At 51.1% G+C, this 60,948-nt stretch overlaps 1 protein-coding gene and 1 pseudogene across 1 annotated transcript; both read left to right on the top strand.

Moving 5' to 3' along the window:
• Positions 1–45,727: 45,727 nt before the first annotated feature.
• LOC125353908 lies at positions 45,728–47,557 on the top strand (annotated as a pseudogene).
• Positions 47,558–53,537: 5,980 nt separating this feature from the next.
• Positions 53,538–59,924, top strand: Fam210b (family with sequence similarity 210 member B). Its single transcript, XM_048349649.1, has 3 exons — positions 53,538–53,753; positions 59,201–59,376; positions 59,566–59,924. The coding sequence occupies exons 1-3, from the start codon at positions 53,568–53,570 to the stop codon at positions 59,780–59,782; spliced, it is 579 nt and encodes a 192-aa protein (XP_048205606.1). The 5' UTR covers positions 53,538–53,567; the 3' UTR covers positions 59,783–59,924.
• The last annotated feature ends 1,024 nt before the right edge of the window (positions 59,925–60,948 follow it).

Raw genomic sequence — 60,948 nt, forward strand, 5'->3', positions numbered from 1 at the left:
TTTCCCCAGTGTTTCTTTGCTCCTTCTGAAACAAGCGAATGGAAGCAGGAAATGAACGGAGATTGCCCAAGAAATTGCTTCAGACATTTAGGTAGCCCGAGACACTGTGGAAGAACTGTGTGGCTTTCTTGGGGGTTTTGGTTTTTTTTTTTTTAATAAGAATGCTGGGTCTGTCAAAAGATTAATTTACCATTGTGGAGAGGAGAGGAGAGGAGAGGAGAGGAGAGGAGAGGAGAGGATGCCTTTTGGGTCCCCGCTCCTCTGGCTCACAGTGATGCTGAAGCCGGAAGACGGGGTATGATCACCAGGGCTTCATCAGGTAGAGCCAGGCACTCCGGTGAGCCCGGGGGCACAGGTGTTGTCTGTGGAGTTCTGCTCGCAGGTGGCATCTGCCAAACGCTTTTCTTGCCACAGATAACGTGGCCTGTGCCCTCCCCCTTTCCCACCTCCTGAATTCCTACATGATGCTGTGTCTTTGGTGTGCGATTGTGTTTTCCTGTTCTGGAATGGGGCGGGGGGGAGTTGTTCTGGTTTGTTTTGGTATTATTTTTTTTTTAACATGAAGGTATTCTGTGAATGTAAGTGAAGTCATTCCCTGCTTGCTTTGGCCATGCTATTTGGAATAATAATAAAAGGCTTCTGTGGCTGCCCTGTGTCACCGTGTGCCCCCCTCACTCCCCCCTCGCCCCCCCCCATCGGGTCTCCTGCTCTCGGCCAGGGGGAGGCCCCGGCCTGCAGCCCGTGGAAAAGCCCCATGGATCAGAAGCCAGTCTTTCCCAGGGCAGTGCCTTGCAGCCCAACCACAAACTCTGCACTGCATTTCCGAAAATACCATGCTGGAGGTTCCTGAGTGTGTCACCCCATTATTCCAATCAAGATAAGAGGCTCATCCATGGCCACTCCGCAGTAGAGGTGGAAAACTAACAGCCATGGGAATGCCGAGGCTCTGTTTCTATATCAACAAGACAAAAACAACTTACTTCTCCTCCTTGCTGGCTTCTGTCCTGTCACAGGGTCACAGAAGGAATTCTCCAGAGTTTTATGACCACATATCCTGGCACCATGCCCCCCTTTTTATTTGTGCCAGTCCTGGGGCTTGAACTTAGGGCCTGAGCACTGTCCCTGGCTTCCTTTTGCTCAAGGCTAGCACTCTACCTCTTGAGCCACAGCGCCACTTCTGGCTTTTTCTGTGTATGTGGTGCTGAGGAATCGAACCCAGGGCTCCATGCATGGTAGGCAAGTGCTCTACCGCTAAGCCACAGTCCCAGCCCAACCTGTGCCCTTTTAATGCCCCACCTGAGGGGTCAACAGGTGTCAGTAACCAACCAGACCCCATGCACTAGTTCCCAGGGGTACTGCCACACAGGAGGACCCCCCCCCCCCAAGAGTCACTTGGGCTGTGGGAAGTGGATTCTGCATTTCTGACTCTGAGGAGCGAGCCCCGGACATGTGGGAAGGGACTGCTGGGCGGGGGGGTGTTCTGATGGGTGGCGGCCTAGAGGGCTTTCACCCAGCCTCATGCTCGGAATCACCCCTCCCCCCCGGAGGGCGGGGCCATTCCAGGACTCAGGGGAGCACCAGGCAGGCCCCGCCCCCTGAACCCCAGAGGCAGGAGCCCCACGGTCCCTGCTAGAGGTGAGGCGTCTGTTATCTGTCACAGACGGTCCCGTTTCCATGTGGGAATTCCGAGGTTCAGTGGGGAGGTGGAGGCTCAGATCAACGGCTCAGCCCACACCGGCCGCCCAGCCCCTCCGACGAGCGTGCATGCTCAGCAGAACACCCTGCGTGTGTGTGTCCTGCCCCGCCTCCATCACCCCGTTCTCCCAGCTCCATGAGAACCCACCGCACACATGCATCAGCCGGGAAAGAGGTGAGGCCGTTCTCCCGAGCTGATCAGAGAGGGCTTGCCAGCTCCCGTCCAATCTCTCTCAACACCTCTCCCTCTCAACATCCGTCTCCGAATCTCTCCCACACACCCAATAAAAGGTGGGTCAGGCACTCTACGCCCCAGCCCGGCCTTGCTGCCACCCCCGCCCTTGTCTCTCAGGAATAACTTTCCTTGTCCTCTCCCTGGGACACCCACACTGCACCCAAGCCACCGAGATGGGAGGGGGGACAGAGAAATTCCTGCAAGATGGGAGGGGGGCTGCTTCCAAAATGACGTCTTCCTACCATTCTCTCTGTACCCTAGAACTTTCCAGAAACTTCTTCTGCAGGCTTGATTTGCACAATCCTGATTTGTTTAATCCTCAACAATGCCCCGATCCTCATTCAGAACGTCCAGCTGCGATCACCCGAGGAGACTGCCCACTCCCAACCAGCCATCATCCACAAGCGCTTGTGAGGTTCGCGCTTCCCCCCTCCTCCCTGAGCAGGGTTTGTTTCTCCTCCCTGACTTTGTCCTTGGCTCCCCACAACATCTCTCTGTACCCAGCGCTCCCCAGAGCCGATCAGCGCCACGCAAGTTCATAATACCCTCTTAAAACGGTTGCATAAAGAAAAACATAAACCAACCATTATCGCTTCCCTCAAACTCTCTTCACACTCCAACTCACAGAGAGAGAGAGAGAGAAGAATATAAATCACATCCTTCATGTGCCTGCAAATGTGCACATAGAATATTTATGTTCGTCTCTGCAAACGGCAGAAACCCCAGACATCCATCAACAAGGTAGACAAAGTGAAGCGCATCAAAAATGTCATCCAGCTATAGGAGGGATCGAGCTGACCGTGCCGTTAGACCTCAAATGCAATATGCTAAGTGCAAAGCGTCAGACACAAGCTTTGTACCCACCTGTCCCTGGGAAGGCCAATGTCACAGAGACGGGGAGTAGAGTAGCCACAACCTGGGATGGGGCGGGAGTGAAAGTTAGGGGTGAACAGGCACCAGGCACCTTACTGGGGTGACAAAACTATCCTAAAACAAGACAGTGCCAATGGTGATGGCCCCGCTTGGGAAAACTAGTCAAAATCATGACTCGAACAGTTACCATAGTAAATTTAATGATGATAAATTATACCTCAAGCTGCGTGGGGTGGCTCAAACCTGTAATCCCAGCTACTGAGGAGGCGGAGATAGGGCAATATGGAGTTTGAAACCAGTCCAGGTAGAAAAGCTCCTGAGACTTCATCTCAACCAGTAACTAGACAAGGTGCACACATGGTTACTCAGGAACCCTAGTGCCCCAACAGGACACCCCCCCCCCAATCCCAAAGGGGCCCAGATTCCTAATAAGCTATGGGCCAGGCCCTGCAACTTGAGTTACAGTGCTCCAACCCACACCTCCCTCCGCTCAGTCTGCTTTTCAGCCCATGTCAGACCAAGCCCGCGCCTGCTCCGCGGGCCCTCCGCAAGTTGCCAGATGACAGACAGAAGGCCCGGGAAGATCGGAATTGCACACGACAGCTCAATTTTCTGTATAAGAGTATTTCAAGTCTTTGCTGGGAATATGGCCTAGTGGTAACATTCTCGCCTGGTATACATGAAGCCCTGGATTCGATTCCTCAGCACCACATATATAGAAAAAAAGCCGGAAGTGGCGCTGTGGCTCAAGAGGTAGAGTGCTAGCTTTGAGCAAAAAGAAGCCAGGGACAGGGCTCAGGCCCTGAGTCCAAGGCCCAGGACTGGCAACAAAAACAAAACAACAACAAAAAAGAATATTTCAAGTCTTGAACAGGATATACTTACATTAAAAACTATTCATTTATTATGTCACTTGGCAACCCTACAACACATAAGCTGAATTCCAGGGATTCATCACTGAATGAAGAAAATCATTCACATGAGATATATTTTTGTGTGTGTTGAATCTGAAAACCCTACCATCACGGCTATTTTTATTTCCTGGAACACTTTCCCGTCGCTTCTTCTGGATCTTGCTGGGAGCTTCAATCCCCCCACCCCCAAACATGTTGGTACCTACCAATAATCTCAGCACTAGGGAGGCGAAGGAGGGAGAATGATCACTTCAGGGTGAGCCTTTGCTGTACAGAAAGAGCCTACCTCCAAAAAAAAAAAAAAAAAGGAAAAGAAGAGCAAGGCCAGAAGAAAAGCAATTTTTATCCAATTTTCTCTTCCAGAAGATTCCACTGCTTCTCTGCCTTCCAGAAGTAATCCAGCAAAAGCTGGATTTCCTCTGTCTCCCTTGCCTGAGGGACTCCTCCTTACCAAACCTCAGTAGAGAGCTAGGAGGAACTTCAAAGAGCAAAGAAAGCACAGCTGTCTGGCCACATTTTTGCTGGAGAAGCAAATCCTGTTTCATGTCCTCCGTCTTTGCTCCAGAGCCCCTGGCTGCGGTTAGTACTGACCGCACGCAAGGCCCCAGCGGCAGCATGCAAGGCCCCAGCGGCGGCACGCAGGGCCCGGGATCTGAGATTCCCGCTGTGCAGAGGGGAAAGCGAGGCTCAGGAGACCACAGACCTGCACTGTGTGGCTCAACGAGAGCCCTCCGCACACCGTCTTGGGGTCTGCACTGAGGACAGGAACCATTCTAAGCAGTGAGGACATGGTGACCCAGAGAACTAACAACCACTGAGGGCTTCATGTGGCCCCAGAGGGAATCCACCTGCTTTCAAAGGACCAGTGCTTCAGTTCACACTTGTCTAAGTCCTCCTCATGCCCCATGACCTGGGAAGTCTTTACTAGCTCCCCCCCTTTTGTTTTTAGTGGTGGTGGTGGTGTTAATTCCAGTACTGGCCCTTGCACTAGGTGCCTTACACTTTTCTTCGCTTAGCTTTTTCACTCAAGGCCAGCTCTCCATCAACTGAGCCATGTCTCCACTTCCAGTTTTACTGGTTAATTAAAGATAAGAGTCCCACAGCCTTTTCTACTAGGCTGGCCTTGAACTGTGTTCCTAGGATCTGAGCTTCTTGAGTAGCTAGGATGACAGACTTGTGCCACCAGTTTGCTGCGCTGTACAAGGAGGATGCCTGCACTGTCTACACCTTCAGGCTATTGGAAGGGCTTAAGAGAGGAGTTGGCATCCAGCAGCCATCACCGATAAAGCAGTGTTTATCCAAGCTCTCCCTCTGGCTCTGAGCTTTATCTCTAGCAAAGTCCTAGAATGCAGTGATGTGAACTCCCAATTCCAAGTGCTAAGAGCTGAGTTGGAATTGTCCTGGGAAATGCCAGACGCCATATCAGAGAAAGACCTTGAGCGGGACCTCTCGGGGCCGCTAGTGGACTGTGTGGGGACTGAGTCAGGAGGAGAGAGTGCGAGGATGCGCCGTGCTCCCTGGAGCACTCCGCCTTGAATCCCCCCCTTCTCCTATGCCCTGCCCCGCTCCCACGGGTAGTGTGGAGTGGCTGGGAGAAGATGCCGACTCTCCACACCATCCACCGAAGCTCTGTGGGCCCCAGCACCCCAGGACCAAAGCCTCGTCCAGTCATGAGGTCATGCGCCCCTCCCCCGCTCCGTCCTCACACTTAGCAACCAATAAGTTTCCCTGATTTCTGCTGATGAAAGGACAGAGGTCTTGTCCTGTGTCGCGCTGTGCTGGCGACAGCCATGGCTGCGACCGGAGCAGCTCAGCCTTGCGTCTTTCTACATGTGGCTAACGTGCCAGAGAGGGAGCCGCTCCAGGAGTAAATGAAATGCTGTGTCTTCCCACTGTGGAGGCCACGGGATGGTGTTTCAGCTTCTGACAGCCTCAGTGCACCTGAAAGGTGGGCACGGGGGGGCTTTTCACTCCCATAGGAAAACAGACTCCCGCCAGGGCTGTGCGCGGTCTCTAGCCCCACGCTGCTCCTGGACCCTGCACGAGAGGCAAGGAGCCCCTTGGCTCTCCTTGCCGTATGCTGCTCCGGGGTGCTGTACTGAGAGCCAGGCCCACCCGGAACCTCAGCAGGAGGCCTCATGGAAGATGGGATTGTGCGAGGAACCTCAGCCTGGATCGGGAGGAATCCTAAATCCAGTGAGTGATGTCTACTGAGAGAAGAGACGGCCACAAACACCCACAGGGAAGACAGGGACAGGCCGGGGACTGCAGGAGGGCCTGGAGGGGGCAGGAGGAAGTCTCCTCTAGATCTTCTGGGGAGGGCAGCCATGCTGTCCCTTCAACTTCACCCTTCCACCTCCAGAACTTCCAGAACAAACTGCTGTTGCTTTAGGCCACCGTCCTCCCCAGCAGTGGCTGGCCCTAAGGGGGTTCCCCAAGGGTTGCCAGAATTCCAGTCACGTGGGAAAACATCATGGAGACTTGGAGGGTCATTTCATTTTCTCTCAAAGCCTCACCACCATCACCCTGGATGGTACGTTAGCCACAACTAGAAAGAGGCAAAGCCGAGCTGCTCCAGTGTCAGCCACGCCTGGCGCCAGCACAGCACCGCACAGGACAAGATCTCTCCAGAAATAAATTGCTGGAGTACGTGAAAGGTCAAGGAAAACTTTGTGTGTGTTCAGGAAGGGAAAGTGCCAGACACCCAGGAGTAGCTTGATGCGATGAGCACGCCCCTTTAATGGGCGAACCTGAACTTCCAAAGACAGAAGGCAAATCCGTCCGGCTTTCCCTTTCCATGACTAGATAATGACTCAATGTTCAGAACACCAAAAATACAATAATAATAATTTAATTTAATAGAACAAGAAGTGATTGCTGCTGCCTGGGGGGGGGGAAATCTTAATAATTATAGAGTGTCAAAACTGAAAGGTCAGACTGTCCCACCCCACCGAGACTGTCACACGAGCCATTACCCATGGAAGCCGGTAGAGTTCTGTCCTTGTGTTCTGATGGACGGTGAAGGCTGCCCTGGGCCCCATGCCGTCCTCTTCCACACCCGCATGAGGAGATGGCACAAACCCACGCCAGCTGCGCTGCAGGAGCAGAGCCGCCACCTCTGAGACAGGCTGTGCTTTGCCACTTGGGGTTGTAGCTCCACTCTGATAAGCGTCCAGGGACACTTGCCTGCCAGAGGCCACATTGACCCAAGAGAGTGGCGGCCACTCCCGGGACCAGCAACCGCCTGTGTGGGTGCCCTGGGCCCTCAGGCAAGGCTGGCCATGCACACACCCTGCCCCACGTCACCACGACGAGGAAGACACACCCAGCACCCACGTGGTCCTTGCTGCGTGTCAGCCTCCTCTCCAAGTGACCCCTCAAGAGTGGCTCTGTGTAACCAGGGAGAACTGATGGCCAAAGAGGTGACTGAGCCAGTGGGCAAGGTGGGAGGCAGGACCGGTTCCCGGGCCGGCACAAGGCCAGCTGTAAGCTGCTCCTAGACAAGGCCCCAGCCCTCCTGACACAGCCGAGTGGAAAACATTTTTAAACCACACTGAAGCACCATTCTTCCACCCATCAGATCGGAACAGGTTCAAAATATGGAACACTTCCCCTCGGATAGCACAGGTGGGTGGCGGGATCGGGTCTCCTGTGCACAGGGTGTGACCCGGTAAGAGCCCCCGGGAGGAGAGTTCCGCTCTACCCGGATACAATTTAAGGATGGCATAACTAATCATGTAACTGTCCTTGAGAAATACCCGTGGAGGTGTGGAAAGCCACTTGGGGGAGGGGGCGGTTGTGGTGGGGGGAGGTTGGTAGTGTTTTTAGAAGTTATCTTTCAGTAGTTGTCCAAAGAAGTTGCCATTTAATGAATAATAATGCATCTTAATCAATGTCACTTCTTTCAACATCTCACCCACCCCTCCCCCAGCCCCTCTTCCTTCACGCTTCCTAATTTTGTAGGATGTATGTTGAATTCTCGTCTGCATTTTCCCCATTTTCTCTTCTTCATTCATCTTCCCCTTGGCCCCACCCACCCCTTTTTAGTTACCACTTCTTGTTATTTTATTCTGCTGAACTTTGATTTCCCTTTCTAAGGAATTACACTGTTTGAGATCGCCCTTAAGTCCATCATATTTCAGTTAATACATTTGTATACACTTGCATACCGCCCACGTAATTACTTGTAACTTTATCATTTAAATGAGGGGCCATTGGTGAGAAAGTGCAAGGCTCACTTCAATGAGAATTCAGAAACAAACAGGAACAGCCAAGGAGGGCTCAAGTAAACACACAATCACACCAGTGTCCTTCATGCTGCTTTACTGGTTGGAGGAGAGATCTGAGTGAAAAAGGTTACAGTGCAAATAAAAGATGCAGTGTTGCCACACAACGTACACAAAGAAAAACCAAACATCTTTGTACATTTTTGTGAGTATAAAAGTTAATAGGAAGGCTTATAAAGAGATATACACTGTTTTGATTGCTAACCACTGATGTGGGCAAAAAGGAGACTCCTACTTTGTGGGGACTGCTTTCTCTGCTCCGGCTCAAATGCTTATTTTCTCTCTTATTGCCCTCGTATCGCCTTCTCCCCCAACCCTCGGCCTGCAGGTCTGTCGGGGTGAGACGTAGGGGCGTCTCCATCCTGGCGGGCGCGCGACCCGCGTGGCAATGTGACCGTTTTCCTACCCACGGACATAGACTACGGAGTCAGCTTCTGAGAGCGAACTGACTTTATTGAGAAAGGGACAAGGGTAGATGATCCGGGGGAAGGGGGTTGGCCAGGATTCCCATAGGCCAAAAGGCTGTCACTTGACCTCCAAGGGGCTGGTCACTTGACCTCCAAGGGGCTACGTCACTCTGAGCGCGCCAAACCAGGGCGGGGCTGGTAGGCGCCAGGCTGGCTGCCAGCTAAGTCGGGGGTCTCTGCCCGACCGGTTTCTCCGGATTCCAATGTGGAGAGGATGGAAAGGCTGCATTCCCCAGCTGGGGGAGGTGCCTCAGGCCCCTTCCATCTAGGGGGGAAGATGGACCCCAACATCTGCCTCTTTTATATTTTTTTTTCGAACAGCAGGAGGCGCCCTACTCGAGAGCGCGCCATGTCTTAGGTTTCCCCCCCCGCAAGGGGAGTCTTACCCGTCTTGGGCTAACGCCCTAGCTCTTCAGGCTGACCTTCCTGCCGGGCTGGCGGGCCCGATGAGAGGCCTTGGGGAGAGTGGGATTGGCACTCGAAAGAGAGCCTGATAATTTTTTCCGGTGCCGGCGGACCTTACTGAGCAGCAGGTCCTAGGGTTTGAGTGACGAGCCTCTTGGGGTTCTTATATGTCTAAAAGGCTAAAGGCCACTTGGTACCTAGACAGCTCTGGCCCATCGCTTACAACAAGAGACTCAATGTAAACATAAGGTAAATGGGAGCATAAAGCAGACATGAGCATAAGCAATCGTAATACAAGGCAAATGCAAACATGAGCAACTGTAACACATGAGTAATTACAACAAGGCACAAGGCAATGGAGGGTCTCTTATCGGGGTCAGTCCACGGAAAACAGGAATTCTGGTCCAGTCTTGTGTCGCTCAAGGTAGCACAGATGGCTCGTCCTTCCCTCGATGGTGAGGTAGAGGGGCAGGTTCAGGTCCTGGTGATGTGGCAGCCAGGATGCTGGTAACTTAACAACTGAGGTTAGTAAAACACTTCACAGTAAATATTACAGCAAGGTGCCAATACCTTACTTATTATAAACATTTATAATAAAACATTAAAGTGTCCAAGTCCTTTAGCTCCTATTTCCCTCCAATGGGGACCCCCGAGATAAGCAGCAAAGGGGGGAGCGAAAGAGGGGGACAACCGTGCAAAATTTCCCTTTGGTCCTTGTGCAAGGCTGTGGGCCACGCTGCCACAGCAAACGTTACTCCAAAGGGCGTCAGGCAGGGTCCAGGGAAGAAACAGGGCCGACACTGGGTCCAGGTCCATTGCTGGTGCAGGCAGGCTTTCCCGTTTCTCCTTAGAAAATTCCACCTCGGTCTTTGCTTTCCTGAGAGGAAACAAGGGGAGACATCCCTCAAGGGCAGGTGCCCTTGGGTGGTCATTCTGTTGGACAATATTTTACATCTCTAGCTGGTATCCAGATTGGATTCGGTTCCCCAGTAGGGAAGAAGCAGGCGAATCCCCTTCCTGCGCTGATAATTGGGTCGGGTCCACGCCACGCCCCTGTCAGAGAATCCTTCCACCGGGCCTCCACTTTTAAGTAGGGTGTTTGGCTTGACCAGTGTCTCTGGAAAGCCGACAGAGGTTGGTCCTTAGAGAAATTTAAAATGTTCAATGTAAACATCGCTGTCCTCAGCTGGTCCTGGGGGCTTCCCCCCCTTTTTGTTTTAATAATTGATCCTTCAGGGGCCTATTATGCCTCTCAATTACGGCTTGACCCTTTGGGTTATAAGGTATTCCAGTGGTATGTTTAATATTCCACATTTGGAAAAATGCCTGTAAAGGCTTACTGGTGAAACAAGGTCCATTATCTGTTTTAACCTGTAAAGGCAGTCCTAGGATAGCAAAACATTGTAAGAAGTGGCTTTCAGCATGCCGTGCTCTTTCACCGGTATGCAGAGAGGCCCAACATGCACCGGAGCAGGTGTCAATGGACATAAATATATATTTTAGCCTTCCAAAGGGGGCGTAATGGGTCACATCAGTTTGCCAAATTAAATTGGGTCTTAAACCTCTTAAATTCACACCTGGAGATTGCAAGGGAGGGACTTGCACGAAAGGCATACATGATTTGCAAGTCCTTATAATCTTTTTTAAGTCTTTTATAGGAATTGAAGGAAATCTCTGATGTAACCCTCTCCAATTTAAGTGAGTACGCTCATGAAGCCCTTTGGCCATTTGGAGGTTTTGAGGTTGTACAATGGCTAGCGCTATGATGGTTCCATCAGTGGCCAGCTGGTCGGCCCTACGATTACCTTGTGCCAGGTCCCCAGGCAGTCCTTGGTGTCCACGAAGGTGCTGTAAAAAAATAGGCTCACTCCGCTCTTTTAACAGAGACCTGACTTGGATCATCAGAGGAGTGATTGGGTTTCCATCCAACTTGATATGTGAACATACCAGGTTGGGTAGCAAATTAACCACATATAGACTATTAGAGAACAAGTTCATTGGCTGTTTAACATGGGTCAGTGCCAAGGCGACTGCATACAACTCTTTAAATTGTGCAGAGCCAGTGACGGCTTCAAAGTAATGGGTGTTATCTTTCCCACCGGCAGGGGGCGAGGCGGAGTGCACCACTACGGCAGAGCCGGCTCGCCCACCATCTGTAAAGACATTGGCAGCCTTGACAAGAGGCTTGGCAGAGAAAAGCACAGGGGGTGTCCATTGTAGCCTGGAAAATGAGGTCACCCATCTTGAAGTGCCATAGTGGCAATCTATCTTACCCATAAAGCCCTCCAAGGCACTAGACACACGTGAATTATTTCTCCTGACCCATTCAAAATCTGACAACCGGTAGGGAATAGTTAGCACATCAGGATCTCTTCCATAATGTCTCAGGGAAGTATCCCTGCCCTCAATCACCAAGTCAGCTAGCTGGTCCATCTGGGAATAAACTCTGGGAGCTCCTCCCACTGATGCGTGCACCCACTGAAGGGGCTCGCCTGATTGCGCAATTGCAGCTGAAGAAAGTTCGGATCCGGGGAGGATCCAAAGGCAAAGTGGGCACTTAGGCTTGTAGCGTGCCAGCCGTGCCCCACCTAAGGCCAACTGGACTCTCCGGAAGGCTGCTTGGAGTGATGGAGCCACTGCAATAACATCAGTGGGCGCCCTGCCCCTCAAAGAGTCATGGAGCAGTAACAGCTCCTCTGTAGGCAGTTGAAGCCAGGATCTTAGCCAATTAATTTCACCTAACAGTCTTTGCATCTCCACCAGAGTATAAGTTGCCTGGAAGGATAACTGGGGCTTGAGTGGGCATACAGAGTCTAGTTTAAGCTCTGCCCCCAAGATCTTGAAGGGGTATACTTTCTGAACCTTGTCACTGGCTATATGCAGCCCTCCTCTTTGAAGGAGTGTTTGGGCCTTGCTATAGGCCAAGTCTAGTATTTGGGCATCTACTGATCCAATAATAATGTTGTCCAATTAAATGCATATGGTCCGATCTGCTCCTGTATTAATTAAGAATCGGAACTTTTTTCCAAATATCATGATTACTGTCTCTGGCAATAGGGACTGCCCAGCAAGGGGCTTTAGGCTGTTTATTGCCTTGGTTGGTGGGGAACCTGAAAGTCAGGCCATAAAGCAGATGTTTTGTCCAGGACGTGTTCGGCCTGCCTCTCTCAAGAACCATCCTCCTGGACTCATGAAAATCTGTAGTTTCAAGGCCTCTGAATTTAAAAGTGGCCAGGCCAGGTTTTTTGTTTTTTTTTTTTTTTCTGCGGGGCGCTGCCGCCGCCGCCGCCACCGCCTGGGAAAAGCGGCAGCTCAGGCCTGCTGAAATCTGCATATGTATAGAGTCAAGCTGAGTTTCACATGGGGGAGGGGTAGCAAGCCTGCGGCTGCTCTGCTCATCTCCTGTCTGCCTCGGCTTGGATTCCTGGGTACCGAACGAGATTTGGTCCCAGGGCTTTTTGGAGTAGGCATCGGGGCCCACTCCAGATCAAAATTACCTCCGGCTTCCTTCTCCTGAATCCAGGGGTTCCCCGCCCGGGTCCCAAGAGAGGCAAGCCTTGAGAGTTTTAATGGCTCGCAGTGGGAGTTCTCCTCCACATTTTGCCGTATGTAATTCCCGCTCTAGTCGGTCCCAAGTTTCCCATGAGAGTGGGTTGGCTCCATTTAGCCACGGGACCCTGTGGGTCAATTCCTCCCAACTTTGTATAGCGCAGGGCTCTGAGATATTAATCCCCGCGTTTTGGAGGGTGAACTTTAGGATCTTAAGGGGCGAATTGTTTCGCCGATTCTGGACTTGTCCCATCCTCTTACCTGGGGTGGGAGGATCGCGCGTCTCAGGATTTCCAACCTGTTTCCGTCAGGGCCGGTCGGGAGCCGGGCTTTCTTGCGTGGATTCGTGCAACCCACGCTGGGCTCCACTGTGTGGGGACTGCTTTCTCTGCTCCGGCTCAAATGCTTATTTTCTCTCTTATTGCCCTCGTATCGCCTTCTCCCCCAACCCTCGGCCTGCAGGTCTGTCGGGGTGAGACGTAGGGGCGTCTCCGTCCTGGCGGGCGCGCGACCCGCGTGGCAATGTGACCGTTTTCCTACCCACGGACATAGACCACGGAGTCAGCTTCTGAGAGCGAACTGACTTTATTGAGAAAGGGACAAGGGTAGATGATCCGGGGGAAGGGGGTTGGCCAGGATTCCCATAGGCCAAAAGGCTGTCACTTGACCTCCAAGGGGCTGGTCACTTGACCTCCAAGGGGCTACGTCACTCTGAGCGCGCCAAACCAGGGCGGGGCTGGTAGGCGCCAGGCTGGCTGCCAGCTAAGTCGGGGGTCTCTGCCCGACCGGTTTCTCCGGATTCCAATGTGGAGAGGATGGAAAGGCTGCATTCCCCAGCTGGGGGAGGTGCCTCAGGCCCCTTCCATCTAGGGGGGAAGATGGACCCCAACACTACTTTATTCGTATTGTTGCGATCTCATATGAAATTCTAATGATGCATTCTGTATATGGTAACCATCATTTTAATTCAAAATGAAACACTACATCAATCATCTGATGTGTCTCGAGCCCCTTGGGAGATGAGAATGGATCTTGCCTGATGGAATGTGTATCAGAGGGAGCTCGCAGGTAGAAGATAGCTCCCACCTCATAAGGGGTTTTAACAGGTTTGTCCTGGTTCTCCTTGAATAGAAAGGAGGAAGCATCCTCAGAGGCTCTGGCAGGTGAGAATCTCACAGATAGACTGCTCCATCAGCCTGGGACCAGGGAAAAGGGGGACATATGGAGTGAGGTTGCCAAGCACCAAGCAGAGTTGGACAGAACCTAATCTTTGGGCTCGTGAACAAGAAACAGACTACATTTTGGTAAAGCACTAAAATACTGGAGTTGTTTATTGGTATAGCAAAAGTTGACCAATGCATAGAGTGTCCAATGCATTTGGCAGAATATTCTTGCATCTGATATTACTGCAATCCCGAAGAGTATGCTGAAACCAAGGAGTAGACACCAGGCAACACATTTTTGAAGAGGTGTTTGTTCCTTACATAGTGGAAAGATTTGTAAAGAACATGTTATTATATTCTACTTTAGGAGAATAGGATGAGGGAAGACAATGGCCTTGAATACCAATGATATTCCCAGGGAAAGCAGAGCTGGGGTGTCCACAATAAATGCTGGGAAACATTTTTGGTGCAACCTCCAGACTAATTTTTCTAAGAACTAAAATCCCATCACTGTAGAATGCTTAGGACAAATTTGAAATATAAAGTAGAGCTGGTTGTCACTAGAACTTGCACAAGGAAGAAGTGGCAGTCTGTCCTATCATGGCTCCTCTTAGCTTTACCTAGGTGAATCCACAAGAACGTAGCCCGTTGGGGTGAGCCTTCTGCTGGAAGTCTAACTTCATCACATGCCTTAGTACATGGAGAAGAAATTGATGAGAGAAGAGACTCTGGACTGCACATGTCTTATGCAAGAAAGACAAGTTTGCCAGAGCAAGAAGCCCTGTGAGTGAATGCAATGCTGGAAAACCTGCCGCCAGGAAGTACCTCACTTTAGCAATCATAAAATTCACACTTCACCACCTGGGGGCAGGGGAGAATAAACTTGCTTTCTCCACCATGATGATACTTCAGAACAGCATCTGGGGTTCAGAACCTTGTACCCTAAATACAGCTCCATTGACTTGCTGAGTGTTTTGAGCTAAAGATCTGAAGACCTCTAATGAACAGGCTTCCTGGCCCCCAGTCTTCTCTACCCAAAGACAGACATGACTCCTAGAAAGGTCTCTTTATCCCTCTGTCTTCTCCCTTCTCCCTTGAGGAATACTGACCCATAGCCTGGAGAAGGAGAGAGGTGGAGAGGAATCTCCATGGACAGGCCTGCTGGGTTTCATCATACACACCTGCATGTGTGTGAGCACATGAAAGTGTGCTCAACTGTATTGACATGCTTGTGCATGCATACATAGCAGTGTCTTATACACATGCAGGGACATGGGGGGATGCCCACATACAGTTGTGACTCTGCTAGAAGGCTCTAGAAGCAGGGGAAATAGATGTGAGGGGACTGGTGCAAATGAGAAAGCATGTGCACAGCAAACAAGCAGCCCTGAGTTCAAATTCCAATAATGCCAAAGAAATTCATCAAAGAATAGTAAGTCTAGAGGTTGGTTTTGTGAAGAACAAGATGTTCTTTGATGGTCTATAAAATAACAAAAATCACATCACATTTTAAAGATCTTAATTGTATCCATTTGTGACTTCCAACACAAGCAATTCTTGTTCTATGAAATAGATATCCAGATGGGGCAAGTAGGTGAAGCTGATTTTATAGAAAGAAGACAGCCAAGAAACAATGAAACAGGGACTGTTATTTCAAAGTTATCTTCTTTATATAGTAGGAACAGAGTCTGGGCAATAGCAGACAAATTGTCAACTGGTTAACATCAGATGACTTCAGGTTACCTTTCTGTATAAGGACTAAGGCAAAGAGGGGAACATCTTGGCTGGGAAATCTGGTTCAATCACTGCAATTCTGGTTGCTCAGAAGGTCAAATAAATAACTTAACTTTAGAACAGTGATGTCAAACTTTATCACAAGTCACTCTACTGTGGGTTTTTTTTAAACAGGATTAGTTGGGACTCCATTGAAGTTCAGTTAGTTGGGCCTTGGTTAGTTGCAGGAGATTTATTCAAAAGAATGGCCTCCTGTAATTTGAATTTGAATTTGAGTCTTTAAGACTCCCCACACAAATTGTTCTTCAAATATAAGGGACAAACTAACACAGACACAGTGGAGAAATCAGACAATACTTCAACTAGGGGATAAAAATTAGCATCTTAGCCAGGCAGCAGTGGCTCACGTCTATAATCCTAGCTACTCAGGTGGCTGAGATCTGAGGATCCTGGTTCAAAGCCAGCCCAGGCAGGAAAGTCTGTGAGACTCTGATCTCCAATTAACCACCATAAAACTGGAAGTGGCACTGTAGCTCAAAGTGGTTGAGTGTTAGCCTTGAGCAAATAAGCTCAGAGACAGTGCCCAGGCTCTGAGTTCAAGCCCCATGACTGAAAGTAATGAGGGGTAGGTGGACATGGTGTGTCTTCCAATGGGATCACCTAGGAGGGACACAACATCACTATATGGTATTCTCACGGTGGGGGGGGAGGGGAGTGGAGGGGGAAGGAAGGCAGAGAAACAGAGAGAGAAAAAGAGAGGGAGAGAGAGAGAAAGGTTCCAATAAGTGAATCATTTGGTCTACCCACACTAGGGAAAGTAATCTGGCTTTAATAAAGGTCTATTTTTTAAGTATCTTCACAGAAACATCTAGAATATAGACTGATGTTGGACCCAATATCCAGGTGCCATGGCCTAATCTAAGTTGACCTGTAAAATGAACCAGGATGTTGAAGTGGAGAGTGCTGAGATGAAGTTCCCCAGGAACCACAAGCATCGGTGAGCAGGGCCCCAAGGAGTGGCAGGGACGGCATTTCAGAGGACCTCCTCCCGTCAGCATCTGCGTGGGTGGTGGACTTAGGGAGAAGGGGGGAGCCCCACATTCTCTAATGTAGCTGTCACAACATGTTCTTCACTTCTCAAAAAAGAGCTGAACACAGTGTCTGTGTGGGATGAGCGAGGCCAATGTATTAATAGCTGGGGTGACATCTTACCTTGAGCCATGAAGGACACTGCTTAGAGAATCATAACTGCAAATAAAACATAGGGACAGAAGCTGCTGAACACCTGCCGCAAATTTATCTGAAAAGCTGTCAAGTGACACTTTTTTTTTCCACCAGTCCTGCAGCTCAAAGTCAGGCTCTGGGTGCTGTCCCTTAGCTTTTGTGCTCAAAGCTAGCACTCTATCGCTCCACTTGAGTCACAGCTCCACTTGCAGGGGTTGTTTGGTGGTTTTTTTTTGGGGGGGGAGTGATTAATTGGAGAGAGTCTCATGGCCTTTCCTGCCCAGGCTAGCTTCAAACCACAATCCTCGGATCTGAGGCGCCTGCCTCTGGCTTTTAAGTGATGCCTTCATATGAGACAATTCCCTGGATCTGGGAAGCAATGGGATAGGTCTGTTTACAAGGGAAGGGGGAATAGTTCAGCATAATTACCATGAATGGGGTCTTTGAGGCCAGACAAACCTGGGTTCAAATCTTTACTGGGTTGCTTTTAGACTATGTGGTTTTGGATGAGTTATTCAATGTATCTGAACCCAAACATCTTTACCTGTAAAATATGATCAAATATTAATGTCTACTGAGTCATATTATGATACCTCTTTCTTTGTGAAGAACACACATACAGAAAATAAATGTTGAGAATATATTTTTAAATGTTTTATGTGCATCCTATACTAACATGCATTACTTTAGAAAACACATGTTTATAAATAGCTTAATAAATCTTCAAAGTATATGTTCATATAGAAAGTTCCAGAAGACTATACTAAATAGTTGCCATGGTTACTTTCTTCTATAGTGTGGAGTAGTATGAGGTAGGAGGTAAGAAAAGTTACTGTTTGGGGTGGTTTCTCTTTTTTTTTTTTTTTTTTTGGCTTAACATGTTTATATAATATTTGGATATTTTCACAAATATGTATACATAATTGTTTTCTGATACCAAGAAACAAGAGGCAAACAGAAATCCACTGGGCTTCAGTGACTAAGGGTATTTACCACAATGGTGGCCTTGGCCATCCAGCCTTCCTTAATTGAATTCTCTGAAAGGCTCCAACCTTACTGAGACCTGTTTCTCCCTGAATGCTCAGCTTTAACAACATTCTGGGTAGAAGTATGACTGTGAGTCACAGTTACAGGAAGGCTTTATAAATATTATGTACAAGCTACCTAAAGCAATGGCTGAAAACTTGCACATCGGGTGTGATTCATTCAAATAATTTAGGAGATGGAATAGCCAAAAACCTAACAGGTCACTTCGTCTGCTGTCTCACATTGTCCACAGCCACAGTCTGGATAAATTCTCACTTTCTGACCATACAAGTTAACACTTACCTCCATGACCAAGAGCTGCCCTGTGGGAGGCCGCCATTTTGGAGGCTTCTCCCCTGCATCCTACTGCTGGTAAAAATCGATCATCAAGCACAGTTTTAGAGATAATAGGAAAGCCCGATGGATGACTCTGAAAGACTTGCCAAGAGAGCCCAATTTCTATGCCATCCATTTCACTCTCTCCTCGGCATTTTCAATAAAATCTCATTAGATCAGAGGTTTACTTGCCTGCAGCTTCTATTTTTTCTCAAATATTGAAACCACACTTAGCTATATCTTGCCCTGTCATCGCCAATTCCCAAATCAGAGGGAAACGCACCAGCATCCATCTTCAGCAAAATATGCAAACACTGCCTGAAAGCAATCCCCATCTGCCCCAAAGCCAAGCCTTCCTTGGGCCCTGGAATCTTCCACTATGATATATTAACACTGTCTTTTTGACTTGTGTTACTCCTGTTCTACCTTCATGGTGATTATCAAATTAGTATATAACCTGTCCTAACATTCATTTGGATTTTTACCTGTTTAAATTGAAATCAGTGCCTGTCATCCTATCCACTGCTGAGATCTGAGGATCATAGTTCGAGCCAGCCCAGGCAGAAGAGTCTGTGAGACTCTTTTCTTCAATGAACAACCAGAAAGCCAGAAGTGGTACTGTTACTCAAAGTAGCAGGGTGCTAGTGTTGAGGGCAAGCCTCAGGGACAGTGCCCAGGCCCTGAGTTCAAGCCCCACAACCAACAAAAACTAAATTTAAAAAAGTGGAATCAATGTTTTCCTGACTGGAACAAGGATAGCCCCTCCTCAAATGCAGAAGCAAGTACTTTTTGTACTAATTAAGATGTGCTGGCTGATGCAACCAAAGCAATCCTAAAGTCTCAGTGAGATCACACATCAGAAGTTCATCCAGGAAAACCCAGTGGCAGCCCAGGCACTGTCAGTGGTGGAGCAATCCTCTGAGGATCCAGAGCTCCAAGCTGCCCCCACCTCCTGGAGAGCAGCACCAGCAATCGAACGCCTCCCCTTCTACATGAAATGCAATGCTTCTGCTCCCCTTTCACTGGACAAAGCAAGTCACATGACCTGGCCTCCCTTCCACAGCACAAAACTGTGATCCTCCTGTGTGCACAGAGGTGGAGGAGAATCAGATATGAGAGCAGTAGAACTACCCACCCACATACAGCTGGAGAGGACAGTACATCCAAAAGTAAATGTAATAAAAATAAGTATTGATATTAAATTTTACCTAGAGACCATTGGCTGCAAAGCAAAGATAAGGCAGAGGTACAGGAGAACTAAAGATATCCCTGCAGGACACACTCTCTTAAACCAAGAGCATTTCTAGAAAGACAAAATTAGATTATTAAATTTTACAGTGCATAGCTCATAGCTTGAGATAAAGAGGGAATTCAATCATTATTATATCAACTAACAGAAGCATAAAAGAAAGCATTAACTAATAAGAATAGGTAGCAGCATGTGTGACTATGAGGTAGTGACTTCATAAAAACACCTGTGGATCGGGTGAGTGACCTTTAGGCCTGCTCATTGTGTCAGCACACTGGACCCCGTGTGCAGGACCTTCGGCTCTCTTGTGTCATTTAACCCTCAGAATTGCCACGTGGGAGATAGACTCCAGTGTTCAGATGCAGAAACTGAGTTAAAGAGGATTTAAAAGTCCAGGAAGTGGTGCTGTGGCTCAAGTGGTTAAGTGCTAGCTTTGAGCTGAAGAGCTCAGTCAGGGACAGTGCCCAGGCCCTGAGTTCAAGCCGCGCGTCTGACAAAAAAATTTTAAAAAGCTAGTCCATAGTTTTTGCTGAGTTTGACTTTGCCGTTTTCACTCACAGATGCAATGTATTTCAGTACTGTTCACCCTCTTTCCTCCCCTCACCTTTGTGTGTGTGTGTGTGTGTGTGTGTGTGTGTGTGTGTATAGATGAAAAGATAGACCAGTGATAGACAGACAGATAATAGATTACTGATACAAGCTAGCATGTGCCAGTAATCTTGGCTATAAGTACACTATATATAGGTAATAGGAGCGTGGTCCAAAGCTAACCCCCAACAAAAACACAAGTCACTATACCAAAAATCAGCTAAAGTTGTGGGTGTGGCTCAAGTGGTAGAACACTTGCATCTCCATATCACAAAGCAGAAAGAACAGGCTACATAATTTCCAGGGTCAGTAGCTTGTTCAAAACATAGCAGAGAATGCAATACAAGTTGCTAAAATAAGAGTGCTTTTCTTTCCTAGGGTGACTCTCAATTTGTCCTGGTAACTTACTAGCAATTTAGTTGTACTTCAAGTAAAGATAATTTGTAATATACCATTGGCATGGATTTTACATCTGATTTATAAATCATGCAATGCCACTTTAACTCCAAATGTGAGGCCATTTAATTCATGCAAAGAATTGCTGAAATCATACAATGTTGACACATAGCTTGTGTGCACATCTGTATTTCATTAACTGAGCAATGGAAATGTTCCACAGAATTAGGTTGAATGTTTTCTTTTCATTTCTTAAGACACCCACACTGTACCACCACTGTCCACACTGAGCTTTAGGCAAAGAAATTGACTTTCAGAATACGTAACTGGTTGATCCAGGGAAGTAAAAACCATAGCAAATAAACATCGACAGGAGGGCTGCCATAGGATGCGGGGGGATCTCGCATTTCTGAAAGCAACCCTGCTTCCTTTCTGCCTTCAAGTTTCTAACAGGAACCCTGACTTCTGTGTTTCTGCTGAGATGCTGGCTCGGTAGGCAGTAAATATAAGGTGGTCATTTTGTTTTCTCTGAGTGTCATGGAACTAAAGGAGCATGCCCAGGACATTAAAAGGAAAAAGAAAAAACAAAAACAAAACCCAGTATTGGCCCCACTGGGCAGTTGGGTCAACTGAGTATAGACAGAATGGATAAAAATCCAATAATACAACCAGTCAGCAGTTGCTAAAAAGGCCCTGCCATGGGCTGGGGATATAGCCTAGTGGCAAGAGTGCCTGCCTCGGATACACGAGGCCCTAGGTTCGATTCCCCAGCACCACATATACAGAAAACGGCCAGAAGTGGCGCTGTGGCTCAAGTGGCAGAGTGCTAGCCTTGAGCGGGAAGAAGCCAGGGACAGCGCTCAGGCCCTGAGTCCAAGGCCCAGGACTGGCCAAAAAAAAAAAAATAAAATAAAAATAAAATAAAATAAAAAGGCCCTGCCAGCAGTCAGAAGTCCTTATGCCAAGACAGCTGAACTAGTTCTTTACCACCCTGTAATAGAAAACATCTGTAATCCTAGCAGCTCAGGAAGCTGAGATCTGAGGGTTGCAGTTCAAAGCCAGTGATGTCCGTGAGACTCCTATCTCCAATTAATCACCAAGAAGTCAGAAGTGGGGGCTGGGGATATGGCCTAGTGGCAAGAGTGCTTGCCTCGTATACATGAGGCCCTGGGTTCGATTCCCCAGCACCACATATACAGAAAATGGCCAGAAGTGGCGCTGTGGCTCAAGTGGCAGAGTGCTAGCCTTGAGCAAAAAAGAAGCCAGGGACAGTGCTCAGGCCCTGAGTTCACGGCCTAGGGCTGGCCAAAAAAAAAAAAAAAGAAGTCAGAAGTGGAACTGTGACTCAAGTGGTAGAGCTCCAATCTTGAGGACAAAGGCTCAAGGGCAATATCTTAGGCTCTGAGTTCAAGTCCCAGGACCCACACAGCACACACATGCACACACTCTGGAAAAAAAAATTCATGAAAAATAATCCTTTACCCATCTCTTCCTCCAGCTTTGCTCCTTGTAATCACTTGGCAGCTCTTCATCTCAGGATGTCCTGGCTTCACCCAGATCCACGTGTCTGAATCTCTGGGGTGAGATCCAGGCATTTGCCTCTGTAAATTCTCCTGGAGGCTCCAAGAAGCTACCCAGGCTCAGAACCAACCCATACTGCCTGCCCTTCCTGGCTCAGTGGTGACTGATGGGACCATGGGAGTTCCTGATACAGCTCTGCTCCTCCGCCAGCTCCTCCTCCTCCTCCTCCTCCTCCTCCTCCTCCTCCTCCTCCTCCTCCTCCTCGCCCTGCGTCTCCTCCCCACCCATGCCTTTCCTCCTTGACTGTACCAAAAGTAGACCCAACCCGATGACTTCACAGGTCTCAGGCAAGAGTACAAATTAAGGTTCAAGAGTAAGTCTTGTGGGGCTGGGGATATAGCCTAGTGGCAAGAGTGCCTGCCTCGGATACACGAGGCCCTAGGTTCGATTCCCCAGCACCACATATACAGAAAACGGCCAGAAGCAGCGCTGTGGCTCAAGTGGCAGAGTGCTAGCCTTGAGCGGAAAGAAGCCAGGGACAGTGCTCAGGCCCTGAGTCCAAGGCCCAGGACTGGCCAAAAAAAAAAAAAGAAGAGTAAGTCTTAACTTACCAGTCAAAGCAACAATGGAGTTCTGTCAGCTACCTTGACACATATAACAATGAAAGGAACACCTAACAATGAAAGGAAGAATGACCCGCGCACACACGTATGATTCCACACTCCACACAAATAACTCTGGGGAAAGTTTGGCTTCCTGTGGTGGGGCGGGGGGGGAAGGGGAAATGGAATTACAAGGAATCCCTTCCTCCTTCAGGGTCACCAGGGCTAGCTCCTTTGTTGTCTCCTATTCATGGAACCCATCGGCACTGTCTTCTTTCCCCCTCCTCCCTTGTTTGTGCTAGTCCTGGGGCTTGAACTCAGGCCCTGGGTTGCTGTCCTTGAGTTTTTGTGCTCAAGGCTAGCATTCTACCATCGGAGCCACAGCTCCACCACATTCAGCTTTTGGCGTGGTTAATTGGAGATAAGAGTTTCAGACTTGTCCTCCCCCAGGCTGGCTTCGAACTGTGATCCTCAGATCACAGCCTCCTCAGTAGCTAGGATGATAGGTGTGAGCCCCAGCCTCTGGCTTCCTTTCCTCCCCGACCAGGCTCTTGTGCTCCCACCCCAGCCTCACTCCCCAGGGGCCTGAAAAGCAACACACACACACACACACACACACACACACACACACACACACACACTGTGAGGTTTCTCCTCATCTCTAGTTGCTGAGGCCTAGAACTTTCCACCCACAAGGTGCCCGCTCCTACCACTGAGGACATTATCTTCCCTCTCTACACCTAACTTTGCACCCCTCAGGGGGCTGGAGACCCCAGGAATGGAGCACTCTGGAAAGGACCACCAGGGAAAATGCCCATGCAGCCTGAGAGATTTGGGGACTCATGAGTCAGAAGGCTCCCAGAGTCCTGGGCCCAAAGAGAGTTCAGAAGGGAGGCTAGGCACAGAGGGGCCTCCGTTGCTGACTCCACAGACTCTTGACCCATGTTCCCTGACAGCACACAAGCGTGGCAGAAGCGGGCAGAGCTAAGAGCTGTCAAGACGCTTAGCCCACCGGGCAGAGCCAGCTCCGTGTAACCTGAGCTCTAACTCTAATGCCTAAGCCAAACTGCTCCCTTGTGACGAGTCCTCAAAAACACAGCGGGCCTCCAGAGGTGCTTCTAAGCTCAGCCCCTGCACAACTTGGCAGATGAGGCATAAGGAGCAGGGGTCAGGCCAGCCCAGTCTTCAGCCTCCTGTGCATCCCACCTGCTCTTCCTTCCCCCCTCCATAGTCTCCCTCTTCCCCCCTTCCCCTCACCCTGGACAGACCTCGGTGAATCTGACAAAACCTGCAGGAGCGGGACAAGGCAGGGCAAGTCTAAATATTGGAGTGTCAAGAAAGTGAAGGTCCCTTAAGTCTCAGGTATAAATCCTTCCGTGATTCCAGCAGCTTCCAATTCTTTCTTTTCAACAATATCACAGCCAGGCCTAGTTGAGCTGTCAGCTCGGAGAGGATGACAAATTGTATGACAAATCCTCATGTGTCTTCTGGCATATGTAACTCAGAAGGAGCTTAAACAATTCAATGGTATGCCTGTAACAAAACTCTTGACTCGCATGTGAACAAGGCTTACAGAACTTGCATCTCCCAAGGATGAAAAGGGAGAACGATTAATGCTGAACCCTGTGACATTAGAGCTAAGTAATTTCTTCCTTTTCAGCAAGCTGGCTTTTAAAGCTCTATCCATCTCATTAAGACATGTCGTTCAAAACTGTTACTTATTGTGCTCAGTAATTATGTCTCCTAGTTCATAATGAATTTGTATTATGTGGCTCAATTATATTAATAATAATTGAATTTCAAATTCATTCTAGAAGGATTTTAGGCACTAAAAGCCTAGGAGACCAAGAAATCCTGTTCTTGCTTCAAAGTCTGTATTATGTGTTCTCAGGAAATTATGATGAATGTTAAATAAAAGTCTTTGGAGCATGAATATAGATAGATAGACAGATAGATATGTAGATACATAGATATACATTCCTTATTAGAATAAAAGTTGGAGGGGCTGCAAAAGAAACGATAAATTCAAGCAGAGATGAGGACAAGGTCATTCTTAAACAATTTTTTCATACATTTTTAATGAATAATCATGGATCTGAGTTCCACAGGATACAGTTTTTAAAACTGGAACATTCCCACTTTAGTTTTCCCAACCTCCCTCCAATGTTCATGACTTAGTGAGAATTGGAGGCCAGTACCAGGTTAATTTTTCTTTTCAGTGAGGGGTAGGAGTTGTTTACTGGAGATGAGAATTTTGTGGACTTTCCTGTCACGGCTGACTTTGAACCATGAGCCTCAGATCTTAACCTCCTGAGTAGCTAGGATGACAGGCGTTAACCACTAGAGCCTGGCTAGGTTGAATCTTTTTCAACAGCCATTAAGCTAAAATGCAAAAGTTAATCTGGAACCCCACTGGGTCATACAACTGTTTCTTCAGCTGAATGGAGACTGGCTTTTATTAAATTATGTATCAGGTGGTGCTTTTCATTTCCTCGACAAGAGGGCAGCTCATAAATTGCTGTGTGCATTGCCCCGATTGATTAATTTCAACACTCTTTGGCCCTGAGGCCTCGTTACTGCATTACACAGGACGGACTCTGTCAGGGAAAAGGCAGTGATTTGGTTTTAACCTCTGGGCAGTCCTTCAGGCACGTCCTCCATGCTGGCTGGCTTAATCCTCAGGACACAGATTCCCAGTGTCACCTTTACAGGATTCCATTCACCTCTCCTTATCCTCACAAGATAGAGCAAGACAAGTAATTCCTAAAGGATGGTAATTCCTAAAAGAAAGAGAATAGAGAACCAGATGCCCAGGTCTCAGATTTCCAGAGAAAGCTGTGTTCGGCATTGTGTGTAAGTGGCTGAACCTGATTACCCGACCCACGGATGAGATGAGCTCCCCCAAGGCCAATGGTGAAGTCTGACAGCTCTCTGTGCTGAATGTAGAGGGGTGGAGGGGGAGTGGGTCCATCGCTATTGGTATGGGAGTACACGGCAGAACGACAACACTGGGAGGAGGCTGGAAGGATCTCAGGGAAGGCTGGGCAATTAAGTCAAGTCTGACTCCCCTACTGCGTAGCTCTGTGACCCTGTGGAACATGCCTAGCCTCTCTGCTCGCTGGTTTCTTCCGCTGGGAAATGTAGTTGAGAATAGCAGCTATGTCTCGCAGTTGCTCTGAGAAGAGAGATTTGGAAAGCAACAGCCCAGGATGGCAGCTGGCTAGATTCTGCTGTTGTAATCTGCCCAATGACTGAGGAAGAAAGGGAGCTGATACTGGTCTTCTATCACTGCCAAGTCACAGGAGGGAGAGAGATAGAAAGATGGACTACAAAAAGTCAGGGAGAAAATGAAAAAGGAACGAGCTTAAGGAAATGTCTGTCAAGTGGAGAAAAGATGGCCTCTGGTAACAGCTGTTGCGGAAACTGGGCAGCCATATGCAGAAAACTTAAAGTGGATCCCTGTTTGTCACCATGCACAATATCAGCTCACAGTGGATCAAAGGCCCCGACGGCAGGCCTGACACTTTGAAATGACTGCAAGAGAGACAGGAGAAACACTAGAACTCACAGGCAAAAGCAGAAACTTTGAACAGAGTCCCAGGGGCACAGCACATAGGAGAGAGACTTGAAAAATGGGATGACATCAAACTAAAACGTTTCTGCACAGCAAAGGACATAGTCACTGAACTAAAGAGAGCCAACGAACTGGGAGATCTCAACCAGTAATATATCACACAAAAGCCTAATGTCCAAAATATACAGGAGTTCAAGAAACTAACCCCTCCCAAACCTAATAAAGCAATCACTAAATGGGCAAAGGAAGTTTAGGAGAGACTTCTCAGGAGAGACTTCTCAGATGAGGCAAGAATGGCAGATAGACACCTGAAGAAATGCTCGTCATCCCTGGCCACAAAGGAAATGCAAATCCAAACAACCCCGAGATTCCATCTCTCCCCAGTTAGACTGGCCAACATCATGAATTTGAGCAGCAAATGTTGGCGGATATGTGGGGGGGAAAGGAACCCTACTGCACTGCACTGTTGGTAGGAATATCAACAAGTCCTAATATCCAGCCATGCCACTGCTGGGCATCTACCCAGAACATCACAAGCCAGGAGACCATAAAGACACTTGCGCATCCATGATCATTGCTGCATATTCACACCCCCAAGTTGTGGAAACAGCCCAGATGCCCTACAATGGATGAGTAGATTTTTTAAAAAGTGGTACCTATACACAATGGAATTCTACCCACAGAAAGAATATTATGTCATTTGCGGGGAAAGGGGTGGACCTAGAACAAACCATGTTAAGTAGGGTAAGCCAAGCTCAGAGAGACAAACAGCGCATGTTTTCTCTCATATGCAGAAGCTAGATTTAAAATACACTGGGACATGGTAAATCACACGAGTCTCGGGGCATTCACACAGAGACCAAAGGAGGATACTCTTCGGAGAGAAACAGAAAGCCACAGTGCCTATGTGCATTCAATCATACACAGTAATATTTATCAAAATGAACTCCAGGAAATGGGAACAAGAGGTGTTTTTTTTTTTTCATTTTCGCTGTTTTTGTTTTCTTTTTGTTCTGTTTGTTCATTTGTCTGTCTTTAGGCATGTAAGGGAAGGCACCGAAATGGAGGGACAAAGGATAAAAAAATGTAGATTTGGTACTCATAGGACACTATGTTGAAAATGAAAAACACAAATTGTGGCTGGGGATGGGAGGGCAGAACTGCGAGAGAGAGGGGGAAGAGTTGACATTTTCTATAAAGAGATGTACTCTTTACCTGACTTGTGTAACTATAACTCCCCTGTACATTGCCTTTATAATAATGATTTTTTTTATTAAAAACAAAATGTTGGGCTAGGTATATGACCGAGTGGCAAGAGTGCTCGCCTCGTATACATGAAGCCCTGGGTTCGATTTCCCAGAACCACATATATAGAAAAAGCCAGATGTGGCGCTGTGGCTCAAGTGGCAGAGCACTAGCCTTGAACAAAAAGAAGCTCAGGGACAGTGCTCAGGCCCTGAGTCCCAAGCCCAGGACTGGCAAAAAAAAAAAAAAAAGCAAAAACAAAATGTCTGTCACAGATATCTGTGCAAGCCACCATTTGCAAAGAAATTACATTCCGTTTAGTTAATGAATATTTGCAGCACAGTTTAGAAATGAATATTAATTATATATGATAGTTGAGCATAAAAAATAAAGTATAAATATTAAATACCATCACAATCATATGTGTGCATGTGCATCAAGTAGTGTGTGTACAAGTAGTGTTGTGCACATGCATGTGCAGGAGTGTGATGTGTACATGCATGTAATGTGTACATGTGTGTGGGTTTGTACATGGATGTGTGGTCTGTGGCATGTGTATGGTATGGGGAATATTGTTCTGTGTGTGGTGTTTTGCATATGCATTGCAGGAGTGTGATGTGTGTTCATGATCGTGAGGTGTTGTGTTGTCTGTGCACATGTATGTGTGTGGGTTTGTGCATGGACATGTGCTGTGTTGTACATGATGTGGTGTGTGTATTGCTACATGTCATGTGTGTGCACATGTATGTGCTGATGTGTGTACGAATGTGTGTAGTTTTAGGTGCATATACATTTGTGTTGTGTGCATGTGTGTGGCGTGTACATGTGTGTTATTTTGTGTGCATACACGTGTGTGCAGTGTCCATGGGTGCTATGTACACGCATGTGTGTGGGTTTATATGCATTTATGGTGTGTGCGTGTGTGTTGTCTGCATACACACGTTGTGCCATGCGCATGGGTGTGGCTTTGTGTGCATGCGTGTTTGCGGTGTGTGCGTGTGTGTGCTGTGCATGTGAGGGGTTGTGTGCATTCCATGGTGCGTGTCTGTTCTGCTGTGTACCTGGCCACACAGCACATAGCACTCTCCTTCTCCTCCTGGCCTTCCTCACTGAAGGCTCCATCTCAGAGGCCGCTCCGGAGCAGCTGCCGGAGACAACGCGCATCTCCCGGCCCCCTCTCATCCGCTGCCCTTGAATATCTGCCTCTTATTAACGAAGACTTGGGGATGTTTTCATCTTCTACCATTAGAGAGCAAACCGCTGCAAGCATCCTTGAGCTCCGCTGTTTGTTCCCATCCAGGCATCCATCCTCAGCAGTAGCTCCAGGAAGCCGGCTGGCAGAAGCCAAGGACATGGGCCATTTTTGTTTAATAGAATCTCCAAACTGCCCTCCGAGGGGCTCCAACCACTTCATTCCCATGGCTAAAGTCACCAAGTAATTTAATTATACCACCACATATTTCCCAGAAGTGAACTAGTAAATTTGCTTTTCATTAAAAAAAAAAAAAAGAAAAGAAAACCATTCCAGGTTTGAGTTGTCCGTGTTCATTCCAGAATTATTCTCACAAATATAAGCAAGCAATCGAATCCAGCTGTTCTCACATTCAACTCAGACCAGAAAAGCAAAGGACAAACCAGGCAGAGGGGAGGGGAGGTGGAGGGCAGGCTGAAGGTTCCTGAACTGGTCTGCTAAGGTAAGGAGAAGCTCTCCCTTGATAATAACCAGTACACCCATGACTAATTAAGAGGTGCCCCACCATTAATATCTCATCCCAACTGAAGTTTGCTTCAATGGCAAAGCAACCTCATCTGAACAACCAAGAGCAAACATAAAGTTCAACAAATCTAATTCTCAGGATGGGAAAAATGCCAGGATCAGAATCCATTCTCATGTCAGTCCCTTCAACCCACTAAGTCATAGTTTCCAGTGCTGCACCTTGAGCCCGGTGGACGCTGCTGCTCCCTTCCCCTGTGTGGAACCTCCCAGGTGGTCAGGACGGCCCACTGAGGCACCCACACACCACTGGATCAGAGAGTAAGGAGAGGAAGGTGAACGTGAACCCCGATGGATCAGCCAGCATGCTGCTCTGTCATCCCAAAGGACCAAGGATTCAACTCAAGCTGGCTTCAGGAAAAAAGAAAAGAGTCATCCCTTATCAGGCAGGGCCAAGCGACCACCATTCCGGAAGAGGCTCTCTCCATCTCTTGGTTCCTCACTCTGGCATTTGCAACATACATGGCTTCCAGAAGTGCAGATCCCAATGCCATGAGCTGGGAGGGAGGGACGGTCACCTTCTGTGAACACCTGAGCTAGGACTGCGCGCCAAGCCATCCCTGGCCATGCCCTGTATCACGCCCGGTGCCAGGGCCCTAGCCACGACCCTAGCCCCACCCCTGTGCCATGCCCCCTAGCAACACCCCTGTGCCACGCCCCTAGCCACACCCCTGTGTAACGCCCCTAGCCATACTCCTGTGCCACGCCCCTAGCCACACCCCTGTGCCATGCTCCTGAGCCACGCCCCTAGCCACACCCCTGTGCCATGCCCCTGGGCCACGCCCCTAGCCACATCCCCTGTGCCATGCTCCTGAGCCACGCCCCTAGCCACACTCCTGTGCCATTCCCCTGAGCTCCACCACTCGCCATACCCCCCACGCCATGCCCCTGAGCCCCGCCCACCCCGTGCCAGGCCCTAGCCACGCCCCCGACCACGCCCATAGCCACCCATCCCTAAGCCACGCCCCTGCACTACGCTCCTCCTTACAACCAACCCTGCATCTCACATCTCAGGCCAAAAAGCAATCCTTTTCTCAGGGAGCAGCCCCTCCCCGTCCTGCCCGGATCTGCCTGGTCGGGGGCCCGGCCCCGCGGGCTCTTCTGTGCCCAGGTTCCTTCATTTCCCACTGGATGGACACGGCGCGTTTTGCTTTGCTGTTCATTCACTGCTGGGATTTATGTTCCACGCTCTGCTGTTCTGCCTAGTGCTGCTGGGAGCATTGGTGTACAGTGTTGCCATTTTGATCTTTTAATCTTTTTTTTTTTGGGGGGGGGGGAGTAGCACCAGGGATTGAGCTCAGGGTCTCCTGCTTGCTAGGGAGGTGTTTTCATCACTTGTGCTGAAGCCAGCAACATCCTCCACTGCTACTCCTGAGGAACTCATGCAACCTCTCCACACCCCAAACCCAAGTGCACGGGGCAGGTAGTGCCAGCGGTGCAGAGAGCAAATAAACTTGACAGAATTTTCCAGTGTCACTGTGACACCGGTGTACCCGTGGAATCTCACCTCTCCCCCCACCCCCCGCCGGGAGTTTCCTCTCTGAACTTCCTCTTTAAATACACTTGCTCGGCAGAACTGACTGCACCTTCCTCGTGAACTACCAGGAAGGAAGGACCCAGGCCTCACTGAGGGCCCCGAGAGCAGACAGCACATAACCGCCCTCCCTCCCCAACAGGGAGAGGAGTGGGGAGGCTGCGATGGAAAATGCCAGGCCCTCTCTGTGGGGTCACTCTCTGTGCCCCTGAGCAGAACACCAGAGGAGAGACTGAGTACGAGGCGCTAATCTGCTCCAGACTGTAAAAGGACAGTTCAGCCTGGGGCTCCGGGCACCTCAGCTTCAACGTGACCTATTGCTAATCGGAAGGAAAGCACCTGGGGTGAGAGCCTTCTAGAGGAATCTTTTAATGTTTCTAATGTGCAGGATATTTTTCTTCTGACAAATGTTAACACGAAACCCAACAATAAAAAGAAAAAACAGGAAGAGCTGCTTTCAGAAAAATGGAAAGTTCTAGAAATCCACCCCAGCAGAGGCCCGTCCCCACCATTGTCCCTAAATATCACCATTCCTGCCACAACCATTAGGGACCATGTCCCTTGAGGAGGGTCTCTTCTTTGGGGTCCACTTGCTTTGTGGATTTCCAAGTGACCATACTGGTGCCTCATTGTTCCATTTGACCACCCACTCTCATCCTCTTCCAGAACCTTCTAGTAGTCCAGGATACCTGCCAAATGGCCAAAACCTACTTCCAAAGATTCTTGGAGACCCTTTCCTGGGCCTCATGCCAAGGGTGGGCTGTTTGCACGGGGCGGGGGGGGGAGCTTGGATGTACCTGTCCATCAAGGTTTGCACACGTGCACATACAAGCTTGCTTGAGACATGGAAGCCAGAGCAGGAAGGTGAGAGTGTCGGGCTTAACCTCCACGTCCCCCCTGGGGAGACGCAAGCCTCTAATTGTGGGGACACTCGGCTCTGCGCGCTGCTCCCGCCGGCGGGAGGGCAGAGCGTGTCCCAGTCGGGCTAAGCTGAGCTGGGATAAGGCTGCCAAATCCCTCGTGCATCCTCAGCCCACCTTACATTTAAGAGACGGCACTGCACACGGAGATTCCGGGGGAGCCCCGTGAGGGTCTACCGGCTTCCAAAGGGTTTTATTCAAGGGAGGGCAGCAGGAAGAGGAGGGACTAACTGGGTATTAACGATTGGCTAATGGACTGTCCATCACAGTGATGTCACGGAACTTCCCCTATGGGCGGAGACCACAGCCCCCCAAGGACCAGGTCTCCGGCGCCATTACGATATCACACGTGGCCGAGATGGGAGGCAGGGCTGGTTTGGCATCTCTTCCAGTTTCGGACCCGGAAGGAGGTGGGATGGGCTAGCAGCCATCCATCCCAGGTCTTAAAGGCATAGCCATCCCCTACATGAGAGGAGCAGGCCAAGGGCAAGGGTCAGCTCTCTGTAAGCTGCCATGATCAGGCAAAACTGCAAGGAGTCCAGGAAGTCTCCCTTCAACCCTGACTTTCTAGGTCACTATGCACATACAGTTATCAAAGCTGAAGGCTGGAGTCTATGCTGTTTGTTAGCACCATGCATAATTCTTTGGTGTTTAGGTGCATGGTGTATAGGCTGTGATCTGTATCCTAAACAAGGGTCTTATAGGAATGCCAGGGTGTGCTGGCTCTCAGATCCAGACCGCATCCATGTCAGGAGGGTGGGGAGAACTGACTGTGGGGCCAGCAAGGCCTATGGGGGCATCTTGCAGCATAGCAAATGTGTGATGTTCAGAGTGAGAGGAAACTCAGGCCCAGCGAACCTCCGCGCCATGAAGCTCCAAACTTCTAGGGTGGCTCTGAAGTTAGCAGAGATCCCAGGGGGGCTGGCCATCAGACACAGGGACGGCACCACAGGGACCCGTGTGTATCACAAAGCAGCGACTGGAGCATGGGACTGCGGGAGTGTTGGAAGGCACCTGAGAGAGCAGTGACATCGAGAGCCAGAGAGCCACAAACCCTCATCTCGGGACCCACAGCAGGGGACGCGACCCTGCTCTCGGCCAGTGGCCTTAGGTTCGCAGTGAAGCCGTGTCTCGCTGGGATGACTGTCCACGGGGAACACAGTGACTCGCAGTGGCCTTAGAGCCCAGCGTGGCACAGCGGGGTGGGGTACACTCCACAGTGTGCACGGTCCCAGCAGAGCCCAGCATCTCTGACTCCAGACCCCGAGCTGAGACGTGTGATCTTTGGTGTATGTGTGCATCAAGTTCAAGCCTTCCCTGAAGAACACTTGCATTTTTCAAACCTGGCAGAGGAATCTAACTTGTTGGTTTCCTGGGAGACAAAATGCTCTGCTTTGTGCTATTTAAATGTTAAGAGGGTTTTAATGTTTTTCTGAAGAAAAAAAATGTAAAGCCTGTTTACCCTGCACAGAGTTGCCTTGGCTCCTGTTGGGGAGTTCCCTTTCATCGCAGAATCCTTCTTAGGAAAGAAGAGGATGGGTTTCGCTTCTCTTAGCTTCTGGCTGTGCTTTCTGGCGACTTGGTATGTTATCTGAGGCCTGATGAATGATTAAGGGAGCACCACGTTTTGGCAAGGCACGCTTTATTCATCGTCTAACCCTCTCAAGTCCCCAGGATACGCAGCAGGGCTCCTCCCGGTGAGGAAAGGGAGGCTGGGAAGGAAGTGGAATCACACAGGAGAGTGAGGACTTCACCCTGCATCTCGATCCCAAAGCCTGAACTCTGCTACAGCACACAGCCCCTCACAATCCCCCCCCCAGAGACCCAAGGCGTTTGCCTGGCAGTACCTGCTTGGAGGCTGGCATCACTACCCTGCCTGCCTGCCCAGAGTCCATGCAGCCTTTCCATGTCTGCAGAGACAGGAGCCTGGTGCAGGAAGCTGGCACCACTTAGGCTGGGAACAAAGCACCAGTGTCCTCTGTTCAGTCTATCGGGCATGCCTCCGCTCCTTAAGCTCATCTCATCTCAATGAATTATCACCGCCAAGACCAACAATCTGGGATCAAAGTACCTGACGCCATCTCAGACTTACCCTCCCGGACACCAGCAGCGCTGAGAACTACTGCAAACAGGAGCCTCAGCCCTTAGGAAAATGACTCCAATGACGGTGAGAGCAAAAACAGACCAAAAAGGATGCTTCCTTTATACTATCTAGCCCCATTCTGGTTTGGTAGAATCCACCCTCTTTAAATGTACAATTCTGTAGAGTTTAGAATATTCATTAAGTTGTGCAACCATCAACACTGTCTGCTCCTAGAACATTCTCATCACCCCACAAAGAAACGTGGTGTCTATTTGTGGTCACCTCTCATCATCACCTCCCCCACCTCCTGACAATGACCCATCTTTTGTCTTTATGGAGCTGACTATTCTGCACATTTCGGAAGGGAAGGAGGCCATGTCTGCCTTTTGTGCCTCTCATTTCCACTTGCTGTACGACTCTCCAGGCCCACTGTGTGGTAGATGTGATGGTGCTTCGTTCTTTTCTGGGGCGAAGAATTGTATGGACAGAGCCTAACTTCTCAGTCCTCCCCAATCCGTGGACACCCGGCAGTTCCCTTAGTATGAAAAATAAATGTCACAATGCGTGCACAGTTCCCTGTGCACCTGTGTGTTCAGCTCTCGTAGGGCGTCTACCTGGGTGTGGATCATGAGAAACCGTCACCGCCACTTCAAAGTGACTGACATCTTACATTCCCAGCAGCGGGGCAGGAGCGCTCCACGTCCTCGACCCTTGTCCACACTCTGTGAATAGTGCCCTCCTCCAGGGATTTACTTGGCAGCCCCAGAGATGACAGAAGTAAGGCAGGAAGAACCACAGTGCGCGCCTGGGAGCTGTCCACCCCGCAGTGCTGAAGCCCACGGTTCTGAAGAAATGCATTGCAGCTTCTGTCTGCAAGGGACTCCACATGACATCAGCAGAGGCGTAAAACTAAAGAATGGGCCAGGTGGACAGCAGATGGGTTGCATATCTGGCAGCCTGAGCACAAAGATGCAGAGACGGACTGCAGATTGGCACCGCTTCCTGACCCTCCCAGAACTCAGGGTCCCCGGGGTCAGCCACATCCCTCCCCTGGCTGGCCCTCCTCCAAATCCCACAGGGGAGTCTGCCATGCTGGTCGCCCCATCATTCACTTACCAAGGCTCTGTCTTCCCACTCAAAGGTCAGCTCCACGAGGACAGCTTTCTTTCCTGTTAGTTGCCCCATCCCAGCGCCTGGAACAGAGCAAACACACAGTGCATATTTGTTGGGTGACTGAGAGCAACTAGTTCCCAGCATGTCTCCTAAAACAAAGGGGTCACGTCTTGCTATGCATTGCATGGTGTTCGGGTTCATCTATATCATTTCCCTCGCTACCATGGGAACCTCAAAGGAGCTATTGTTCTGAAACAAAATTAAAAGGGGAAATTAGTCACTTAATTGAATAGTATTCGTGCTTCAGTATGATAATTCGATGTAAATAGAAAAAAAAGCCAGAAAAGGTATTCAATCTATTTTCAGCACCCTTTTCTGTTTTAAATTTTTTTAGAAAACCAAATCTCTATGCCAATTCCTAGCTTCCTCCAACCAGGCCGCGAGCCTTCCCGGCAGGACTGAGTGTCTGCGAGGAAGTGGGTGACACCTGCTTCACCTCGCAAGCCAAAAGTCATGCACTGCCCCTCCTTTGCTCTGGGTGGGAGGCTGGGGACCCTCTGGAAGTATTTCCTGAGTGCCTGGGACCTGGGTCGGGGGGGGGGGCATAATTCAGAGGGGCTCCAATGCCAAGTTGGGGCAGTAGCAAGTATGGATGAGTGGGGACAGTGCACAGAGCCCTGGACAGGGAGAGAGGAGCCACTGTCAGCCACGGTTCTCCAGAAGATCCCAGTATCCTTCTGGGTCCTGCCGACCTCGGCTACCGGTCACTGTGATTGAGACAGGGTGCCCCCAAGCTTCTGCTGATAGCAGCTGGAGTGGCAATGCCCACCTTGAGGGTGAGGAGAAGAAGGGCCCCATTTCCTAACTACCAACCCCAATAGTCACCTCCACTGGTCTAAGTAATGGCAGACGCCATGGCCACAGGCTGAGAGGTGGAATCACAAATACGCACTCACCCTCTACTTCCTGCCCCACTGACTTTCCACCGCACCTCTCGACCTTGCCTGTGCACAATGCCAGCTGATTCGCAGTCCCTTCTCTCTGCTTCTTCTCCTTTCCTCCCACTTTACTTCTGTGAGAGCCCTCACCATTTAGGCCTTCTAGACTCATCTGCTAAGTCTTTTGTGCTTGTCTTGCAAACCAGTTTTAAATATCTAAATATGTAAGATGGATAAATGACATTTATATTACTGTGAGATCATATGAACAAAACGATAATACAGCCAAGGGCCAGTGCCTGGTACCTGTAATCCTAGCTACTCAGGAGGGTGAGATCTGAGGAGTGTGGCTCAAAGCCAGCGTGGGCAGGAAAGTCTGTGAGAGTCTTCTCTCCAATTAACTATCAGAAAACTGGAAGTAGTGCTGTAGCTCACAATGGTAGAGCACTAGCCTTGGGTGGAAAAGCTCAGGACAGTGCCCAGGCCTGGGCTGTGGGAAGCCCACATTGCTCTGTATAGAGGCCCATGAGGAAAAGCCCCACCACCTCCTCTCCCGACAGCGGCCAGCACCACCAGCCTACTCCGGGAACCAGCATCTGGCAAGTGCATCACCCAGACCCAGAGTTTCACGATTACAACCCTGGACGCTGACTGAGACCTCTTAAGCATTCCTGAGCCGATCCCACATTGTAAACACCTCCTGACTGTCTGAGCACAAGAAGGATGAGCACAACAAAGCCCCGTGATCGCTGTTAGCCACTCACTGGGGGAAACGGCATCGCGCAGCACTGTATAATGACGATCGGTTACTGGACAGTCAGCTGTGTGGTCCTGCACAGCTGATTCCAAACGGCAGTGTCCTCTGTCGGCGGAAGAGGCGGGGCTCTCTCCACCAGCCTTGCGCCACTTGGCAGGGGCACCGACCTGGGGTTGTCGTTATCTGCAAAATCCTGGGACTGATGGCGAAAGTCCAAGCCAATTCTCCACCTATTCTAGGCCAAGGCTCAGTATCTCAACGAGCCACTCCAGCTTTGACATTTAACAGAGCTCAGTCCTGGGCCGCAGGGCCCCGTTTCTTCCCTGTGTGGTGCACTGCACATCGCTTCCTAAGGTGCCTGATCATCCGTCCATGCCAGGCCCAACCCCAGGGCTTCCCAACCAGGGGCTTCATCTAAACCTGGAAATTGGCTTTTCTTTCTTTCTTCTCCTTTTTTATTTCTTCTCATCAGGCTTGCACTCAGGGCTTGAGCGCTGTCCTGAGCTGTGTGTGCTCAAAGCTGGCACTCTACCACTCTGAGCCACAGCTCCACTTCCAGTTTCCTGGTGGTTCATTGGAGATAACAGTCCCACGAACTTTCCTACCCAGACTGAATCGCAGGGGATCAGAAATACCTGCTCCCTTGCCCAGGTGATCTTGATGTAAGAAGTCTCCAGGCCACTCTGTAAGAAAAGATGCTCTAAGGACTCATCTCCCTGCGCCATCAGCCCACGTAGCCATGGCTCCTGAGGCAAGGATGACATAGAAACACAAAAGAGCCGGATCCCCTCCGAATGAACTCAGAAGAGACCAGGCAGAGCTCCTGGGGGACACCTGCAGAAGCCCCCACAAGCCAGACCGTCATCCATTCTCAACTTGGTTACCCTTCTTATTTGCTTTTCCCGTGTGGCCAGTCAGAGGAAATGACATCGATTTCTTTATGGTGGGCCTTTGGAAGCGAGAACGTATTTCAGGGCTCTTCAAAGCCTCCCCGCTAATGTGAGGAAACCCTTCCAACACTGGGGTGAAGAAGAGCTGGGCTCCCTTGGCTGTCTCCTGAGGACTTAGAGTCAGCACTCCAGCCTTCAGCCACACCTGCCAACTGCTCACTGCATGGACTCATTAAAGCCTGCTGGTGTACAGAAGCTCAGTCTCTGAGCTGAGGCCCAGGGGCAGCACAGGAGGAGCAACAAAATTCAGACTTGGTAGTTACTGAAGCACCAAGGTTTGACAAAAGACCCCAACACTAGTCACAAAAGACTCGTGCTCCATGCTCCCATTGTTCACACGTGTACCATAACTGGTGTGTGCTGAGGTGGCTATGGGCAGCTACCCCGGCTTCACCTCTCCAGGCTTACCTGGTGTCTCTGGGGCCCCAGAGACAGCTCAGACATATTTGGCTTGACCTGTGCCTGTTTCTTTTCAATTGCCAACATTTAAAACTTGGGAGAGGAGGTAGATGCTCGTGGCTCACGACTGTAATCCTAGCTATTCAGGAGGCGAAGATCTGCGGATGGAGGTTCAAAGCAGGAAAAAGTCAGTGAGACTCCTGTCTCCAGTGAACCAGCAAAAAGCCAGAAGTAGAAGTGTGGCTAAAGTGGCCGACTGCCAGCCCTGCACACAAAGCTAAGGGGCAGCACCTCGTTTCTGAATTCAAGCCCCGGTACCAGCACACGAACATAAATAAATTAAAACTCAGGAGAGGGCTGGGAACATAGTTCAAGTGGTAGAGCACTTGCCCTAAGTTCGAACCCCATACTGCGAAGACAAAGAAGAAATAAGATAGATGGAGCTATCGTGTGTGTATGCATATGGCTTTCAGGAGACTTTGTGTCCTGACAATCCGGTTGTCCACGTTGGTCACACAGCTGGGATTCTCTGTGCGACACACTCCCACTTACAGAAGGGTAGGCAGGCCCTGTGGCCCAGGCAGCCCCCTCAACCAGTTACATTTGCAAATCCTAACTTTGCTCAGATTTCCCCGTCCCAGCCACGTTTCCTAGAGCCAGGCCGGGCCTTGGGAGAGCCTGCAGCGCCCCCTGCTGGGCGAGGACGCCTGGTGCAAGGAGCTCTGCGGTGGCAGTAGCCTCTGTCCCCTCCCGGGCACTGCCCACAGGCCCCGCCGCCGAGCTGCAATGCCCCCCGGAGGGGGGGGAGAGGTCAGACCTAAAGCTGCATCCAGACGAACAACCCAGCACACCTGACTCAAACAACGGACAACAAAGAGCAGCACGAATCTGGGGCTGGGCTGGGGATATAGCCTAGTGGCAAGAGTGCCTGCCTCGGATACACGAGGCCCTAGGTTCGATTCCCCAGTACCATATACACAAAACGGCCAGAAGTGGCACTGTGGCTCAAGTGGCAGAGTGCTAGCCTTGAGCGGGAAGAAGCCAGGGACAGTGCTCAGGCCCTGAGTCCAAGGCCCAGGACTGGCAAAAAAAAAAAAAAAAAAAAAGAATCTGGGGCTGGAATCGCCCCTAAGCAACAGTGATGTAGCACAGATAATAAGTAGAGAGATGCACAGTAATGACAGGATCTCAATTACCCCACCCCAGAAAGCCGGGAGAAGGGTTCTGCTGCCAGGGACGGGCGTCCCGTTCTGGCTCAGCGTTTATTCAATACTAAAACTGTTTTCTCTCCCCGTTCTGCGGAAAGGAGATTTTGAACTCAATTCCATTTCTCATCATCTCTTCCCCAGGAGAGAGAACATTAGGTCTTTGAGACAGACATCTTCTCTTTCTTGTTCATGACTGCATCCCAGCATGAAGCCCAGCACAGAGTAGGTTCTGGAAACATCTTCATTGAGCAAATAAATAAACCCAGTTCCAAGTGCAGAAGACAGAAAATATCTCTCTCTCTCTCTCTCTCTCTCTCTCTCTCTCTCTCTGAAGCTCTGGTGAGAGAGAGAATCTATTGAGTAAACTGATGATAGCAGGAGAAAAGCCATTTCAATTCTGTGTGTAGACGCAAGAATTACACAGATAGACTCAAAGGCTGAAGCGTGGACACACCCTGAGCTCTGGGAAGGACCGGGGGCCTGGGGTCTCCAGTGGTGGGGAGGGGCACCAAGCCTGGGAGAGCCAAGGGGTTGTGCTGCCGGGCGGGTGGACCTTGGCCCGGTGACCAACCGTGGCCCCAGCAGCCTCGTGCTGATAATGAGGCAGTGCTTTCCCAGTGTCCATTTCGAAGCCGCAGCCTCTCCAAATGACCACTCAAAGGACACCCCTGACATCTACTGGTCTTCTGCACTCATTGTGGGGGTCATGTGGCCCGAGCCCCAGCAAGGAGTGTCTGAACGTCTTTCTTCAATGAGCTCGTTTTACACAGTCGCCAACAGAACAGATGCCAGTGTGCCTTGCTGGTCTTGATTTGATTTCTTGTCGGTCCCCAAGCTTCCCAGAGGTGACTCAGCCGCCTTTCCATCTTTATGAGTACCGGCTTCAGACACTGCCCTTAGTGACTATTTCAGACAGCGCACCAAAAGGCACCCTTCAGTCGCCCGGTTCTTCCAGATCCTTCCTCGGTACTGAGACCTCTCACTGCAAGGAGCTTCCTTCCTGGAACCCCGCATCCACACCTCCATCCCCCGCGCGACTGCTTTGCTCCCTCACAGACAGCCCGGGTCCTATGTCCTGGGACCCCCACCCCACCTCCACCCCCGCTGAGCCTCTGCCTCAGGGGCAGCCCTACCTTCTGCAATCTTCTGAAAATGCATGAACGAGAAAAGCTAGAACGGTCCTGGTGCCAACGGTGATTGGCTCCCAGGAGGCAGCGGCCAAGGCAGGCCCTGTGCCGAGGACCTCAGTGTCCGGTCCCAAGCCAGGAGCCCGCCGGGCACGTGCTCACGTGGCACTAAGGGGGGGTGGGCTCTGATCACCCACCACACAGAGACGAGTCCTGCAGAGTGGGGAGCTGGGGCGGGAAAGTCCCTGTGAGACTCTGACCTCCAATGAACCCCCAGAAAACCGCAAGTGGCTCTGTGATGCAAAGTGGTAGAGCACTAGACTGGAGACAAAGAGCTCAGGGACGGTGCTGGGGCCCTGAGTTCCAGCCCTGTCCTGGCCGGCAAATAATGAATAACAATAATAAAGTCAACAGAGCTCCCGTGGGGCAGATCACGGGAGCACAGGCTCCGGCAAATCCGCCGCCGTCCACACCAGCTGGCGGGGTGGAGAAGCCCCATGGGGGAGGGGACTATGCAGACATTCAAGGTTTTCCGTGCTGTGGCCCTCTCAAGGACCAGGGCCCAGCCTGTGTTTTCTCTGGGTCCCCAGCCAGTGTTTTTTCTGAGGCCCCTTTGGGTCCCCAAGCACACAGTGATTGCTCAAGAAATGGTCTGGGAGGAGATTCACTGGAGCACACACGTGCCTGCTTTGCAGGAGTCCCGGATGCTGCTCTTCTGGTTGCTGGGCAGCAGTGGTTTGGGGGGGGGGGTTCTCTGCCCTCCTCTCTCCACTGTCCCAGGCAGTCAGTATGTTGGGGTGGGAAGGGGACAGATGCGGCCCTCAGGCCTGTCACTAGCAGTGGGTGACTTTAATCCTGTCTGGGAGCAGAGCTGTGGTCCTTATTCCCATTGCAGATAGAGAGGAGGGTCAAGGTTCGTTTCCTGGGGTCACAGGCTTGTAACTATTTATAAGCTCCGGATTCACCTCTACCCTGTGCCTCCACAGCCCTGCCACTTAGCCCCGCTGCTTCCCAGGGTCCGAGAGAGGCGATGGGATGGCGGCCCCCAGGTTGTACCTGCCGACGAACAGATGAATGGGTGGATGAAAACATCCCCAAGAGTCAGCAACCGAGTCCGTGGTTATAGGACATCGTGAGTAATGAGGCCTAGGAAGTCGCCAGTGAACTTGACAATTAAACCCAAATTCTCGTAACAAGGAAAATGGAACCCAGCTATAAATCCATCCGCAAGAGATGAACCTAACCATGGTGCGTGCATGCCACGGGATGCCCTGGCTTTTAAAATAATGCTCATAATTACAGCTTCAGCGGGAAAGGCGTTAGCGGGCTAGTAAGTGGAAAAGTCGGGTCAGACTACATAAACACAGCATGACCCCATTTCTATCCATTTCAGGGACATTCTAGCAAGATCCGGGTCATGTGCCCTGCTCCAACTGGAGGGCAGCCAGGACACTGTGACACTCCTAACCATGGGAGGGAGTGAAGGAGAAAGAGGCAGTCTCCAGATAATAGAAGGTTCTAGAAAAACGAACAGCAGCTGCATTCCCATGGCTCCGGGCCCTGCCCTAGGCCAGAACCATAAGCCCTTAAGCATTTCTCCCCCACTTAACTTCCTGCTAGCTTGAATGTTAGACAGCACCCAAGGCTCACATGTTAAAGGTGGGGTCTGCACCCCAGAACTATGGGAAGAGGTGAAATGGTTAAGGGGCAGAGCCTAGTGGTAAGTGCTTAGCTCACTGGGGCGTGGCCATTGCGGGAACCTGGTCTCTCTCTTCCTGGTTCTTCCTTCTGGCTCTTCCTGTGCCTTGGTTAGAAATGCGACTGTCTGGCTCCTACAACAGCTCCAGTCCTGGTCTGTCACCGCTTCAAGATTATTCCCGACCCTGCACTTGAGGAGGCAGACCAAGGAGCCCTGCGGCTGCGTTTCCAGACAAGCTCATCACCAAAGCTCTGACCCGAACTCCCAAGTCTGAACCCACCAGGCCTACGTCCACTGGGTCTCTAGCTGCTAGCACACTGGCAGCACACAGCAGACGCTCAGAACAATGCACGCCACCTGGGAATGCGTAGACGATCAGGTGGTTGAGCTCACCGTGGAAGGGGATGGGAGAGAAAGGGGCTGAGGGGTAGCCAGAAAGAGATAACAAGCTGGGGCTTCCCTCATTGAATGGTAACCATGCTATCGTTCATAGTCTTTACCTCAGGCACAACTGTGTCTTAGCGAAGTGCAGCAGACTTCCCGGCTGCGCTTCAGTGTCCATCTGTGACCCTCAGGCACTGTGGAAGCCTTAGGAACTGAAGTGAACCCCAGGTAATAGCTTAGGAAGATGATAGAACATTAGCCTTATCTTAATCTGTCCCGACACCCAGACAGAGTTGTGCAATTTTAAAATCTGGTTTACAAGTCAATCTGCTGAATTCCTTTTTAAAAGTCACTTTTGAAGCTAAGAAAGTGTGTCAAAGTATGCACACCATCCTTTAGGTAAAATTATTAAGGATTGCCAGATGAGCCCTTCCATTTTACAGTGGACTATCGTGCACTGGTTTCGTGAAAGAAAAATTATCTTTTACATATTGTAAAAGTGGGGTGCAATTTATGAGTGGTACCGTTTAACCCATTACTTGGCGCTAAGTAAGGGTGCTCGTTTTTCACAATAAGATTTTGAATAAAATAACTGGGGAAGAAGGTAGGTATAGATCCATGAACAGAGATATAATTAGCCAACAGATTTGTATTGTCTTTTTTTTTTTTTTTGGCCAGTCCTGGGCCTTGAACTCAGGGCCTGAGCACTGTCCCTGGCTTCTTTTTGCTCAAGGCTAGCACTCTGCCACTTGAGCCACAGCGCTACTTCTGGCCGTTTACTGTATATGTGGTGCTGGGGAATCGAACCCAGGGCCTCATGTATACAAGGCAAGCACTCTTGCCACTAGGCGATATCCCCAGCCCCATTGTATTGTCTTTTGACATCACTGAAATGCAACATGCGTGCTTTGTGTTCAGTTCAAAGGGATGTTTTCTCTTCTGTGTATCATTCTCCATTGCTTAGGATATTAAAATAGAGCGCTCGAGTGTGGGTTTCTGTGTGCTGAGAACTCATTTGGATTTCAAATTAGTGACGCGCTGGCGTTACAGGCTCGTAACAGCCAAGTGAATGGTGAGACCTGTGCAAAACATTCATTTCTGAAAATTGAACACCGATACTGCTACCAAAGGAAAGAGAAAAGAAGAAGAGGAAGAGGAGGCGGGAGAGGGAGAGGAAGAGGAGACTTCCATCCCACAACCCAAGTTGAATTTTGGGTGTAATCTGAGGGAGTTGGGAGATGGGATTTTCCCAGTGGGGCGTCTGATGGGCCAGAATGGGCCCCCAGCAGACAGCGTGGTGCACGAGAGACACCACTCAGCCCGGCCTTGAGCTCTGACACACAGAAGCTGACACACACACACACACACACACACACGTGTGTGCTCCTTTCAGCAGATAGGTTTGCCACGCCTTGCTTATCCAGAGCAGTTGGACAGGTGTGGCCCTCTCCCAGCCCCCGCCCCCAGCCCTGATTCCCGGAGCTGAATGGACAGTGCTTGTTTTTCACCGCTACCATTTGGAGTCATTTGCTACCCAGCAACAGATCGTGCACGCAGGCGCAGGCTGGGCTCCAGGCCTGCGCGGAGGGCCGTGCTCTGGGCTCCCCGTCCTCCAGCGGTGCTCGGCATTGGAACTGCCCCATCCTGCGGCCCAGGAATGAGGAAACAGAGGCTCGGGGCGGTTGATAACTTCCCCAGGGGGATACAGAGAGCCGGTGGCTAGGGAACGAACATGGAAACGTGGACGGGTCTCTGGCCCGGCTTGAGCACTGTGGCAGCGTGTTCCTGAGTGACAGCTCACCTCCAGCAGTGCCTGCTTCCCATAACAGCTGTGGCCTCCACTGCGGGGAGCCAGGTGCCTGCGGCTTGGGGTCTCTCACAAGACTGCAGGCCCGCTGGGGCCAGGATCGTAGGCCTGTCGGAGGCAGGGCTGTCAGCAAGCCCTTGGTCACTGTGGGCTGCTGACCAAGGTCCCCCCAGTTCCTGGACTCGTGCGTCTCTGCCCTAGGAGCAGCCAGACAGGAGAGGCGTCTGAGACAGAAGCCCTAACAGTGTCGTAAGCTAACCGCCACCATGCCAGCCTTCGTGCTTGCTGGTTTATTCATTTGGAGTTAGACCTGAGGCAGCGGCTGAGGGCCTGGAGGCGGGGCACCAGGGCTGCGAGGGCACTGGCTCGGGCATGGACTCGAGCAGGATAAGGGTCAGTGGTCTTCTCTGACGACCCCTAGGAACCCAGCTCAGAGTCCAAGCCAAGCCAGCCCTCACCCCCTCCCAGTCCTGAATCTCAGACTCGGGAAAATCGCTTTCTATGATCCCGTTTGTGTGCTGCTCCTCAGGGAAGCTCATCACCACGCTCAGCCTTTGCCCAGTCACTTTGGAGACTCGAAGCCCAATTCTTTGGAGTTGCATTCGTGGGCTGCTGTCCTGCAGGTGTGGCTGCTTTGTCACCTCTTCACTGGCCATTAGATCATTTTAAAGATTGGCCTTCTAAGACCCCAGCTTTAGTTTTAACTACAAATGAGCCTAAATGCGAGACTTCACAGATGCATGTCTTGCCAAGGGCCCATAGTTCACACCTGTAATTCTAGCTGCTCAGGAGGCTGAGATCTGAGGATCGAGATTAGACCGGAAGACTCCTGTCTCCAATGAAGCAGAGGTGTGGCTCAAGTGGTAGAGCACCAGCCTTGAGCAAAAAAGCTAAGTGACAGTGCCCTGTCCCTGAGTTGTAACCATGGAGCTTTACAAGAGTTTCCTTGACTCTCCAGGCTCCAGATGGTTCATCTGTGGTGGAGGCAAAAGACCCCTGAGCCTTCCTACAGGGCCCTCTGGTGCAGAAAGCTCCATGGTCAGCATGGTTACTAGTGTCCTGGCTAAGAACAGAATGGACATTGCCTGTAGACAGAACATCCAGTAGCCAGGGCCCAGTGACTACGCCCCAGGGCCTTCTGTCTGCTGACCTCTATCTGCCCCATCAGCCATTAGGAGCCTTCAACACACAGACGCCCCAACTCCGGCCTGAAGAGGGGCCCCCTTGTCACTCCACATGGAGGAAGGGGCCCTGCGTTTTCCTCACGCACCCAGCTCCTTGCTCACTTTACTGTTGGTTGCACCACCAAGTTTGTCCTTCTGTACCAGCCAGTTTGTATCCCAACGGGGGGGGGGGGGGGGGGGAGACACTCATCCTTGCCCACACTCAGCCACCTTACGACGGGCATTTGTCTTGCCAGAGTGACTCTTATTGTTTGGGTAACAAGACATTTAATTGTCAAAACCTGAGACCCATGGGGCGGGGGGATGGCAGGGGGGAAGTGAGGGAGAGGGTAACAAGTTGTATAAGAAATGTACACACTGCCTTATGTAAAAAGAAAAAAACAAACCTGAGCCCCACCAGGCTCTGTGGCTCAGGTCTGTAATCCCAGCTACTCAGGAGGCTGAGATCTGAGGCAGAAAAGCCCATGAGAATCTTATCTCCAGTTAAACAGCGAAAACCTGGAAGTGGAGCTGTGACTGTAGTGGTAAAGGAGAGCAAGAAGCCCTGTGTTCAAGCCCCAGTACTGGCACAGAAAACAAACACTCACAAAACTCGAGACCCTAAGAGTCTCTTTTCCCTTTCCTTAAAAGGCTATATCCAGCTCTCCTCCACTCCTCCCGCACTCCCCGCTTTGTGTCCGTGGTCTCCCGCGCTGGCCAGAGGAGCTAGCGGGAGCTGGCCCTTCCTCAGCATGAGACCTGGACTCCGACCCGGCGCCAGAGTACAGTCGTTTTGAGTCAACGATACATGATCTGCGAGAACAAATGATGAACAGCAGCCTGAGTTCTGGGTCTGGGTCCCTCCGGACGAGTGAGAAGGGAAGTCTTTGGATGTCAGGGCCCTGTTTGATTATGACCGGACTCGGGACAGCTGCCTGCCAAGCCAGGGGCTCAGCTTCTCTTACGGAGACATTCCGCATGTCCTTAATGCCTCTGATGATGAGTGGTGGCAGGCAAGGCTGGTGACCCCACATGGAGAAAGTGAGTAGATCGGCGTCATCCCCAGTAAGAAGAGGGTGGAAAAGAAAGAGCGAGCTCGATTGAAAACTGTCCAATATCATGCCAGGATGGGCATGATTGAGTCTAACTGGTCGATCAAAACGAAACATAAAAAGTGTTTTCGCCTCTCTCGAAAGTTTCCGAAGAACACATGGGCCAGGAGAGCAGCATGCAGAAACAGGGAGTGACATCCAACACCAGTGACAGCGAAAGCAGTTCCAAAGGACAAGAAGATGCTAGTTTATCATATGAGCCAGTGACACGGCAGGAAATTCACTACGCCAGGCCCGTCATCATCCTGGGCCCAATAAAGGACCGAGTCAACCACAACCTGATCTCTGAGTTCCCACATAAATTTGGATCCTGTGTGCCACATACTACTCAGCCTCAGCGTGATAATGAAGTGTATGGACAAGACTGTTGGGGACTGTTTTGGCCTTGGTGGGGGAAGGGCAGCGTCTCGCTCTTGGCGCCCTTCCCCCAGCCCTGGGACAGTGTGGGAGGGAGCCCCTCCCACCTTCTGGTCTCAACCGGAAAAGAAGCCCCCTGCCCCTGGGGGGTGAACACGTGCGTGCCACCATGATGGGGTTGGCCCGCCCACAAAGGAAGTTTCATGACATCACCTGATGGACATGGTCTTTAGCCTATGACTGGCCCTTTAGCCAGCCCCCTTTCTTTCCCGCCATCACCTCTTTATAAGTCCCTTTCCCTATTAAAGATTTTGAGACGCGTTCCACCATCGCGGCGTTTCCCTGGTGCCTTCTTCCCCCGCTCCTGGTAACATGTGAGGGGGTCGGGGGGAGGGGAGGCTTCAGCAACCTTTCCTCAACTTAGCACAAGTCCACGAGGGTACGCCTTCATTTCCCACAGGCGGGAAATAAGGCTGAGTGTTCTCTCATAGTTTTTGGAGTTCAACCATTTCTCCCCGGGAAATTGGGGAGAAAGGGATCCATCAGATCCTGACATAGGAAAAGGGATTCATCAGATCCCTACACAGGGGAAAAGGGATTCATCAGATCCCTACACAAGACTACCACTTTATAGTGTCCCGGGAACAGATGGAGAAGGATCTCCAGGACAAGTTCATTGAGGCAGGCCAGTTCAATGATACTCTCTATGGGACCAGCATCCAGTCAGTACGAGCAGTTGCAGAGAGGGGCAAGCACTGCATCTTAGACGTTTCCGGCAATGCTATCAGGAGACTGCAGCAAGCACAACTTTACCCCATTGCCATTTTCATCAAGCCCAAGTCCATTGAAGCACTTACGGAAATGAACCGACGACAGAAATATGAGCAAGCAAATAAGATCTATGACAAAGCCATGAAACTGGAGCAGGAATTTGGAGAATACTTTACAGCCATTGTACAGGGTGACTCCCTGGAAGAGATTTATAACAAAATCAAATCATCGAGGACCAGTCTGGGCACTTCATTTGGGTCCCATCCCCTGAAAAACTCTGAAGAATCCCCTCCAACCATTCTCTTGTGAACAGAAGAAACCAAGTCCCTCTTCCCCCCTCCCTCTTCATTCCTGTCCCCATGGGGAGAACAAATGACTACTGTTCTTGTCCCCTTTTTTGAGATATGTCAAAAAATTGAGTTCTCTAGTCCTGTTCTTTTGTTTCCTTTTTTTAAAAAAAAATTGGTTTTGTTTTAGTTTATTTTTGGGGATGATGCCATCCGAGACTGTGCCCATTCCCGCATGGACCTTTCCCAAGCGCTAGCACGTGTGCGAATCCATCGGCGCCATTGTGTTCACAACACCCAGCAGAAGCGAAGAGAAGAGAGGAGGACTGATGGAAAGCCAGCCTCCGGATAGCTGCGCGGCTTGTGACGTGAGCTAAAAGCACCACGTGAGGAGGGGCTCCTGGGCATTTCTACCCACCTGTACTGCTGGCTTGCAGCTCTGAACGGTGCAACGTAATGGCAACAGAAAGTATCTTATTTATATGTAGATATAGATGTAATTTATATAAAATATATAGAAATTATATATATATTATACACTCTCTTATAATATATATGTATATATACACACTCACCTACATGGGGACTAGAAAACCTATGGAGACTTCATCAGTGGTACTATGTTATTCGAGAAATGCTCTAATTTTCATATTCCAATCAGATGGCATCTTGTGTTCCACCTGGTTGGGAAGGGATTGGGAATAGTAATAAGTGCCATGCCAGGGGCACTCACTGGCATTCTGGTCATTCTCTTGAGAACTAAGGTTTGCTCCAGGTGGAGTCAGCCTGGGGCCTGAGAGAAGAGGCCTTGCCTGGGGGACAGAGGGTCTGGAGACTTGACAGACGGGAGAGAGCAGCTGCTGTCCCTGAGGTGCAGCCAGCCCCTCCCTGTATGGGAAGAGAGAGTCGTAACTGAGGCTCCGGATAAAAATGCCTATTGTTTTACACCAAAAAAAAAAAAAAAGGCTATATCCATATCATCTTAAATACACACATATTTTTTCACATTTAATTGTAGAAGGTCACTTCTTAATAAAAACAGGGCAAATTAGACTTTCATCCTACTTGCCTTTCCCATTCAACATTACCTGCGGGTGAAAAATCTTCCCGTTACCTGTTATGATTATTTTCCACCATGTGGGTTATGTCCTGTTCACTGTTGGTTGGGTTGTTCATTTGCTGGCACTGAGATTTGAACCCAGGGCCTCCTGCTTGCTAAGCACGTACTCCCGCTTGGGGTTTGTCATTCTGCGCATTACCTAGCTAGTAGAAGAACAAGCCTCTCTTTCCTGAAAAGCCACTGGCGACGCTTTCCCCGGTCACAGGACGGCAGGGCTCTCCTGGCACGGCGGGCACCGGCGGGCTGGCAGCTCTCCGCCGTCCGCTTTGCTGGAGGACCGTGGCTCCCAGCCAAAGTCTGGGCTTCTTGGAAGCCTGTGGCAGCCACCGTGGGAAACCTTTGTCACTGCAAGAGAGAAACAGCCAGATGGGAAACAGCCCCGGGGGAGGGAGGGAAGGCAGCTAGGGTGGGGGAAGGAGGGCAGATGAAAGAGATCCAGCCCCAACAGCCAGCTGGGAATCAACCAAGACGTGGGCCCCGCTGCCTGGTGGCGCTCGATGCGAAGGAAGGTGAGGGAGCCAGCCACAGGCCGCGAGGGACCGAGCACACAGCTCCTCATCTGCAAGCCAGGGATGCCTCGCGCGGGGGAGGACTCGATGAAGACGTGTGACGTGTGTAGCACGCAGCGACTGCTCCACGCACGGCAGAAATCTCACCCCCGACACTGGAGCGGGGGAGCAGCCGGGTGCTGGCTGCACCGCTGTGCTCTGCATCCCGAGAACCGCTGGGCATTGGTGGCTCACGCCTGTCATCCCAACTACTCAAGAGGCTGAGATCTGAGGATCCCACTGCAAAGTCGGACCAGGCTGTGAGACTCTTATCTCCAATGAGCCACCCAAAAACTGGAAATGGATCTGTGGCTCGAGTGGAAGAGTGCTCACCTTGAGCAAAAAAAGTTCAGGGACAGCGCCCAGATACTGAGTTTGAGCCCCAGAGCCAACACAGAGAGAAAATGTGACAGCCTGTATCCTTGTCCTCTGTCCCTATCAGCACTGCCCAGGTCCCCCTGAGAGCTGAAAATCTAGGAGTAAGTGATTCACAACAAGCTCAGGAGAAGCGTGGGCTCAGCAGGTGCACGGCCCTAACTTCAACCTCCAGCACCAAAGGAGAAAAGGAACCACAAGAATGTCTAGGTTTAGGGCTGGGGATATGGCCTAGTGGCAAGAGAGCTTGCCTCGTATACATGAGGCCCTGGGTTCGATTCCCCAGCACCACATATACAGAAAACGGCCAGAAGTGGCGCTGTGGCTCAAGTGGCAGAGTGCCAGCCTTGAGCAAAAAGGAAGCCAAGGACAGTGCTCAGGCCCTGAGTTCAAGGCCCAGGACTGGCAAAAAAAAAAAAAAAGAATGTCTAGGTTTACCATGTTCCAGGCCCAGAGCCAGCTTTACCAGCCAGGAAACTGGGTGGGCCTCATGTTCAATGGAGCCTTTGCTGTCGCCATCTTGCAGTCTGTCACTTCTCTGTGAGCTTATGTTCCAGAAGTGAAGTCTCACGGGATGCTGGGGCTCACGCTTGAGCGAGGGAGAAGTGTGTGGACTCAGGGTCCTACCTGGCTCTCACAAGGTCCCTGATACCTCGTGAGAGGACCTCGGGTAGCCCCCTTCACCCAAACACTCACGGGTGTGCAAGAGTTTAGCAAGACCCAAGGTCAGCACCAGACTCAGTAAGCATGCAGCATACGTGACAGAAGAGCACAACAGTGACAGTGGGTGAGACCACACCTCCCTTCCAAACCACGACTCACTGTGTTGGAACACAGACAGAAGGCATCTCCAGGTGCTGGTGGCTCACATCTGTAATACAAGCTACTCGGGAGGCTGAGATCTGAGGATCATGGTTCAAAGCCAGCCCAGGCTGAAAAGTCCATGAGACTCTTATCTGCAATTAATCACCAGAAAACAGAGTGGTGCTGCGGCTCAAAGTGGTAGAGACCTAACCTTAAGCAAAGAGCTGAGGGACAGCGCCCAGGCTCTGAGTTCAAGCCTGAGGACCAACAAACAACAATCACAAATAGAAGGCATTGTCCTTCTAAGAAACCATAACTAAAAAGGACTCTATCCTATCCTTACGTATTCCATTCTCTCCCCAGAATTATCCAAGCACTTAGACTAAAATGGTGCCATGCAAGGTTTCCTTGGCCATCGAGAAAATCCTCAATAGTGCACCCTTTCAGTCCTCGCGGTGGTTCCTGGTGGCTTTCATCTGGACTTGGCTGCCTGGGGGCATGTGTGAGGAAAGCCTCAAGAACGGCAGGAAAGTTAGTTTTCTAACTCCAGAAGCCAGATTCCTTCCCAGTGCTGGCCTGGTCCTTTCTCTGTGCCCAACTGGGGTTGGCCTTCAAGACCCCAGCACTCTAGCCCTTGAGTCAGCCTCAAGGCTATGCCCAAGGCTGCTTTCACAAAAGGCTCTGGGGCTGAGAGGAGCAGCATCCTCCCAGTGCCCCGGCCCCTTCACCACTGGACTCAACACAGATCCTCAGAAGCCCCAACCCCAATACCAGCACTCCCCCACCCCCCAACTCCATGACGCCCTCTCCAGGGTCGGGACCTCTTCACCTCCATGTGCCCTGCTGTTGGTCCAAGGGAAGCCCTGATGATCCCCGGGGACCCTGGGCCACACGCAGGGGATTGTGGGATTAGACCCCTGCAAAACACCCTCAAGCAGAGTAGACTTGCCAGAAGATAATGAAGACTTTTATAAAGAAAAAGAAAAAGACTTTTATAAAGATAAAGAAAAAAAATCTAAAATATATTTGAGGTAAAAAAAAAAAAACAGTTAAGGTACAGAATATTGTCTGCCTTATGCTCCATGTAGGAATAAAACAAAAGCTAGAAACCAGCTGTAGTAATTTGCCAGCGCCTGCGTGACATTTTCTAGAAGGTTCTGCACAAACAACAGATACAGTGATTGCCCGCAAGGAGGGGAATTGGAAGAACGGGTGCCTGCTGTGCGAGGGAAACAGTACTGCAGTCACCTTTCCAAAACTGTAAACATCGGAACCATGAGAATGCACTCTCTACTCTCAAGAGGAGGGAAAGTTAAATGAATACTCTGCCGATGGAAGCCTCTGCTGGAGAAAAACAAAGAGAGCCAATAATATGAATGCAAGGCAAAGAAAGCTGCCTCAAGTTCAGGCAGGGAGCAGCTTGCACGTGTGTGAGTAAATCAAAGGAAAATTGGTTGTGGTAGCACAGGCCTGTAATCCCGGCACTTGGGAGGCTGAGATTGGAGAGCCTTGAGCTCAAGTCTACACCATGAGACTCTATCTCAGAAAAAAATAAGTTCTCTCATCATATTTAGGAGAGGATAGTAAATGATTCTAATTATGCTATTCTATATATGGTCAGATTTAATGGAGAAAATAAAAGCATGCTTTCCTTTTGCCCTAACCCTCTCTCAACTGCCACGAAACCTAAGTGAATGAGGAAGAGCTGAGGGCAGCAACATGGCGGGCCTGGGAGGACCTCACGGCCAGGAGCCTCCTGAAGGCAGCCCTGCCTCGGGCTGCCCGGCAACACCACAGCTCTTCCCTGTCTGAGCTCTTGGTGCCAGGCACCGGGAACGGTCCTTTCTAAGGTCTGTCTCTAAGGAGGCCACTGTTCCCGTCCTCATTTTCCAGACGAAAGCCTGCGGCTCAGAGAGGTTGAGTCAGGAGTTGGCGTTTGCCTGAGAGCCTGCGCCCTGGACCACTCCTCACCACTCAAGCAATGTCAACGGTAGCACACATCGCTTGCGGACCGCGCCTGTGGCCAGGAGAGGCGGTGTGGATTCAAGTGTAGCTTATGATTACATCCTGGGAATCTTTCATTTGATTTAAGACTGGGATTCACTAGGTAACCCAGGCTGGCCTTGAGCTGGCCAGACTCCTGCTTCTGCCCCCTTGCCACCTCCCTCCTCTGAGGGCTCTGTGAGCTGTTTCTTTGCAGTGTGCTGTGCACAGCCTAAGAGTCACCCGTGGGTTCGCGTCCAGCTCAGTAAGTCGCCATTAGTGGGCTGACCCTTGCCTGTCCCCAGTCCCCTCTGCTCTGTCACCCCCAGCCCCAGGCAGACACAGATAGGTTGGATCTGCTTCAGGCTGTGGAGTTTTGTGGGGGTTTTTTTTGGGGGGGGGAGATTGTGCCTGTTCTGGCCATTTCATGGAAAGGAGTCCTGCACATCGTAGCGTCTGTGTCTGGAAGTGTTCACTCCCGGGACAGCGCTGAGATCTGTTTCTGTGACGTACAACCACTCCTCAAATCTTGTTTCAATCGCTAAATGAATGGAACTGCATGCCAGGGCAGTTGGTAAACTGTGCCCCCCCCCCAGGCACCTGGATTGTCCCTAGGTTTTGGCTACATTAGACCGCTGAAAATATTGTGTCTTTTGGTGGGGGGGGCTTGAACCCTGAGCGCCCCAGCTCCAGGCTGGCGCTCTGCCGCCGGAGCCACAGCCCCGCTGTGCACAGTGGTGCCAGGTGCTCACAATGCCTTGCATTTTCAAGAACCGGACAGACGACTTTCCAAAGCGGCAGCACCGCGGCCGCCCTCACCGCGCGCCAAGGTCATCGGGGGACTCCTGAGGAGGGTCGGGCCCCGTCGCCTCGGCGCTCACCCGTCCGCCTGCACGCACTTCTGCAGGCTACAGCCCGCCGGCCTCCGCCTCCGACGCCCGCGAGCCCCGCGAAGAACAGCCGAGACTCGGGACACGTGCGCGCGTCCCCGGCCCCGCCCGCCGCGGCCCCGCCCCCGGACCCGCCCCCGGACCCGCCCACGCCGGCCGGCTTCCGGGGGCGGGGCCTGGAGGGCGCGCTCCCAGGTCTCTGAACCTGCTCTGAGATCGGCGGCGGCTCCAAGGGGCGGAGCCAGAGGGTGGACCCCAGAGGACGCACGGCTCTCCGGCCCCACCCCTCCGCGCCGGGCCCCGGGGGCGGGGCCTGCGCCCCGGGGGCGGGGCCGGGAGGACGCCAGGCCCCGGGCCCGCCCGCCCCGCTGTGGCGCGCACCATGGTGGGGCTGTTGACGCTGCTGGGCCAGGCCCGCCGGGTGGGCGTTCGGGTCCGGCCTCGTGCCGCCGGGCTCCTGGGTGCTGCCACCCACTGCGCCCCGCCGCCCCTGGCCCTGGCCCTGGCCCGACCTGGTCCAGACATCCGATTGCTCCGCACGGCTCCCGGCGAGGGCGCGGGCCGCCAGGTAAGCCTCCGCGCCCCGTCCCTGGTCCCCGGGTGCCGGGCGCCGGTCACCTCCGCCTCCGGGGCGGCTTGGCGATCACCTCCGGGGCCCCCCGCGTCCCTCAACCCCTACCAGCCAAGGAAAACTGGGGAGACCGGCTCGGGAGGGTGGGGGCCGCCCTGGTCGCCGAGACCCCAGCCGGGCGTCGGTCTCCGGGCCGGGGCCGGGACCCGAGAACTTCCCTCCCCCTCGTGGTCCTGCGGGGCCCCGGCCGAATCCACCCCGCCCCGCCTGACCCCCGCCAGCGCGGCTCGGGCTGCTGTTTGTTAGGTTTCTTTTCCGTCTCCCGCCGCCGGTGCCGAGGGAAACCGGCCGGTGAACTAGTTTGCCTTGAGAACGGCCGCGCAGCTCAGCGGGACTCCAAAGGAAACGGAGGCCCGAGGTCCCAGCCGAGAGTAAGGACCCCGAGCCTGGCTGGGGAGGGCTTCCAGCTTCCCCTCCGAGCCCCGGGGGGGCGGGGGAGAGGAGCCCGAGGGGACCCCGCGTGCACCCGCCGCAGGGCCTCGCTGACCCATCGGCATCGGCCAGGCTGGGGGACAACCCCGTGATTGAGCCTCTACCCCCTGACTTCCGGTGGCTTTTCAGGAGGGGACAGAGGGCCCGAACCCGCGCCCTCACAGTCCCTGCACACACGGGTGGGACTTCCCTCTCTGTCCTCTCCTCTTGTGCCTGCCAGGCACTGGTGGACCTGGCCACTTTCCTGAGCACACTCTGGGGAAACTCTACAAACTCGCAGGCTGCCTCCTGTAATTCTTCCTGGTTCCTTCCAGCCATGTCTCCCTGTACCATCGGTGCTGGGGCACCTACCCCCCCTTCCCTCAGCCCCCCGGGGGCACATCTTCCCTGCACTCGTCTGGAATGGCCTCTTACCGCCCTAGTCTTTCAGCCACACCAGTCCTGTAGGACAGCTGTGTATGCAGCGGAGTCACAGCGTGGTCTCAGACTCCCGGGGTCCCTGTCTCCATTCACTATTTCTGTGACCTTGGTTGAATAGTTCACTCTTCTGTGCCCTAGTTTCCTCACCTGTAAGATGGGATGTTAGTAGCTTGCACTTCCTTTTTTGAGTATGAATATAAAGGGAGATAATTCTTGTCCCTGGCATCTGGGGTAACAGTCACTATAAACAAACATGGCCACATGTTTGGCCCCAGGGTCCATGAGCTGCCCTTGCCCGGGCTCTCTGATAGGTAAGTGGAACCCAAGTGGGATCTTGTTCTGTGAGGAAGCGCTTCCCTAGTCCGGAAGCAGAGCCTGGAGCCAGTGAGGGGAGGGTCTGGCCTGGGTCAGAGTCCAGAAGCCCCCGCTTGCTGCTCCTGACTGCCTGGACCCAGAGGGCCCAGTTCAACTGTGTGCTCCCAGTATGCTAGGGACTTACATAAGGGCCTGAGACACGTGCAAGCCTCTGCTGGAATGGGGAGGGAAGGAGACATAGCACACAGGACCTGTCCTTACTTAATGCAACCAACATCTTGTACAGCCAGGCCACTGAGACAAATGACTTGCTGCCCCTGGGCCCCCAACCAGCCTCTCCATGCACGGTCCCCTCTGAGAGCCCTGGCATTTAACTTTGCTGTCACTGGGCCCTTTCCACCTGTGGGTTGGGTCAGTTTTCTTCATTGCTCTGTCCCTGTACGTGAAACAGGCTGGCATAGAGAAGACACTGGTGAGGACCCAAGGGGCACAGTGCTGGGCTCGAGTCCAAGTGTGGGCAGCTGGTCTCTGCATGATCCTTGCAAAGTTACTCAACCTCTCTGGGCTTCGAGGATCCTCTTCTTTCCTGCCCTTTCTCTGATTGGGGTCTCGGGATTTAACAACTCTCAGGGTGCCATGCTCTCGTGTGTGAAAGCACTCAGGACCCGTGGGCTTGCAGGCACTTGGGGACGTGCGCGTGACTGGTGAGGTCTGAGACGCCCACGGCTCCCAGGTCACACTCACAGATGCCTTTGTTCAGCTTCTTGAGTCGCTCCTGGTGCCCCTCCACTTCCTTCACGAGTGGCCATTCCTAACAGAATATATTTCCCAGAGCACCCTCTGCCATGTACTCCCCCCACCCTCGGCTCTGGAGGGGAGAAAGAATGCTGTCACTACTTCTCTCTGGCCAGAACACACCACCCCCACCCCCACACTGGACTGACAGCTAAGCTGAGCAGGGCTGGACTCTTCCTGATAAAGAAGCCCCACCCTCTGCCCTACAGATGAGACCGTGGCCAGCACTGATAGCACGGGCCACAGAGCCCTCCAGTCCACCCCATTCTCAGGAGGCCGAGGGCAGTGGAAAGCCTCAGTTAAAACTCACCCCTGGGCCTGGGAAGGTGGCCTAGTGGTGGAGTGCTTGCCTAGCGTGCACGAAGCCCTGGATTTGATTCCTCAGCACCACATATATAGAAAAAGCTGGAAGTGGCGCTATGACTCAAGTGGTAGAGTGCTAGCCCTGAGCAAAAAGAAGCCAGGGTCAGTGCACAGGCCCTGAGTTCAAGCCCCAGAACTGACAAAAACAAACAAAACCCAACCGTCAGTTCTGCCGCAAGCTTCCCTGGTCCCAGGCAGGCTCACAGTCAAGGCTGCCCTGGGCCCTTTTGTTCACCCTCTCGTTTGGCAGAAGGCCTTCTGGCTAAAAAAGGAAAATGAAAAGGCAGTCAGACTTTGAACTACAGAGCACCCGCATCTATCTGTGTCAAGATTATAGCGGGAACAAAAGCAGGCCGCCAGGCACCTTCCTGCTCCGTGTGAAGCAGGGGGCCTAGGCCTCGCTGATCCTGAGGGCACAGTGGAGGGTCTAGGAGGAGGTGACAGCCGGGAGGGTGTGCCAGCTAGGGAAGGACGAGGCGGGAGGGGCTTGCCTGGCCACGGGCTGATCGCCTCAGAGTCACCTGGGGAAGTGATGAGAAATCCCCGAGCCCAGGCCTCCCCCGTGGCAGGGCGCAGAGACAGCGGCAAAGCCCTCTGGACCCTTTCTTCCTAGTGGCCATCCCCAGTGGCACCTGAGCCACATAGATACTGGGTGGTCAAGATGTGCTGAGCCAGCGCTCCGGGCTCCTGGCAGTGGCTCTCAGCAAGCAGGTGGGCCTGGCTGAGGGGGCGTGCTTGCTTCTGGGCACCTGCTATCATTCCTTTCCTCCACCCCGCCCGACTCATGGGGATCCCAGCCTCTGCAGCTTGGTTTGGGAGCCCTCCAGCTGCGGACACCCGAGCAGATGCGCGCCACCTGCCGGGCCCAGCTGACTATAGATAAAGCATTTGGTTAAAAGCACTTACTTTCTTTTTTTTTTTTTTAATGTTAGTAGTGCCCAGTTTATTTTTTTTTCAAATTTTTATTATCAAACTGATGTACAGAGAGGTTACAGTTTCATACGTTAGGCATTGGATACATTTCTTGTACTGTTTGTTACCTTGTTCCTCATACCCCCCTCTTCCTCCCCCTTTCCCTTCCCCGCCTGAGGTGTTCAGTTCACTTACACCAAACACTTTCGCAAGTATTGCTTTTGTAGTTGTTTGTCTTTTTTTACCCTGTGCCTCTCGATTTTGGTATTCCCTTTCAATTTCCTAGTTCTAATACCAGTATAGACAGTTTCCAATATACTCAGATAAGATTACAGAGATAGTGTATATACAATCACAGGAAGGTGATACAAGAACTTCATCAATAATAGAAGCTACAGATACACATGGGACGTTGAAAGTAGTTACCACTGTGATATAACAATCGTTTCCATAACATGGGGTTCATTTCACTTAGCATCATCTTATGTGTTCATAAGGGTATAGTTATTGGGCTCTTGTGATGCTCTGCTATGACTTACCTAAACCTGTACTAATTATTCCCAATAAGGGAGACCCTAGAGTCCATGTTTCTTTGGGTCTGGCTCACTTCACTTAGTATCATTTTTTCCAAGTCCTTCCATTTCCTTACAAATGGGGCAATGTCATTCTTTCTGATAGAGGCATAAAATTCCATTGTGTATATGTACCACATTTTCCTGATCCATTCGTCTACTGAGGGGCATCTGGGTTGGTTCCAGATTCTAGCTATGACAAATTGTGCTGCGATGAACATTGTTGTGCTGGTGGCTTTACTGTGATTTTGTTTTAAGCACTTACTTTCTATCCCAAGTGTGATAGGGGGTTTTTGTTTGTTTCTCCCAAGCCAGGTCTAGTAGGAGACCGATAAATGTTACTGTTGAGGGGAGTCAGACTGACTCCATCTCAGATTAAAGGGAGAAGCTGACTCCATCTTCCCTAAGATCTCCCCCGCCCCTGAGCTTCAGGGATGAGGGCCTTGCCCTGTCGACATGCTGGAATCCAGGGAAGATCCCCCTGACTGTGAACAATAGTGCCCCACCCCCATGAGTAAGCCCATCCCCCTGCATTGTTGGTTCAAGCAGATACTATGTGGCAGGCTGTAACCTCATTGGCTACCTGCATGTGGCCAGGCTTGACCATGTGGTGTTTGTCTTTATGGATGGTTAGGTCACAATCTCAGCTCCCAAATCTGTGTTGCGTCCCTGGCCGGTCAGTTCACTTTTTGCTTCCCCAGTAAACCCATCTTTTTGCTTGAGATTGTCTCTGCGTGGTGGACTCTTGGAGGGACGTGGAATCTCCTCACTCGAACCCTGTGACAGTTAGCAGCCATTATATGCAAGGAATTATTTGCATACAAATCCCAGTCAATGTATTGTTCAGGAACTTTAAGGACAGTATGCTAGCAGTACACTTAAGTCACAAAGCTGTCAGGAAGGTGCGAGGGTGAAATAAGGCGTATGGGAGCATCAGCTGGCTCAGCAAAAGTGCTCAACAAAGTCCCCAAGAATGGAGCCCAGTTTTAGTAACTCCTGTGGCTCTAACAGACGCCACGCTTATCTGTTCCCTTGCAGTGCTGGAGGTCAGAAGTCCAAGCCGGTCTTGCTGAACTAGTCAAGGTATCAGCCAGTTCCTTTTGTGCTCCAGGGCAGAATGCACTTCCTGCCTTCTGCAGCTTCTGGGGAGCACCTGCCCCTTTCCCGTGGTCTTCATGTCCCTCAGCAGCAGCGCATCTTCAGGCCTCTGCTCACAGGCTGACTCTCCCGCCTCTCTTGCCTTTCCCCTGTAAGGGTCCGTGTGGTTCCATGGGGCCCACCAGGATAATCCCATCTCCAGAGCCTTCCCCCGGGCACAGCTCCAGAGTCCTATGGTGTGTAAGATGACATGCCCAGTGGTTCTGAAGGTGAAGAGCTGGACATCTTTGAGACTTCCATTCTGCTGGCTGTCCCTAGGACTTAGCCTTTGCCTGCATGTGTGACTGAGTGGGCCTTGGTCTCAGTCACTGCATAAGGACAGTCATTGACCTCTCAGTGGGCAAGGAGAGAGCCTGACACTGTGCTGGACTAAAACTGAGTCATGCCCACCTAGTCTCCCCTTTGGTTCGTATACAGGAGCCCAGCAAAATCACCGCAACCCCAGGCAGGGAGTCCCACGGCACGGAGGAGAAAAAGCAAAGCAAGTCCCAGCAGCTGAAGAAGGTTTTCCAAGAATATGGGGCTGTTGGCGTGTCACTACACATCGGAATCTCCTTGGTCTCCTTGGGCATATTTTACACGGTTGTTTCCAGGTAAAATTTTGACAGTAATAAGCGCTTGGTTTTTTTTTACTGTCATGGAGGATTCTGTGTCAATGAGAATTTTTGTCTCCAGGGCTCATTCAGCTGCTTGCATCACACTTGACCAGATTCTGTGAGCCCTAGAACCCAGTGAGTTTCATTCCCCCGTGGTAATGAGTGTCCTTCCCTCTTTCCCTCCAGTGGTGTAGACATGTCTGCCATCCTGCTGAAGCTTGGATTTAAAGAGTCACTGGTACAGTCCAAGATGGCGGCAGGCACAAGCACCTTCGTGGTCGCCTACGCCATCCACAAGCTGTTTGCCCCTGTGCGGATCAGCATTACCCTCTTCTCCGTGCCCTTCATTGTCAGATATTTTCGAAAAGTGGGACTTTTCAAACCTCCAGCTGCAAAACCGTGACACACCAACTGCGGGGACCTCTTCCTTCTCAATCAGGAAAGTTGATTTGGGGGTTGTAGAGGTTGGGGGGTGGGGGGGGCAGGGAGTTGCTGTGTTCGTGTGGGTGTTTACTTTTGCTGGCAAAAATCAAGCTTTTGAATGATTTTGTTTTATAAACTTTTGTTAATGCTAGTGATTGCAGGGCTTGCCAGCGAGTCATGACAAATGAGCTAATAGCTTCAACCCATCTACAAAATGACCCTTCTAGTTCATTAGTAGGGGGCAGGTGTCTTCAGAAGGCCCTGGGAGTTCATCTTTGCTCCCATTCTTAAAATGCAGCAACGTAGCTAGATTTTAAAATTCTCCTTCCTCTGATTAGTTTAGCAGTGTCCTGCAAAACAGCTGCCAGGCGGACAAGGAACAAAGCAGAACAATCTGTAATCATGATCTGAACTGGCATCAACCCCTCCGTGTTCACAATTACATTTGTTTTGGAGAAAGAAAAACAAGTGTTTCTGGTGCCTCCAAAATACATTCAGATGTGAACCTGACAGGACTAGATGGTTTTTCTGGGATTTCATTAAAGTTGACCAGGGTTGTTTGTAAAATAGACAAGCCCTGCTCATTAGCAGTGTTAAAGAATGCCACCTGGAGTCAGGTGCCAGTGGTTCAGGCCTGTAACCCTCGCTGCGCTGCTCAGGAGGCTGACATAGGAGGATCGTGGCTAGAAACCAGCCCAGGCAGGAAAGTCTGTGAGACTCTTATCTCCAATTAACCACAAAAAGCTGGAAGTGGAGCTGTGGCTCAAGTGGCAGAGCTCTAGCCTTGAGAAAAAAAATCTCGAGGCCAGTGCCCAAACCCTGAGTTCAAACACCATGACTAGCACAGAACCACTTGGCTCTTGTATGCTCAATCACAGAGGAATTTGGAGGTGTAGAAAGCTAAGGCAATCTTTAACTCTGTCTCAAACAGCAGACATTCCAGGGGCTGGGGATATGGCCTAGTGGCAAGAGCGCTTGCCTCGTATACATGAGGCCCTGGGTTCAATTCCCCAGCACCACATACACAGAAAATGGCCAGAAGTGGCGCTGTGACTCAAGTGGCAGAGTGCTAGCCTTGAGCAAAAAGAAGCCAGGGACAGTGCTCAGGCCCTGAGTCCAAGGCCCAGGACTGGCCAAAAGACAAAC

The sequence above is a fragment of the Perognathus longimembris genome, chromosome 6, assembly GCF_023159225.1.
Source record: "Perognathus longimembris pacificus isolate PPM17 chromosome 6, ASM2315922v1, whole genome shotgun sequence".
Lineage (NCBI taxonomy): Eukaryota > Metazoa > Chordata > Mammalia > Rodentia > Heteromyidae > Perognathus > Perognathus longimembris.

Coding starts and splice junctions, on each gene's coding strand:
- Fam210b (XM_048349649.1), top strand. CDS start 53,568: ATGGTGGGGCTGTTGACGCTGCTGGGCCAGGCCCGCCGGGTGGGCGTT. Junction 53,754..59,200: donor GCGAGGGCGCGGGCCGCCAG/GTAAGCCTCCGC, acceptor GTTCGTATACAG/GAGCCCAGCAAAATCACCGC. Junction 59,377..59,565: donor TTTTACACGGTTGTTTCCAG/GTAAAATTTTGA, acceptor CTTTCCCTCCAG/TGGTGTAGACATGTCTGCCA.